The 72089-nt window shown below is 32.9% G+C and overlaps 3 protein-coding genes across 3 annotated transcripts; 1 reads left to right on the top strand and 2 right to left on the bottom strand.

Annotated features, from left to right (window-relative positions):
• The first annotated feature begins 4963 nt into the window (after positions 1 to 4963).
• Positions 4964 to 13328, top strand: LOC117923579 (26S proteasome non-ATPase regulatory subunit 1 homolog A-like). The gene is made up of 13 exons (XM_034841935.1): positions 4964 to 5112; positions 6325 to 6394; positions 7426 to 7531; positions 7818 to 7926; positions 7997 to 8165; positions 9000 to 9475; positions 9600 to 9735; positions 9831 to 10079; positions 10171 to 10391; positions 10477 to 10735; positions 10848 to 11080; positions 11353 to 11875; positions 12409 to 13328. Exons 1-13 carry the CDS (start codon positions 4970 to 4972, stop codon positions 12730 to 12732), a joined length of 3018 nt encoding a protein of 1005 aa, XP_034697826.1. The 5' UTR covers positions 4964 to 4969; the 3' UTR covers positions 12733 to 13328.
• Positions 13329 to 27999: 14671 nt separating this feature from the next.
• LOC117924345 (protein TRANSPARENT TESTA 16) lies at positions 28000 to 34150 on the bottom strand. The gene is made up of 7 exons (XM_034842958.1): positions 33792 to 34150; positions 29803 to 29869; positions 29546 to 29710; positions 29022 to 29063; positions 28899 to 28940; positions 28500 to 28719; positions 28000 to 28221 (listed from the first exon to the last, which is right to left on the bottom strand). The coding sequence occupies exons 1-6, from the start codon at positions 33977 to 33979 to the stop codon at positions 28513 to 28515; spliced, it is 711 nt and encodes a 236-aa protein (XP_034698849.1). The 5' UTR covers positions 33980 to 34150; the 3' UTR covers positions 28000 to 28221; positions 28500 to 28512.
• Positions 34151 to 42574: 8424 nt separating this feature from the next.
• LOC117924278 (lysine-specific demethylase JMJ25-like) lies at positions 42575 to 57956 on the bottom strand. The gene is made up of 13 exons (XM_034842874.1): positions 56136 to 57956; positions 55927 to 56042; positions 55551 to 55650; positions 55322 to 55472; positions 54945 to 55008; positions 54093 to 54843; positions 53336 to 53665; positions 52099 to 52503; positions 51509 to 51581; positions 51340 to 51425; positions 45068 to 45187; positions 44308 to 44360; positions 42575 to 43045 (listed from the first exon to the last, which is right to left on the bottom strand). Exons 1-13 carry the CDS (start codon positions 57567 to 57569, stop codon positions 42967 to 42969), a joined length of 3762 nt encoding a protein of 1253 aa, XP_034698765.1. The 5' UTR covers positions 57570 to 57956; the 3' UTR covers positions 42575 to 42966.
• Between the last annotated feature and the right edge of the window lie 14133 nt (positions 57957 to 72089).

Below are 72089 nucleotides of genomic sequence, written 5' to 3' on the forward strand. Positions count from 1 at the left end.
CCTTGATTGGAGCAAGTCCTAGGTGCAACCTTAGGAATAAGTGCATCCTACTCCATAGCTTAGATCTTGTCCTCCTCTACAAGATCCTGTTGACCAACCTATTGAGCTGGTGCAACATCTTGGGGTCCATCAAACACCAAAGGAGCCATGGGACCATACACATGGCTGTAGTGTTTGGCCCAAGAGCTCTCATCCAACAAGGTATGAGCAGCTTAGACCCTCTGTGCAATAGTAATCTCAAAGCCAATATGCTCTAACAGTCTAGCTATAAGGAGTCTGAAAAGAAGTGCACCACTATAGAAAGAGAAGTCTCAATATGGGGTGATGGTATCGATAATGACATGTCCTATGTCGAACTGTTTTCCCGAGAGTATGGCATAGATGAAATGAGCAATTGATCAGCGAATCTTGGTAAGATTGGATGAGAGATAGAAAGAATATGTAAGGAAAGTCATAAGAATCCAAGATGGCTTAAAGAAGCTAGCCAAAGGAATATATGCAGGAAGCTCACAAGGAGCACCATACAAAAAAACAAGAATTGAAATGAACTCTCCATGAGTGAAAAACTAAACCCCTAGAAGGAAATAAGACAAGCATCAAGTTTTGGCATGTCAAGTACATGATTGATTGACAAAGAAGTGATTTGAAAGGACTAACTAAACATGTTTACATAGAACATGAGAACTAGAAGAGGATAATAAGAACCTTTCAAAGTGAACAAAGACTCCCACTCTTTCTTGCCGAGAATGGTGGGGAAAAGAGTGTCCTAAAAGGCACAAAGGTCAATCGAGCATTCAACCTCAATACGACATATCTAAAAATGAGCATAGAAACTATCACAAGACTTCCGAGAGTAAAAGCACTCTATAGGAAGACCAGAAGGATCAAAAGGACCTTAAAAAGCGATGCCTTAAATGTGCTCAAGTGACTTAGGAGGGTTCACCTCTTGCCGACGCCTGCAACTAGACATAACTAGTAGAATATGAAAAGACAAGAAAACCAAGAAGAATACAAAATAATAATAATAATAATCTAAACCACTAGGCATTCCTAAATGAGGTGTAGAACAATACTATAAAGTCAAAAACAAAAAAAACAAAAAACAAAAAAACAAAAAACAAAAAACAAAAAAAAAAAACTAACCTCAAATGACAAAGTAACTGAGTGTTAGAGCACTTGAGAGAATAGGAAAATGTTTGAAATGTCAAAAGGCTCACTGGATGGGTTTTTATACCCAGATGTACCACTAGATTCAGATTAGTGCTCGAGTGGGACACTCAATGGATGCACCACTGGATGTAACTTATAACGCCTGAGCAGTAAAGTCGTCGGTTATGGCTTGAGTACTTAGGCATTAAGGACATTGGATGCAGTGCTCATGCAATCAATGCCTTATTTCAATTTTAATAGGGATAGAATACTCAACTAACTAACATATAAATAAGGATTGACACCGATTAAAACAAATATTAACAACAAACTAAAAAGAGCAGATAATTAAATTCATAAACTCTTAGATCAATCAGTAATAACTTAAGTAAGTTACTTCAGATAGTACACATCAATCCATTAAGAAAGAAGTTTTGAGTTCACAAGTTAGAGTTAATCATAATCTCAAATTCAAAAACCTAATGGATAACCATCAATGTATAAGATAGTCAACATAAAAACATAAGTATTGATGTTCAAGGGAATATGATTTATTGTCTATTTCTATATTTCGAAATTGATCACTTAGAAGAGATCCAATCATGCCTTTGGTTAAATTTAAGAATACATCCAGTTAATTTGAACTAAGATTGCCGAATTTCTATTTAACACAACCTCGTTGATCTACATACAACACAACTTGACTTCCCATTAATTTGATATTTTTTTCTTTTATTTTCCTTTCTTTTTTTGAAAATTGAGTCATTGTAAACCATGATCATTTTATTTTTCTTTTTATATTCATTAATGGTTGCCTTTGTATCCACGTTAGAGGTGTTTCCAAATGTTGCAAGGGAGTAGCATAAGTTTAAAAGCATGAATCTTAGACAAGAGTATAAGAGTTATGCTTAACCAAAGATTCAATGTTTTGTATCGACTCACCTCGAGAAACAAATAATGATAATAGTCAAACAAGCTATGTAGATAATAAGATTTGAGCATGACAACGGATCCTTCCAAAGCAACCAAAGTCTACTTTATGAGTTAAACATAAGAAGTCTCCTTTGAGATCAATTACAAGATGTAACTAATATTGAAATTCCCATATACAAGGACATTTAATTATCAAGAATCAAATACATCAATAGTGATTAAGAAATATCTATGAATCCATCCACATCAAATCTTATAGATATAGTATTGTGACCCTCTATTTTGTTCCTAGCACACACGTTTTTTTTTTTTTGTCTCACTCCACTCCTTTTTAGTGCATGTTTAGAATCCCTTTTTACTCAATTTTTCATCGTCCCCTAGTGGTCTATGTCTACTCGGCTCATTATTGATTTTTGAGCTACATTTTGGAGACCATCAGGGGATTATTTTGGGTTCGAGCACGATTATTGGAGGCCTCGAGATTGTTTTTTTAAAGCATATTTTCAGAGCTTTAGAGCTCTTTTGGGCAGTTTGGTTGGGATTAGCACACGTGTCCTCATCCTAGTCGTCATTTTCTCTTCCAATTCGGCCTTTTACGGCCCTTTTTAGGCCCACCTTTTTGGAGCACGTTTTGGAGAGGAGAGTGGGGAGACAATTTTCGTAGGGACTAGGAGGTTGGTTAGGACAGAGGAGGGATATTCTCTACAGTGTTGACACGTAGCAGAGAGGCAGGAGGTTCTTTTTTGGGTTTGTTAGAGAGAAGATGAACTACAGGTCACTGGAGGTGGAGTGCAGACGATATTCAGGTGGCTGGAGCTGAGAGAAAGAAAAAGGAGCTATGAATGAGAGTGAGAAGGTAAGGTAGCTGTTTTGAGAAAGCCATTTTGAGAGAGAGAGCTGTAAGCAGAGGAGGTGAGTCCACTGATTTTCCTGGATTTTAGAGAGTGAGTTGAGTGGAGATTTTGAAAAAAAAAATGAGACTGAGTGGAAGAAAAAGGACTTGGCAGGGATGTTTTTGGGGGAGAGCTTGAGATAGAATGGACTGAGTTGTAAGAAACAGAGAGATTCAACAGGAAGGTTTTTGGGGAGAGTAGGAGGCTTTCCATATAGCTGTTGGAAGAAGGAACAGGACAGTGAGAGAAAAAAAAATGAGAGAGGAAAAACAGAGAGAAGTTTAGAGGGGATGATCTAGGCATAGAGGTGGATTCTTTTCTAGGTTTGGTGTGAGAGGCTTCTGAAAGAAGGTTTTAGAGAGACTGTTAGCAGGAGAGAGGGGATTGACGATTATGGAGAAAGCTAGAAAGGAATGGAGGGAAGTTGGTGTCTGAAGGAAGAATGTCTACTAGAGGGCTTTTTCAGGTAAGTTTGCTGGATACTTCTCTTGTTCGTTCTCACTTCCTCTGCTCTTCATCATCTATTCTTGCTACTTGAGCATCATTAGTTTGTGTGGTTATGGATTGAGTTTGGATGAATTTGAGTTCGTTTTCATGCTTGCTCTGTTTTGGTTGTTTCATGCTTTCTTTAATTTCTCTCATAAATGATTGAAGTGTGGACTGTTTTAGCTTATTACTTGATCAATCAAGTCATTGCTCTCTGCTTGTCTCACCCGTTTAGACCGTTGAGTGCAGCATGAAATGGGGTCTTCATAGTGGAGTGCTTATTTTGTTTTGAACATGTTCTGCCTCTTGAGTCCTCCCCTTTTGCTTTTGAAAAATACCAACCATTACTTTTGTAAACTATTTGGAAGCTCTAGAATGATGGTAAAAAAAAAAAAGTTTTTAATTCCAAATGGTTTCTGGATGTGATGAACTAGGAAAGTCAAAAGTTCAAGATATTGGCCTGGTCATTGCTGTTGGAATGGGTGGAGGAACGGGTACTAGTGAGGCTCCTGTGATTGCAGTTGCAGAATCATTGGGGAATGGTTCTACATCTTGGCTGAGAAATAAAGTTATTGAATCAATATATAACCTTGAGGCTCTCTTACTATTTCCATTAGAATTGTTGATAACTAAGGAATGAAAGAGTATAAAGCTTGAACTTCAACTTCGGACGTCAGGTTCACTTGACGGCTAAGCACCCATTGCTTGAACGGGTTGGTTAGGAAAATCACTACCAGAATCACCATCACTAAGTGTTTCCTATTATACAAACTCTGTAGCATGGAGGTGTAATGGGTTTAATAATGGTGTTTGGAGTGCTAATAAGCCTACTCGGTACATTGGTGCTCATGCAATTACTGGAAGGCACATGCCAGATTTTCAAGGAAACTGAGATAGTCAAGAGAAGGTGTGGGCAAACTGAACCTGTATTTCACTGCACTACTTTAAACTTTGATCCTGGCAGTCTGATATCTTTGTTGGGGAAAGAAGTATGAGCAAGGTAAAATCGCAACTTGGTAGAGGAGAATAAATGTCGGTGCATGAAATGGCAAACAAGATGATGTTTGAGCTATATTTTGCCAGCCTGAAGAAGAAAAGATGCTTGGTAAAACAATATTGGAGACTTGCACAGATCCCTACTCTGATGTTAACAAACCAGAATGAAGTTTCTGGTGAAGAACTGAAACCATTTCCAGAGAGGCTTTATGTGGTTCTTGCTAGAGAAACCATTGAAGAAATCATTGGAACCCCAAGGGATCTGTGCAACTCATCCAAAATCCCTCCATCAAATTTGAACCCAAAGCCAAACAACTCCGCGTCTAAAACCTTAGGACCAGCCCACCCCCCTCAGCTTCACTCATCACCAAGCCCACTTTTATCACTTCCTCCACTACTCATTTCCTACCCAACCTAGCTCTATCTTTCTCACCTAACAAGTGCTGGTAATGCTAGTGAAGACTGGTCACGCNCTTTGTAAGCCCTAACCCTAGCCAAATTTTTTTACAGCGATGGCAACAATGGTGAGCTCAGCTGGTGGTCTTTTGGCAATGCTGAACGAGAGCCATCCGATGCTCAAGTTTCATGCACTCTCCAATCTCAATACTTTCGTTGACTATTTCTGGCCTGAGATCTCCACCAGCGTACCCATCATGTACTCCTCTTCCTCTCTTGCTATTTGTTTGTTTTTTCTCATTTGAATCAACAATTCCTTACTGATTAAGAAATTACAACTTTTAGTGATTGAAACTACATAACGTTTCTTTGTTTTTGGGTGTTTTGTTGCTCATAGTTCATTCAGACTTGGAATATAATCTTGTGATGCACCCATACTATTTTCCGTAATTTCCTTCTAATAAAATTTGTTTGGTTTCTTATTCTTGTTAGTAATTTTCTTGATGCACATTATCACTCTATCCATTTTCATAATTTGATTGAACTAACATTTAAGTAAAGTTTATTTCACATTGTTAACTTTTACATTTATGTTATCCTGATTTTGCTTGATCTTTTCATTATGCCCCATTTTTGTTGTGGTGGAAAAGAAAGTAAACATTGAAATTTTACTGCAAAAATGGTGTTGGAATCATGAATATGGTTTATTTTTCTTGTTCCTGTTTATTGATTTATATAATTATTTGGCTTTTTGTTTTGGTCTTCCCATCCCTCGTTACAGCAAGACCTAGAAAATGAACCAGTAAAAATAGACTATCCTCTGCTTTTGGAGAAAATCTTTGTGCCAGCTGTCACCCTGATGCAATCTTCTTCCTGTGCAATACACTAAAAAGTCTCTAATTAAGCTAAGAAAGGAAAAAAAACGTGACAAACTTATTAAAGGTCTCATTGATTTTGTGCTGTTTGGTTGCAATTTTTGTGTCAATCTATCTATGCTAGGTGACAACCATATTTGATTCCTCTAAAAGTTGCTCACAGCACCTGTATCGATGCTTAACACAGGATGGGCTGACTAAAAACATCAATTAGTAGGATCCAAATATAAAGAAATTGTCCACAAAGTTTGAAGTATCAGTGTAACTAAATACATGGACATCCCTAATTCCTAATAGCCATTGGGTTTTAGTGCAAGATAGTTTGATTGAGTTTTTTTCTTCTTTTTTTTTTCAACATTTTTGGCATTTTAGATTCACCAAAATCATAATTCCTTTGTTCTTTATTGTATATTTTGCATATTCATTGCTCTAATGTTTCTAGTCTCTGTTATAACTGTTCCTACAAAAATTCTCATTTAAAAATTGATATTTTTGTACTACGAGTGCTATTTACATATAAAAATTAAAATTCTATAGATTGACATGTGAATTGTTTAGCCTTTTGCAAATGATGATTGTGTTATTTTGCTATACAGAGAAAGTTTATATGAAGATGAAGAATTTGATCAAAGACAAAGGCAACTTGCTGCATTGTTGGTCTCAAAGGTCAAAACCATCTTTTTCTCTCTTTTATTTATGATTTTCACTAAATCTGTTGTATATTGCTTTCACAAGATGAATTTTTTTCTTGTAAAAATTGTTGTTGCAACTGGCCTTGAAGTCAAGAAAGGAAAGAGATCAGAATCATTTAGCTCTTTTTAGTGTTATGGTTGATTTTTTGTGTCTTGGGCATAGATACTGAAGTCCTAAAAATTACCATACTTTTCTCTTGGTTTTTGACACAACTGAATGTATGCTCTTTAACAAGGATAATCACACCACACAGAATCTTGACACACTGGATATAAGTTTAACATGAATTCCGTCAACAATGAATGGACAAATAATCAATAGCTGTGAAAGCCTCTATTCTCAGTCTCTAATCAGAATTTCCACCTGCATATACATAAATGGATCAGCTGCACTATATTCCGTGGTATGCCCATTGCAGCTATGATGTTGCTGTCAAAATGTGCATGAAGCCATAATATCTTTGTGCCTTGTTTCTGGAACCTGTCGCCATCCAACTTGCTGTACTGACTGCATAACTGAGAAGGCTAGCTTTGAAAACAATTGGTTCATCAGCTATGGTCACGGGGCAGGGAGTCAGGGAGATTATGTAGCTGAAAAATTCAGTTGTATTTAAATTTTAAGAAATTGGATTGTGCATTCAGAGAATATTAATGCACTGTTATTTTGTTTACTGATAATGGCAGCACCATAGCCTGGATCATTATTCCTTTTTTTCTTTTTCATTAGGTCGAAGAAATTCCTTGAGGGGATTTGGTGTTTGTCCACCTTTAGGTTTATATGGTCTTTACAGATATTCAGATCCACTTATTTTTAATTAAAAAGCTTGAATTTGCATCCATAAATGGACTATGGTTAGCTTGTTACCGATAATGTCATCAGATAGTAAATGCTACTCAATGCAATGAAAGTAAGATATTGAATCACACACTCTTGCCATGTTACTTTTATGCGTCTAAATCTCTCTATACCTGAATTATACCTTCTTCTTTTTTTTTTTCCCACAGGTCTTCTATTACTTGGGTGAACTCAATGACTCATTGTCGTATGCACTTGGAGCTGGTCCTTTATTTGATGTTTCAGAGGATTCTGATTATGTACACACTCTTCTTGGTAAGAATGATATGCATGTTGCACTGATTTTATCAGGAAGTTATTATACTTACCACAGGGTTTTAAGACTTTGCATGTGTTATAACTTCAATTGCCTATGAAATGGGTGTAGATGAGAGTTTGAGAAGGCTTAAGATGAAACATCACCTTTAGTTATTCATCAATTATGACCTGGATATCTTTTTAAGCTTTGATTCCATAAGTAGGATTAATCATGGAAAAGTCTAGGTACATGTAAGGCTGTGATTTACTGACGTTACGCTTTGGATTGTGTTTCTCCTCTTAGCTAAAGCTATAGATGAATATGCCAGTCTAAAGTCTAGGGCAGGAGAATCAAATGATGAAGCACTGGTGGATCCTCGGTTGGAGGCAATTGTGGAGAGAATGTTGGATAAGTATGTAGACCTCTACCTATTCCCTTTTGTATTATTACTCTCCTATTTGTCTTATTTTTGCCTCGCTTAGGTGTATTGTGGATGGAAGATACCAACAAGCTATGGGAATGGCAGTTGAATGCCGAAGATTGGATAAACTTGAGGAAGCAATTACTCGGAGTGATAATGTTCATGGAACTCTGTCGTATTGCATTAACATCTCTCATTCCTTTGTTAATCGAAGAGAATATCGCCGTGAGGTAAGGGGATGATCTTGTTTGTTCTCTGAAGACTTATAATCAACACTCAAACCCTAGCCATCAGACCCATGTCTTCTTAACTCTTTCTGTTTCATTAGTCATGTTGGTAGATCTCCTGTCAAAACTATTCACTCTACATTCCAGTTATTTTACCTGATGCTATCATGTTGGTTTCTCCATTCTAAGATCACTTGGCAGTTATGCGTCTTGTGCAAGAATGGTGATGTCAAGGCAATAATACCCATATCACTTTGTAAATGAGGTGATTGCCTGAGTGAAGAAAGCGATTAAACTCTAGTTAGTAAATGTGTTAGATAGTAAATCAACAGAACATTATGATAATAATAATCATTATTATCATTCAAGACTAATAAAATAGTCTAGAGCACTATGTTTTCTTGGTTGATTTGGGTTTCAGTTTTCACTATTTTTTTTTTCTATTGACTGGATTTCTAGGTATAGATATTTGATCTTCTTCCATCTCCAGCATTTCTTTCTTGAAACTCTTCAACTTCTATGTTCCTGTTCTTTTATTAGTTATGCTTCTGTCAAATGATTTTCAGTTTTCCACTCTTGCTGGCGTTTTATTCCTTATTTTTCTTTCTATGTTGGTCATGAAAGTGAGGAAACTTCTTAGAAAACTAAAAAAATGGGAAATAATGAAAAGTTATATGCCTGCCGAAGATGAAAGCAAGGAAAATCTTAAGTGATCAAAAGCTATTACACGTGTATGCTTCTGATGATTGCTTGATTGGAAAATAGAAGTCTGTTCGATTTGATCTTTTATATCAGGGTTATGACCGTATAATGATCCTTCAAAAATTGTTTCTACAGGTGCTTCGTTGTCTTGTTAAAGTATATCAGAAGCTTCCATCTCCCGATTATTTGAGTATTTGTCAGTGTCTTATGTTCTTGGATGAACCTGAAGGTGTTGCAAGCATATTAGAAAAACTTCTTCGTTCTGAAAATAAAGATGATGCTCTGCTGGCATTTCAAATAGCCTTTGATCTTGTTGAGAACGAGCACCAAGCTTTTCTCCTGAATGTGAGAGATCGCCTTTCTAATCCCAAGTCTCAACCCTCTGAATCAGTGCAGCCAGGAAACAATGACCCTGATACTGCTCAAAATGGAAATCCTGGTGCCTCAGAGGATGTTGAGATGACAGATGGATCTCGTGCTTCTACTGGGAGTTTGCTTGAAATGGATCCAAATGAAGCATTATATGCTGAGAGACTGACAAAAATCAAGGGAATTTTGTCTGGAGAGACATCAATACAATTGACTCTGCAGTTTTTATATAGTCATAACAAGTGAGACAGCTCATTTTTTTTCCCCATCTTTAGAATTTCCATGTTAAATTTTGTAAATGCTTTTTGGGCTCTCTTTTAAGTTGTGACAAGACACTCACACCTTATGGTTGAAATTTTAACATAGATCGGACCTTCTAATTCTGAAGACAATAAAGCAATCTGTTGAGATGAGAAATAGTGTCTGCCACAGTGCAACAATTTATGCTAATGCAATTATGCATGCTGGGACAACTGTGGATACATTTCTCAGGGAGAATCTGGTGGGATTTGTTGAACCTCTAACCCTTCCTTTGTCTTTTATTCCATGATGCTCCTTTTACTTTGTTGTATATGCTTATTGTCTTGTGTTTTACAGGACTGGCTGAGCAGAGCCACAAATTGGGCGAAGTTCAGTGCAACAGCAGGGCTAGGTGTGATTCACAGAGGCCACCTGCAACAGGGAAGGTCACTGATGGCACCTTACTTGCCTCAGAGTGGGGCTGGTGGTGGTGGCAGTCCATACTCAGAAGGTGGTGCCCTCTATGCTCTAGGTCTGATTCATGCCAACCATGGGGAGGGAATCAAGCAATTCCTTCGTGATAGCCTGCGTAGTACCAATGTTGAGGTGTTTACTTTCATAATATAGTACTATCCTTTTCAGAGTTATCTCCCAGTCAATACTGGATCCAAATTGGAAAACATTTTTGTTGATGCAGGTTATACAGCATGGTGCATGCTTGGGTCTTGGTTTAGCTGCTCTCGGAACTGCTGATGAAGATATCTATGATGATATAAAAAATGTGCTCTATACTGACAGTGCTGTTGCAGGTGAAGCAGCTGGCATCAGTATGGGTTTACTAATGGTTGGAACTGCAAGCGAGAAGGCAAGCGAGATGCTTGCTTATGCTCATGAGACACAGCATGAGAAGATTATTAGGTAAAGTTTTCTGTGGTTTGGGTGTTGCACTGAGGCTTTGCTTTATTTATTCTCTTCTTGTTTATATGGCTGTTTTGTGTTGCAGGGGTTTAGCATTGGGAATAGCCCTTACGGTGTATGGAAGAGAAGAAGAAGCTGACACATTAATTGAGCAGATGACTAGGGATCAGGATCCTATACTACGATACGGTGGTATGTATGCATTGGCATTGGCCTATCAGGGAACAGCAAACAACAAGGCTATTCGCCAGCTGTTGCACTTTGCTGTATCAGATGTGAGTGATGATGTCAGGAGAACTGCTGTTCTAGCACTTGGGTTTGTTCTATACTCTGAACCAGAGCAGGTTAGGATCTCAATGTGTTCCCAGTTTTTCTTTTTGTTTTCCTGTCTTCTCCTTTCAATGTCTCTGTGTGTGTGATGAATTGCATAGGTCTCACTGTACTGTTGCATTGCAGACTCCTCGAATTGTCTCACTATTATCTGAGTCCTACAACCCACATGTTCGATATGGTGCTGCTCTTGCAGTAGGCATTTCCTGCGCTGGTACTGGCCTGAGTGAAGCAATATCTTTGCTAGAGCCTCTGACATCAGATGTTGTCGATTTTGTTCGTCAAGGTGCCCTTATTGCAATGGCTATGGTTATGGTCCAGATCAGTGAAACTAGTGATTCCCGTGTTGGAACTTTCAGGTATTGCACTATTATATTCTGCATTTTATGTTTTTTTGGCTTCTTCTCCTTCTTCTTCTTGTTATTATTATTTTATTTTTATTTCTAGTGATGCTCATAAAAGAGCTTTCAGGTACTGCACTTTTATAATCTGTCGTATTTTTTAATATCCTTTTTCTCAATTGTTTTTTTCCTTCTTATTATTATTGTTGTTGTTGTTGTTGTTGTTATTGCCCTTCTTGTTATTATTATTATTATTATTATTATTATTATTATTATTTTCTTAATTGCAGGCGACAATTGGAAAAAATAATTCTTGACAAGCATGAAGACACTATGAGCAAGATGGGAGCAATTTTGGCCTCAGGAATCCTGGATGCTGGTGGAAGGAATGTGACCATAAGGTTGCTTTCTAAGACAAAACATGATAAAGTCACTGCAGTTGTTGGGCTTGCTGTTTTCAGCCAGTTTTGGTATTGGTATCCCCTTATCTATTTCATTAGTCTGTCCTTCTCGCCCACTGCTTTTATTGGACTGAACTACGACTTGAAAGTCCCAACGTTTGAGTTCTTATCTCATGCAAAACCTTCGCTGTTTGAGTACCCTCGACCAACCACCGTGCCCACTGCAACATCTACTGTGAAACTTCCCACTGCAGTTTTATCAACATCAGCAAAGGCAAAAGCTAGGGCTAAAAAAGAGGCTGAACAGAAAGTTAATGCTGAAAAGTCAGCAGGGACAGAGTCCTCTTCATCTACCGGTCAAAGTTCTGGAAAAGGAAAATCCACTACTGAGAAGGATGGGGACTCTATGCAGGTAAATATCGCGTACTATCTGTTTCTGATGTATAGATGCATGAGCTATATCCTTTTCTTACATGGCAACTTTGGGTCTGCTTTACCTTTTACTTCGTTTCTTGTTTCATTTGTCTTTTCTTTTCTTTTTTTCCTTTTCCCAGTTGGAATTGATATAATTTAACTGTTAAAGGGCCTATGAGTTACTGTTTTAAAATAAGAAATTGGAAAATTGTCATACAATTATTAATCCATAATTTTCTGATATTCATGGTTAAATTTGTTCCATTTTGTCCAGAAATTTGAAAATTAGAAAAATAACTATTACGATGCTTTTATTCGGTTTTGGCACTCAACTGTTGTCTAGGAAATGGTAATGACAAGTTTCATTTGGGCCCAAGAATTAAAAAGGCCATTTAAAATTTTAAATCTGTTTTTGTTCTATAAGCTGTGCTGGTCAGCATCGCTCACTTGTCATACCCATGAGCTTGCATCACCGTATTTTTTGTTTGTGCCATGTTATTGTTACAAGTTTTTTGGGATATTTATTGGCAGGTTGATAGCCCTTCAGAGAAGAAGGTAGAGCCTGAGGCTTCCTTTGAAATTTTAACCAACCCAGCAAGGGTGGTTCCTGCCCAGGAGAAGTTCATTAAATTTCTGGAGGAAAGCAGATACGTGCCAGTGAAGTTAGCTCCATCAGGGTTTGTTCTCCTGAGAGACTTGCGCCCTACTGAACCTGAAGTGCTGTCTCTCACGGACACACCCTCATCCACAGCATCACCTGCTGGTGGATCGGCCACTGGACAGCAGGCTGCGGCATCAGCCATGGCAGTGGATGAGGAGCCCCAGCCACCTCAGGCTTTTGAATATACATCATGATTAGATGTTGATCACATTTGATTCTCACGCCATATGATATTCTGGGAGAAGCTGTGGTTGTCTTTGAAACAAGTTATTGCAAGTGAAGCAGTAATCCTTGGAAGGTGAGTTTGTGGGCATGTTAGGGTTCTTTGATGCTATGCTGCTGGTCTTGTTGAAACCGCTGAAACCGTGTGCTCTTTCTAATTTATATATACATTGAAAGTGAGCTGAGTAGGGAAGCTGCTATAACTTCTTTCCATTTACCTGTAACTGAGGAATTTGGTCACTGAACAGGACGAGGTTGTCATTTTCTACAAGTGGGTTTCTCAAGTCTGTTCACCTATCCACCTGAGTAAGTGAAAACTTTTGCATTCATAATCTTCCTGTTTGGCTTTGACATCCTTTGGAAGGGAAAACTATTGGTTTAGGGGTGGGAGGGGCGGCTTCGTCAACAGCTCTGGATTTTATACTCAGAAAGAAAGTTCAATAGAGGCATTGTGAATCATCTTCCAACATGTATTGGGAAATTCTTTTGCTTAAAAACCAGATGCTATATTTCTACTCCTGTTTTGAATCTACCATTTCTTATTTATTGAAACCATTTTAAATAGGGAGTTTTTGGAGTTCAAAGCTCTTTTCTTTATCTTTTCTTTTTTTTAGGATTTTATTTTTTATTTTTGTTTATGAGATTTAAGAAAATTATTCTTGTTTTATTTGGTTTCTTTTAGGCTTAATAAAACTCCCCTTCACTTAAAAAAAATCATAATCTTATTCCCCAATCTCCCTCCCTTGGTGCCACCTTTTCAAATACTAACAGATTCAACTGATTGGACGCTTGCATTAGGAGCTCCATGAATTGGTTTGCTATTTACAAGAAGATATACTTAATAACTTTAACAACTTGAAGGTGCATATTATCCCATTCTAGGAAAGAGTATTGAAAGGAAAAGTTTAGGATTTAGGATTTTAGATCTCGGCGGTTAGAATCTGTGTACCGTTGGATCTTGAAAATTTTGGAAGAAAATGGAAAGGGGAAGTAAGAAGAAATAGAAGGAAAAATGAAAAATAAACTTGAAGTCAAATTACTTTTACACCAATTCACTTTTCTTACTTTTCCACTTTTATATAAAGTACAAATAGTTTAAAAATATATAAGTTTATTTATTAATTTCAATTATATTTAATTTTCTTTTAAATTTTTCATGTTAAATTAAATATGAGAAAATCATTTTATTAATTTTTTTTCTTTTTATAATACTTTATGGGAATTAAACATAATCTAAATGTATTATCTTGTTTATCAAGAATACGGAAATAGATACTATATTTATATGGAAGAATTTTTAAAATTTGGTCTACTTTTAAATACATATTAACATGAGTGTTTTTCCTTATTTGAATTTTAAATAAACATATTAAAATATGAAAAGATTTTATTTTGAATATTGTGATCCTAAGAATGTACGTTGCCTTTGGTACGTTTTTTAAAATATATATATGATATTTCTTAAGATTTTGTGCATGAATATCTATTGGGAAAATGTATGTTGCCTTTGGTACGTTTTTAAAAATATATATGATATTTTCTTAAGATTTTGTGTATGAATATCTCTTGGGAAACCTTGGATTGCTTTATCCCAGGATCTAGATTATTACAGTGCATGTAATTCTATCTTAGACTTTCTAAACACAAGGATCTTCCATCCAATGACTCCTTGAGTTTAGGCATCGACATGGTGGAGATTTCAGGGTTGGAGGCTAGGGTTTTCTCTCTTTGGACTAAAGGGAGAGGCAGTAAGACTAAAACCCTAACTCCTAAGAAGGGTATTTATAGGCTTCATATTGGGTTTAAGTGACTTAAGTTCATCATGGGCTTGAGTCTCTTAATCTAGCCAAAAAGGTTATTAATTGATTAATTAACTTAACATGACTTTAATTAATAAATTAGCCCAATCTAAAAATACTGTCCACTTACCTTTGTACAACCTTGCATAATTACCAAAACTCCTTTATGCACATAAGTGGACTAAAAACTCATTTGACCCTCATAAACTGTGTCATCAAGGAATATGAGCACGAGAAAGGACCACTAGGACCCATATGACAGTACCGACTCCCTCAAAATCTAATTTTAAAATTGACGCAACATCCCATTATAAAGAGTTAACTGCACTTCAGTGTTCTATGTATATTACAACAAGACACCAAGTGCTCGGGTTTGTGACCTACTATCCACTAAATATAATCTTCGCATAAACTAGTCGTTTGTAGTCTAACAATATGAAAACTATTAGTCTTTCAAAACTACCTCTACTATCTTTGAGTTATAGATCCTCCTATTATGTTATCAAATAACATATTATAACTCACTAAGAGCATCTATCAAATTCTACTAAAAAAATTACTTCAAACCCACAGATTTCATGATCACATGTCTTTAGTATCACTCAATGGGACACACTATCTCAAAGTCCATGAGATATCATGGTGCCTTTATTGAAAATACCTATTGCTATCGATTTCCATTAATAGTGACTCAATCCATAAAAAGTATATGATCACTTTAGAATTTCGCCCATAGGTCAAAGTCACTGCTAACTTTTGCACAAGCCTAATATTCTTTCAAGGTTGAAAGACAATACAATATAAAAGCTTGGTGAAGTCATGACTATCCGATAGCCTTATATCATGATTCATTGTAGGCCATGTTCAATATGTAACCACACACACTAGTGCACTCATCATGGAAACCTTATCCCAATGGCCAGGATCAGTCATCCCTCCAATTAGGAGGTTACATTATAGCCTTAAATGGATTGTTGAAGTTCATGACCTAGTTATGAACAAATCGTCTATTTGCAAGGAACCCATAACTTGGATCTTCTATACAACTTCTAATGCACCTAGATCATGTACAATGCAAAGGATGTTAGACCAAAATGGTCATAAAGTATAATGCATGGAATAAGGATGGATAAAAGTGAAAATGGAATATCATTACATGAATAATGAATTCCTAATTTGTTACATTATGCATGTCATGCTTTTAAGGGTTCTATCCTAACATTCTCTCACTAGCCCTTAAAGCATTATGCTATCAATGCATACTAGATACTCATTTATAACCTAAGTTAATCATGTAACCAATAAAGACTCTCTCGATCAATGTCCTAACGAAGGGATCTGCCATGTTCTCCACAAAAGGTATTTATCAAACCGTCACATCACCCCTTTGAACTATCTCAATACTCTGGAACATAAGCATATAACTCCTCATTCTCCTAACACATTTGAGTATATGCTTGGCAATTGTCTAGTGTTTTAGATCTAGATTTGACTGATATCTACTCACAATATCTACAGTAAAACAAATATATGGTTTAGCACATAGTATCGCATGTATAAGGCTACCTGTTACAAAGGCATAGGGTACCACCTTACACGATCTTTTTCCTTAGATGTCTAAAGACATCAATCATGAGAAAGGACAACTCCAAACCTAAAAAGATAGCAAACCCTTCTTGGAGTCATGCATCATGAACTTAACCAAATGCTTATTAGTGTAGGTGACATTGCACAAATTTTCTATTCTTGCAATCCCAAAGGACCTTAAACCTAAAAATATATTGCATCCCTTTTAGATTTCCATCTAAAATTAAGTAGTTAAACTGATCTTAGCTGATGATAATATCTCAAAGTCCTTCTCAATGAGTAGATTGTGGTCTACCTACAAGATCTTAGAGCACCACCATGCTTTCCTACACATTCTTGTACACACAAGGCCCTTTACTATAAAAATGTTTAGTTGCATCATATAAATGTTAATATCAAGGTAATAGCTCAAGAACATTATCTGAACATCCTATTGTCATATCTCATAAATGAGATACACTGTAATTGATAGGATTACTCTAATAAATTTGAGTGTAGTTACTAGCGAAAAGGTTTCCTATAGTCAAAACAATGTTTCAAACTACAACCTAGCCACAGAAAACTCAACCCTTTCATCCACTCCTTTGTTCCTCTTATAGACCAACTTACACTTATGAGTTTTATCCCTTCAAGGGCTTCTACAAGAACCCATACTACCTTAAAATCACAAGGACTCTAATTATCCCTTCATAGCTCTTTGCCAAGTTATAAGCACTAACACACTCATTGTTTCATCATAATATGTAGGATATAAACTTCCCACTATGATGAGACACTCATGTACTAGAAGTAATAGGAACGGTATGTCTCTATACCTTTGGATTCATAGTATCTTGTGCATTGGGGGACTATCTTCTAGTGTTCTCTAATCTATATCATTTTTTTTTTTTACCTCATTACTTATCTTATAGTCTTTATCATAAATTTCTTACCAACAAACACCTTTTGATTACCCTGACTATAAAGCAATAACCTCAAAATCCACTTGGATATACTATAAACTAATATACCGCTTACCTTGCTTCCAATTGGTCTACCCTTGTGTTCAACACAAATGCTAGGTACTCTCATATGTGAATTTGTCGTAAACTAAGTTTACAATGTATTCACATCTCTTTGGAAGTTAAATGTATTGACTTAGTAATGGAGTTAAGATACAGTTTTAAAGTAATATCTTAGTCAAATGTGGGAAGTGATGAGAAACTAATCATCAATCTCACTATGTCCATCCAAATTCAATCTCTTCCTTCCATTAATCCATTATGCAATTGAGTCCCTTGTGCACATAACTAGGATATAATCCTATGCCCCTATAGAAAGAATCAGACCTATTAGACACACCACCTCAATCTAATTGAAGTGCATTAATATGTTTACCCAATAAGTTATCCAATTCCACCTTAAATTCAATGAATTTATCTAAGACATCATATTCCCTATGTACTAGGTACACATATCCAAACCTTGAGTATTCATCAATGAAAGTGATGATGTACCCATACCCTTCCCATGTATGAATAATAAAAGGTCCACACACGTCATTATGCACCAATTCCAAGCATTCCTTGGTTCCATGTCCTTTTGTGATAAAGGGTCTCTTGGTCATTTTACCATCTATATAGGATTTGCAGACTGAAAAATCCTCTTAAATCAAAAAATCCAAACTTAAACAATCTTTGGATCCTATTTAGATTAATATTACCTAGGCATTAGAAACCAAATGTTTGATTAAAGGTAGGTTTATTCATTTAGTGAGATTTGACTATTCTCATTAATTGGCAATGTGATAATGGAGTCTTATATAAAAGAGGTAATACCTCCTATTAGCCTGCACAACTAACCTTGCAACTGAAGCTAAGCACAATCTCATCATTTGATTTTCTTACTTGTTAAAAAGCCTATAAAATATTACAAATAGTGGGCTTGGAATCTATCCATCACAATGTGAAATCCACCACTAAATCAACAATGAGAACATGATGTGTACTTTCCTTTTTCCTTAGGTAAACCATACATTTCTTTTCTAGTATCCCAAAGGGTTACAAAGGAATCGTTGCCCTTGAGCTTGTTCTCTTATTCATTTTCTTGAACTTTTTGATATTGTTGTTCTTCTTCTTGGTAGAAGAACCTGTAACTTCTATATGAACACCCTTCCAATCTTTGAGAATCCTCTTACCCATCTCCTTACCCATCCCATTGGAATTTGTTAAGATCTCTAAAACCACATGAATCTTGGTGTTCATAATAATCCTAAGGGCAACTTATCTAGTTGACTTATCGTTATCACCAAATAATCCTTACAACTTTAAAGAGAATATCATAAACCATGATAATCCACGTAATGTTTTTACAATACATTAACCAAAAACCCAAGTATGAGACACTTGGTTTTTTTATCCATCTTATGCCATCTTTGATTTGCTTTTCTTTTTTTCTACTAGGTTTGCTTAAAGGAAATAAAAAAAAACTCTATCTAAAATGAGCTTTTATGCAACTAATATTGTATCTAGATCATGTTTCAATCTTAAAACTAGGTTCAATTCAAAAAATAGATAAAAGGTGATCAAGTTAAAGACATGATATCTCGTAAAAAATAAAATAATTCCTTACATTTATAAAAGAATTAAGCATTTAAGGTAAGTTTTTAATCAATTTATAAAATATGTAGTTCTCTCAAACTACATCTATCCAAGCAAGGTATCCTAGTATCATAAGAATCAAACTTACTTTAGGCAAGTCATGACTCTTATTACTACGGTAAAGACCTTATCTAATTGTTCAACCCACCTTAAATTTTAAAAGTTATCCTATAGCAATGATCAAGTTTAGCCCTTAACCCATACATGCAGAACCACTTTAGGTGATTCTACGACTCCACGTCTAAGTTAAGTGTATAACCAAGATCCTTGACATCAATGTTTCCAAGTAGAAAGTTCTATCTTTAGGATCGGTCACTCTCACTATAAACATATATAGTCTCATCCAATAGGATAGTCCATATCCCTTGATTCCTTCGGCTACCCCATCTTTAGGATGATGATGTATCCAAAATCAAGATGAACTCAATCTTGGAGGATATGGGCTTGCCTATGACCCTCTCCCATTGAATCTTTTAAATTAATTAAGAGCATCTTAAAACTTTAGTAATTATCTCGATGAATAAATTATCTTCTTTAAGAATTTCCAAAAATATTTATTTTTTAATTAGAAACCTAGTGCAATAAGAGAATGTCCATATGGATTTTATCCAAAAATGGATTTTGTTAAAATGTTCACTCTCAAATTTTAAAATCTATTTTTATAAAATTCTTCCTCTTCATAAAATTCTAATTAATAAATATTTTATCCAAAAAATATTTTTTAAGAAATTTATCTCCATCAAATTACTAAATATTTTCTAGGTAATAACCCTTAATGATAACTTATTTTTAATGAAATTTTTCAAAAGATATTTATTTTCCAAATCAAAATATCTAGTGTGGTAAGACATTGTTCAATTTAAGAGATTTTGGAAATCTTGATAACATCTTATCCAAATAGAGGAACTTTAATTCTCATATTCAAAGTTCCTCATAATATTACTTTCCTTATTCCTATACCTTTCCACTTTAATAGATATTCTTCTACATAGAAACTAATTTTCATAATAATTTACTTCATTAAATACTATCAAAAGCACAACCTTTAGTAATTCCTTAATGAATAAAATATTATCTATGAAAAACTTCCAAAAATGCTTAGTTTCTAAAAGGAATTAAACAATCCATTTTGAAAAGTATTTTCAAAATATTTTATGCTTCCATTAAATTATTAAAAATTCCAAAATATTTCGGTAACCATTCTTATCATAAATTTTCTATCATGAGATTTTCTAAATCTGTTATTTAGTTTTTAAACTAGGACTTCTGTGCTAAAAGAATTGTTCTCTTATTCCTTATCCTTGAACTATCCATATCCAAACTAGGCGGTTTCCTTATTCTCTCAAGATAGGAGAGCCTGGAGGACCACCATAAGTGTAGTTCTCCTTCTTTCAAAGGGGGAGAGCCTGAAAAACCACATATCTATAACGAAAATGATAGTTCTTATTTAGCAATAACCAATTTAAATAAATAACTTTGTAAAGAATCTTTTTATGAAAATTTATTTTCTATAAGAATATCCAAAATATTTTATTCCCATGGCATATATGCAATTAAATAATAAAAGAATTATATATCAAATAGGAAAATAATAAAATAAATATATTTCCCTATGGCCTTTTAGGGATCTTGTTGCATAATTAGTAATAAATTTTGATAAAATCCAAACCACCAATATTACCAAAAATTCCTATAACCAAATATAGGGTTAGAAGACAAACCTTAAAAATACCTTAAAATCACCAAATTGTCGTCACCTATGCTAAAGCGCCCAAAAATTTTTAAGGGTCGCTAGATACCACTTGGAGTGATGGAAGAACTACTCATTCATTTGAGTCACTTGAGTGCTAATCCAGCCACTCAAGTGTTCAGCCACTCAAACACTAATCTAACGTGCTCAAGCACTACAACCTGCAAATGCCACTTGAGACCTTTCTTCAACCTTGTTCTGGCCACTTTTCCATAAAAAAAAACTTACTTTTTCTGGTTGTTTTCTATGCCATGGATATTCATAAATGATTGGAACCATCAATCTCTACTTTTGGGCCACTAAAAAAGGATAAAAATCTTATTTTTACAAAAGGAAAAAAATCTTATACTCAGCTAAAATGGAGCTTACAATTTGTCTAAGAAGAAGAAATTATTTTTACATGTGAAAATAAAAATCCTAAGCTTAAAACCTAATCTATAGAAAGAAAAAAAATCAATCATTCACAACCACAATTATAAACATCATATTGACATTCATTCATCCCTTTGGCCCATGGATGTAGGAAAAATTGGATTACTCCATTCTCTAGCCTTGGATCACGTAGGGTGCATGCAAACTATCCTAGGCTTCTCTAAATCTATCAAAGCGAAAACATATGGCTACAAAAAAACATATTAAGATAAAGATCTAGAGAAAAAAAAGTTCAGGTCTGCATTTGGATGTTCCTGGATCAATTCCACGTGGAGAAGAAGTCTAAAGGTCTCATACACCCAAGATCTTCCACCCAATGACTCAAACCACAATCTTGGTACTCCAAAGAGTGAGAAATGGAAAGGAAGAAGCTTTAGCTCTCTCTCTCTCTCTCTCTCTCTCTAGAGGTGAAAAACTACTAACTAAAAGTCATTTGGAAACTCTAACCCCTAATGTGGTATTTATAAGGTTGCATATTAGGCTTAAGTGACTTGAGCCCACAACACTTGGATCACTTAATGTAACCTAAAATGGGTCCTAATTGATTAATTAACAACACATGGTCATCTAATTAATCAATTAGCCCAATCTAGATATCTTGGTCACTATCCCGTGTGCAATCTTGCTTAATTACTAAAATGTCCTTATTCACATGAGTGAACCTAGAGCTAATCTAACCCTCATAAACTATATCATCAAGGTATATGAGCTCAAAACAAGGACCATTGAGACCCATAAGAGTATTGGTTTTCTCATAATCCAATTCTGAAGTTAATTCAACATTTCACTAAAAAGAATCAATTACACTCCAATATCTTATGAAAAAAACCAATGAGAAAAAGCTCATGTCTATGACCTACCCTCTACTGCATGCAGACATCCCATGAACCAATGTCCGTAATCTAACAAGGTAGTGCTATCACCTATCAAGATTACCTCTTCAATCCTTAAGTTACAAATCCCACTTATTATGTCATCAAATGATATATTCTAGCTCATAAAGAGCATATGTCAAATTCCACTTAAGGAATTACCACAAAGTCACAGATTTCATGATCACATGCCATTTGGATCACCCAAAGGGACACACTATCTCAATCCCATGAGATATCATGGTGTCTCTATTGAGAATACATGTTACCACCAGCCTTCATCAACAGTGGTCCAATTCATAGGGATATATGATCACTTTAGGATCTCACCTACAAGTCAAAGCCTCATGTTGATTTTGGCATAGGCTCAATATCCTCTCAAGGTTGAGAGTCCATGTAGTATAGTAGCTTGGTGAATCATGACAACTGATAGCCTTACGTCATAATTCATCGTAGGTCCTGTCTAGTGTGCATCACATACACTAGTTCACTCACCATGACAAACCCACCTAATGGCCAAGACAAGTCATCCCTCTAATTAGGATGTAGTGCATTGCAGTTTTTATTGGATTGCCCAAATCCATGAACTGACTGTAGACAACTTATCTACTTACAAGGAACTCATGAACTCATATATATATATATATATATATATATATATATATATATATATAATTTTGAGTTACATAAAATAATATGCATTATTATATGTTGCCTCATGTGGTATTCTTATTAATGTAATAAACTTTTTTTATCCAAGAATAGTTTTTAGATTACATTAGGTTCAAATATTGTTTTAATTATATTTTGCATATATTATTTTTAGATAGATCCATGGTGTTTCAATTAAAAAGTTTGATATATGGAGAAATTGCAAAAAAAAATTCAGTCATATAGTAAGTTTCATTGCAATTTTAATCTATGAATCAATTTTTTCATATTTAGATCATAATAATATTTGAATAAAAATTATTAATCCACCATTACAATTAGTTCGAGTAGAGAATACTTCCAATTTTTTTCATGTACAAATCACTTCACATTTACAAAATCAAATGAGTGAGGGGTTTAAAAGATATATAACTTCAAATGTTCTCTTACATTTTTTATTTTTTATTTTTGTGCTATATATGTTTTTATTGCTTGTTACATTATAAAATCAAATGTATAAAAGTTGTTATATTGTATCATACTTTTTAGGGCTTTATTCTAACATATATAAACCCTTCTTAGGGGTTCAAGGCTTCACTTTTTGCACTCTTATCTTCCAATCTCCAAAGAGAAAGGAACCCTAGCCACCCATCTTCTTAGAGGATTCCAGCATTCACTTATGAGGATTCAGAAGGAGTCATTAGGCAAAAGGCTATTGAGTTTTTAAGATATACCTTGCATTCAACATATCTTCACCAACGAGTTTTGATTTGAGAACATCCAAATTTCAGGTAAGGCATATCTATCTAGATCTATAAATTTTTTTAATGCCTATTGTGTTAGGATTGAGCCTTTAAAAGTAAGACATGATGTAACAAAGTTAGACTTAATTATCCCCTTACTATCATTTTTGGTGTATTGACATTTATTTGAGCATTCAACCTATGTCTCTTACATTGTACATGACTTGTGTACATTAGGAGTTGCATAGAAGATACAAATCATGGGTTCCTTATGAGTAGATAAGTTGTTCATAAACAGTTCATGGATTTGGTCAATCCAGTAAAGATTGAAGTGCACCACCTCCTAATTGAAAGGATGACTTGTCTTGGCCGTCAGGATGGGTTTCCCATAGTGACTGCACTAATGTATGTGATGCACACTGGACAGGACCTACAATGAATCATGATGCAAGGCTATCAATTTTTATAATTCACCAAGCTACTAAACTACATAGACTCTCAACCTTGAGATAATATTGAGTGAAACCTTAAAGTGGTCATATATCCCTATAGATTGAGTTACTATTGGTGGAGGCTGGTAGCAACATGTATTCTCAATAAAGGTACCATGATATCTCATGGGATTGAGACAATGTGTCCTCTTAGGTGATCCAAATGACTTTTGATCATGAAATCTGTGGCCACAATAATTCCTTTAGTAGAATTTGACATATGCTCCTTAGAGTTAAATTAAGTATGTCAATTGATCACATAATAAGTTAGATTAGTAACTCAATTATTTAAGAGATAATCTTGATAGGTGATGGCACTACTTAGTTAGATTAGGAACACTAGTTCATGGAGAGTCTACATGCAATGGATAGTAGGTCACAGACCCGAACATCTTCTCGTTGTTATTTACATAGGGTACCAAAGTGTGATTGATTCTCTTTAGTGGAATGTTGAATCAACTTAAGAATTGGATTCTGAGGGAGCCAATACTCTTATGGGTCTCCATGGCCCCTGCTCTAAGCTCATATACCATGATGACATGTTTTTTTAGGGTTAGATTAGCTCTAGGTTCATTCTTGTGCATAAGGGTGTTTTGGTAATTATACAAGGTTACACAGGAGATAGTGAACAAAGTCTCTGGTTTAGGCTAATGGATTAATTAGATGACCCTATATGGTTAATTAATCAATTAGGACTCGTTTTAGGTTAGATTAAGTGACCGAAGCCTTGATGGGCTTAAGTGATTAGTTAATCCCAATGGGCTACCCTATAAATACCCCTTTATGGGTTAGTGTTTCTTAATGACTTTTGGTGAGAGTTGTCTTCCACCTTCAAAGAAAGAGAAAGAGTCATAGTTTCCTCCCTTCCAAAGCCCATACTTTAGAGTGCCAAGATCGTGGTTCGAGTTATTAGGCGGAAGATCTTAGATATACGAGACCTTAGATGAAGGGCTACAACACTTGGATGTGCACAAGTCGTATGCACGAGAAGTGCATAGGACGTACACAGTCCGTGTGCACATGAATCGCAAGGAACATGCATATGGGCATTGACATGAGAAGAGAGACTCTCTAGTTTTTCCAAACTTGTTCTTCAATGCAAGGAATTGATTTGGGAACATCCAAATCTAAGTATGAGCACTTTTTCTCTAGATCTTTATCCTAATATGATTTTTATAGCTATTATTTTCTTTTGCGTTAGATCTAGAGAGCCCTAAGGATAGATGCATGCACCCCTTGAGATCTAAAGCATAGGAACTAAGTAATCTAGGGTTCCCAACATATTGCTTCCTTCATAGATCTAGAGAGCCCTAGGGAGATTCAACATGCACCTTAATGGGCCAAGGATGGGAATGGAGGATATTCCCTACAATCTTAGTATTCCTAACACTAGAATCCTTAAGTTTGAGATCCTTGTATTATGTGATCTACTGACATACTTTTGCTCTCAAATAGAATATGCCAAATTCCACTGAAGGAAGTGTTGCCACAATTTACATGATCACAAGTTTCAAGATCACCTAAGGGGACACATTATTTCAATCTCATGAGATATTATAATGCTTATCTTGAGAATATCTGTTATCACCCACTTTAATCAATAGTGACCTAATTCATAGGGAATATATGACCACTTTAGAGTCTTACCTATAAATCAAAGTCATTGAAGATTTTAGCAATAGCTTAATATTCTTTCAAGGTTGAGAGCTCATGTAGTATAGTAGCTTAGGAAATCATAACTACCCAATAATCGATGTTATGATTCACTTTAGATCTTATCTAATGTATAATCATACATACTAATGCAATCACCATGGGAAATTCATCCTGATGATCAAGACAAGTCATCCCTCCATTAGGAGGTAGTACACTACAATTTCTAATGGATTGCCTAATTTTATAAGCCGATTGTGAACAACTTATCAACATATAAGGAACCTATAACTTGGATCTTTTGTATAATTCCTAATGCACCCAAGTCATGTATAATGCAAGTGACATATATGTGAATGTTAAGATGATATATAAATAATGCAATTAAGAATACAAGGGAGATTAGAAATCATAATAAAAATCTTATTCTATTATATCACATCATGCTTTTAAGGACCCTATCCTAACAAAAATAATCACTCCCTATGTGAAATTATCAATTCCTCAATCTTATTGTTTATCAAATTAATTCAAGTTCCTAAACATGACAACATTTGATTTATATCCATTCTTGTCAAATTTTTGTTGAACATGTATGATTGATTGTCTTTCACATTGATATACATACATATCATGTGATCTACAAATCCCCAATCCAAAGGAATTGATAATTTCTAATTTCATTTTATGTGGAAGACAAAACTATAAGTAACAGTATATTTTTAGGCCTATATCATAATCTTGAGGTTATCTCCATTATTGTAAGTGATGGTTTGGCTTAAAGATAGAAGTTAAACATATGGCCAAAGTAACCGTTTTCACTTTCAAAAATTTTAATAAATTTTTCTTTTTAAGAACTTTAGAATGGAGCAAACATTTAGTCACTTGGAGGTCACCAAAATTAATGATGATAAACAACTAGGTCAAAATGAGAAAATAAGTAGAAATAGGCATTTAAACTTAGGAATGTCACTAATTACCTAGAACCACTATGCAATATTCGCAACCTTTAAGTACTTGATCATATCCTTTTATCAATCTATTAAGGTGATTCAAGTTATAAGAAATAACACTAAAACTTAAACCAGCATGTCAAAGTAATATGAAACTAATATTCGAAACCTTAACTTGATCATATCCTATCAATCTAGTTAGGTGATTCAAGTTGTAAGAAATACAACTAATTAAAACTTAAACCAGGCATGTCAAATTAATATGAAATGAAATAATTTTAAGAGCACAATAATTTATAACAAATTTTTGTATGCCCCAAAGGAAGGGATCTACACTCTAGAATCTGCCTACAATTCTCACCATCTACAGTTGGTAGCCAAAGATTTGCATTAGTAGCATATATTTCGAATGAGGATGTTGCTGTGAAACAATATACAAATTGTCATTGCACAGTACGGTTGGCAACTGCAGTCCAAACTAGATTTCCATTTGTTATGCACTTCCTTTGAACCTCCTTGCGAATGAAGCGTGGAGTTTCTAGTTGTTGTTATGAGGACTTTGTTTAGAATTCTCTTAGATACTATTTGGGTTATGGAAGGTACTAAAGAAAGAGGGAAAATATTTTTCTCATATTTGATTTAATTATATAAAAACTTTTTAAAAAAATTAAATATAATTAAAATTAGTTAAAAATTTACATATTTTCAAATTATTTAATCTTTATATAAAAGAATAAAAATAAATAAATAAACAAAATGGATTGAAAGAAATATATAGAAACAATTTACTAATTATTATAAAAGAATGAAAATAAGTAAAATAAGTTTGAATAAGCGTATAAAAATAATTTATTAATTTTATTTTTTTTTATTTTTCTTTTATTTTTTCCTTCTATTTTATTTCCTTGTATTTTTCAAGAATTAAACGTAGCAGTTAGGTTTATACAAGTACAATGAGTTGGTTTTGCATGTAATCATTGTCTCTAATGTATCACATAGCTTAAATCCACGTGCTCTGGATGGCAGTCTGAATTGGCAATTTGCTAAGCCAAAGTGTAAGCTCCAAGATAAGCACCTTGGGTGAAGTAAGCACAGCATATGTATCTAGTAAAACTCTGTTCTCTTTTTTGTTTAATATTTATGACACATTTACTGAACTAGATAAAAAGAAATCATAATTAAAAAAAAAAAAAAAAAAGATCGGAAGAATTGAAATGATAATTTTTTTTTTAAAATATTTACATGACTATTAAGGAATAGAAAGGAAAATAACAGACTTATTTAGTAGCTTATATTACTAATAATCAAGAATTGAATGGAATATAATTATTTATCATAGAGCTCGTATATAAGGGAACATAAAATGAGATATTTTCAAATAATTATTTGGGTCTTTGAAAGTAAATTTTGTACCATATGTGAATAAAATTCTTCTTAGTCTAAGAGTATGTTTGACAGTGATTTTAGAAAACGTTTTTAATCTTTTAAATGTTTGACTATTAAAAATTTTCAAATTTTAAAAAAACTCTATATATATTATTTATTCTTCTCTTGTGCAACTGTGGAACAAATTGCTTGTCAAGATTAGCATTCATACAAAGGAAACGTAGTGGTAGTGCCCACGGATCTATAAAAATGAAATCATACTATAACATATATAGAAGGCGTTTGATAGAATCTCTATTCATAATACTAGAATCAGCATCGCATTACATGGATAAATAAAAACTTCATTCAAACATAACATATCAGAACATATAAGTTTTCAAGCACTAGAGCATAGTTTACTGCCTGCTCCACATATATCCTTACTAATTATAATATTGAGAAACAACCATTAGAAATGCCTTCTTCTCCAAACTTCAGACCCTCCTTGTGAAATCTCATCAGTCTGCACAAGTCATAAACAACAAGATCTATTTAAAGACAATTGGTGGAATATTGGATGAATATGTGACTTTCAAATTTGATGAAAAAATTAATCCAAACTTATCCAAAGAATATTGAAAGAAACACAGAGTGTCACTCTAGTTTGACAGGTTCTTAGTCCCTTGCCCATTATACTCACCTTAATAACCATGCTGCTCCTGTTTTATATTTAAACCCGTCCACTAAAATAATAATATTAACTTATTACTACTAGTTCTATGATGAGGATGGTGAGTGTACCAAAGTTTCAGCTCTAAATACTTGAATCTTGAAGGTGGGGTTGAGTGAGCTGAAGGCCATATGGGTGAAGCTGAGGGTGGATGGTAGAGAGCTGAAGCACACTATTGGGTCCTTCTTCTCCAAAGAATGGAAACTGATCAAGCATTTGGTGATGATGTTCCACTGGTTTCACTTCTATGGCTGCCTGTTGATAATCTAAGGCTGCTCGGTTCTCCTTAATCTGAATAATCAAACAAACAGTCCAAAAATGCATAGATGATGTTAGTCCTTGAACCTGCTTGAACTTTCTACCATTAAAAGTTTCGGTACATAACACATGTAACTCTTTTTTTTTTTTTTGGCCTTAATATGAAAAGAGCAGTAATAATCTTTACAATGATTAAGGGAACCTTAACCCACCCAGTGGTACATCTTGCTGTTTTCCTCTTCCAACATTTGCTCCTGAAATTAAAGAATAAAATTAGTGAATTAAAAATAACACAACAATCATTAACACGAGGATTGAGAGGCAATAACTTTTACCTTCCTACGTAAATTATCAAGCTGCTGCTGCAACAGTTGATTCTGCATGCTCATTCACCAACAAATCAAGATTATTTAATCTCAGAATTTTCTCGTTTCAACAGGCACTCTTATGTCGATTAAAAGCTTATGATCGATCAAACTTTTATGTTGCTTTCTCATTGTGCTATGTGCTATAAACCCAGTACTTAATGATGGAAACTATTAAGTAGAATCAAACATTTCTCAAAACTGTGGGAGAATACAAATTCTTTACATCATTTCCAAATTTAGTTTATCAGGGAAAAGCTTCTTTATTTCTTGTAAAACTTAACCAGAGAGTTTCCAATTATGAAAAATTATCATGAGCTGAATAATTCTTTAATTCCAGACTCGTCACAAAATGCATCTGAATTCAATTATAGTCTACATCTTTCATTTCTCAATTACATTATTTACTAGACTATTGGTAAAAAACTAAGGTTTAAATTGCAGGTATAAAGGCACATGAAAAAGAAAAACAAACAAACGTTTAAAGTGAATACCTTCCTAGCTCGAACTTTATCAACTGAGTGTTCCAGTTGTTGTTCAAGTTGATCCAAGTCTTCATACGGTATAGAACTCAAATCCTCACCTGTGTAGCCTCTCATACTCCGTTGAAGACGACTGGTTTCTTTTCTCATCCTCGTTAACTCATTATATATTTGTTCCTACCATTTTAAAGGGTAAAAATATCAAATATCCAACTTGTTTAAACCAGATTTGGTTGGGGTATAATTGCAATATATAAGACACATCTTACCCGGCTATCATGCTCTGGAATACGAGTCCCTCTGACCTTCTGGTACCTTTCAATTATCTGATCCATTCTGTAGAAATACAAGGAAAATAACCATGAATTAACTGAATGGATTATCTTTGAAACAGAACATCCTTACAAGATAATTAATTTCGTAGTGTTTGCAATATGCAACACAGCTTCACCAGCATGGAAAAAGATCCAAAGAAGACCATTTTTTGGTCTCTTAGAAAGCAACATCAGTGAAACATACCATGCCACTAAAACAATTACAAAATGTAACATACTGTGACAACACAAGATGTTCCTTCCCTTTCTTCCAAAATGCAAGTAATATTTGCTTCCCATTAAAGTTCACGTATGAAAATATTTTTGTAGTAGTACTTCAACTAACCATGAGATTCATGTCACATGTATTATCAGGCATCACATAGTTCTAATCATCCAGATATGTTTCAAGTAAAGCATGGTTTGATGTACTGTATATATTGATTTTAATATTAACATATTAAAATCAATCTCATTTGTGAGGAAAAAAAGGGTGAATTCTATCATGGTTCCTGTATCAGATGTATAAAATCCTTCTAAGGATATGCATAATTACCTCAGTTTATAGGGAAAACTTTTACGATAAAGTGGACACTAATTATATATAATAACTTCAAGGACAAAATGTGTGTACATACCATAAAGATTATCATGGTTCTACAACAATTTGAGATTCAAAGGGTCCAAAGCCAAGAATATTTCCATTAGTATATGAAACTATGGAGTTGTTAAATAACAAGGTAGTGATAAGTTTTAGTTTCTGAAAGTTCTGATACCATCGAATTGAGTGTTTTTATGCTGTTTTTCATCAATGTAGATTTCATTTTTTAACAATTTGCCTCCTGTCTGCTGATCAATTAACCATATTTTACCATCATTTAATGTAGTGAAAGTATGTTTTTCCTTTCCCCTATATCCAAACCACCACTTCCCAGCCTAGATAAGAGGCCTCCTTTGGAAGGAAGGCCATCAGCATTCACTTATGTTTTCACGAAGCTACCTAAAAAGCTAGGGTTTGTAAACCCTATAGTTCATTCATAAACATAATGTATACATAGAGAGAACATGAATTCATTTTAATTTCCCTGTCTAGGGCCAAGTTGAAGCATGCATAATGGGATGAAGCCATACCTAAAGAATCATGGACCAGAGCAGAATTCCAATTAAAAGAAAGAAAATAAGATTAAGAGAAGATAACCGATCATGATAATAAGTAAATAATATATGGCTCTGTGATTATTGACCTTGTATATAAGAAATAAAATTTTCCATTCTCATGAAACAACCTATTGCAAAATTTATTCTGAAGAGTGGAGTTTACTAATGCATACGACCAGAAAAATACACTAGTTACCTGATTTCATGAAAACATAAGAATTTGTCAACACTGGATAGAATAGTTACTTTTTTATATGAGCAAATGCATAGAATAAGAACTCCAACTTGTTTCCTTCTTGGTTTGGATATGTTAGTGTATTTTATTTAGTTAATAATTTATTTTTTTTACTAATTAGATATGACTTGCTTTCTTGGGTCTTCTCTATCTCAAGATAACTTGAACTTCATCTAATTTGGATTTGGGTTATTTGGGGTGGTAAAATTTAAAGTAGGTATTTATGGTTGATAAAACTTTTGTAATGACTAATAAAAGAAATTAGGGTGTAAATAAATGTGTTTTATAATTTAGTTTCTACTATATTTTTAATTCCAAAAAATTGTTTTTGATATATTTTAAAATTTTGTTTATCTCTAAATTGGTGTTTGATTCTAAGAAGGATTTTTGAAATGTTTTAAAGTTAGGAAACCCTCATAATTAAATACAAGGGATTTACAAGTATAAGTAGATGTTTTATTGAAATGTGTAGACTATCATAAACCCTAAGAGAGCATAGACATTTATCAACAACATAAGCCTCTATCTCTCAAATTTGACAAGATTTGTCTTCCAAGTAAACAAATGTCAAAGATCTCATTACAAAACTTTGATAACGACGGCAAAGAATCTACTAAAGATCATAAGAGAGTACTACATCAGGGATGTAAAAAAAGAGTGTAGTTGCTAACAATATAAGACCTAGAGAGTAAATGCATCTCATCAAATAAAACTGTGTACCATTTTCTCATAGTTAGTGAATTAAGAAACCACCTATTGTTTTCTACACCTACTAATTTGTTAGGTGGTTTTTCCATGTTATACCTTATGTATAGCGTGAGATCAATTTTATTTATTTGTGTATGAGATTTTTGGTAAATAGTCACTCAAACCTAGTCACTGTGACCCCTTTCGTGAGGAGGCACTCCTTCTCCCAAATTACGAGGCTATTTTATCGAGTTCCTTAGAGAGGGTTGTCTCGTGCCCCTAGGTATTCTCTACTTACTTGCCTATATCGATTTTGGGTACAAGTACCCTCTTGTTGAAGGTCATTTGAGCTTTTCCTAGAAGTATGGCATAGGTTACTTTAGCACCTACTCGACCATTGACTCGAGATATTTTCTCTACCCCTTCTTACCTTAAAAAAGGAAGTCACCTTGCGTCCATGAATCAATAACCATCTTTCAACTAATCTAGCCTCCTTTAGGACTAACAAGGGGTAGTACAAGAATATTCATCGGTAAAGAAATTAATCTATTTTATTTAACGAGATCTGGAATATAAAGATTGAATTTGTATAAGCATTTAGACCATTAGTACTAGAGTAGTAATATACAATATCGAGACTAAAGGCAGATAAGTTTCTTATTGAGTTTGGGATTCGAATAACAAACATTGAATCTAAGAAAGAATTTATTATATGATACATGTAGTAGGTTCTTTTATCTCTGTCAATGAGACTATTTGGCAAGTACAATAGGAAATAAATTTAAAAATAAAAAGACATTATTTTTAAAATTTTGTTAATAATTGTTCTGTATTTGTATTAACTAAAATATAAGATGATAATCAAGAAGGGAAGAGCATCATTAAGCACAGGCTTGAAATTGTTTCGTTATCCCCAAGCACTAGAATCAACCAAATGGAGAGACGGTACTGAGCTAAATAAATAAATTATCATTGTATATTTGCATCGGTAACACAACAAAGAGATTAGCATTTCCAAAAATTTTAACCTCTTGTTATCTATTGTTGTACATAAGACAAACTTTTGGTGCATGGAGAACTAATTAATGCATTTTGCAGAAAAATAAGGGAAAAAATCTAAGGCTATTCATGATATATGATAAAGTTCCAGCAGTGAAATCATCTATAAAATTTCATTAATTAAATCTGTAGTCCTACCTAATAAAAGAACTCTTACCCAAAAATATAAAGCTAGATGACCATCTTTAATTGGGACAATATCTCTTTAGCTAAGTAGTTGATCTATGCAGATGCTTTAATAATTATATACTCCAGTTCAACTGTTTTGAAATTTGATCGATATTTGATCACAGGTCTTCTAGGGCATATAAAGAGCAAATTTCTCTATACTTGTCGGGAGAATATGTTACATCACTAGATCAGTGAAGTTTATGGAACACAGATGGATCATACCAGAAACACAAAAATATCATAGTCGAAGAAATAAAAGTGAAGACTAGAATTGCAGTACTTAGAGATCTAAAAAGGTACTCAGCAGAGTCAAAACTGCATGCCTGAAGCAGAAAGAAATATGGAAACCCTAGTATTGCAGAAGCAAGGAATACCAAGTCAAAAAATTTCAAGTTGGTCAATATACTGATCAGTCATCTTAATGAGATGAATTTAGACCTCATGCTGATCACCATCGAGAGAGAGAGAGAGAGAGAGAGAGAGAGAGAGAGAGAGAGAGAGAGAGAGCTCTTTCATATGAAGCAAATCCAAGTCATAACGAAGGAAAAAAACATAAGCACCTCTAAGCCCCATATAAACTTATTCAAAGAAAGGAACAGTTAGAGAAAGAAATCTAAATATTCTGAAACTTGACCTCCATGGCTCAGTGCAGTACTCGCACATCTTCCCAGTGCTTGAGAAGATGATGAGCCCGATCTGGACATCGCAAAGCACAGAAAGTTCATGGGTTTTCTTCAACAGCCCTGCTCGGCGCTTTGAGAAGGTGACTTGCCTGCTTGTTTGGTTCTCAATCCTCCTGATTGCTATCTTTCCACGACCCATAATATATCCACAAGCCTAATCTTTCCTCTCCTTCAGTTATGGAAAGATGAAACAAAGGGAACTATACCCTTTTTCTGTGCTCCAATTTCCTGCTATATTTAACAAAGAATGCGACAATTACAGCTAGGCACGAGTATACAGGTTATGAATTTGGTTTATTTTTTGAAAACACCTTAACTTCGATGAAGTTAGTGTAAGTAAGGGACTACACAAAGAACTGTCAACACAAGTGGAAACTTATTTTTCTGCTGAAAACCCTGAATGGTTACTTACTGATATTTTAATGAAACAATAGATGGAAGAAGAGGAAACTTTTTGTGGTATTCCACCTCTTGCTTGTTTTTGGTGGAAAGATGAAATTCTTAATGATAGTTTTGAAGGCCTAAAATGATTACTTGCTGGAATTTTCATAAATCTCATAAAACATGGAGAGAGAGAGAGAGAGAGGTTACCTGCTTTTCTTCCTTGTAAGATTGGAGAATTAGGGTTGAATGCTGTCCAATGAGCTCTTCTACTCTATATGTTCATTATCTTTCTAAATATACAAAATAGATCTGTTTCAGCAAAACTTCCAAATATGTTCATTGTGTATGTTGCTCATGAGTCATGCATGTTGCTGGGGTGGGGATACCCATGAATTATTGCATTATATATATGACAATGACAACTCCTTTTTTCCTAAATACCTCCTTAACTTGGTATAAAATATGGTTCTATCTTCATGATTTCCATCATAAAGAGTCCCTTCAATGTTTTTTTTTTTTTAATTCAAAATATATGTAATAAAACTTTATTTATATATAAAAATAAAAAATCTCAGATTAGGGTTTTGATCTACTGGGCTCAGAATGGATAGTAGGGATAAAATGGTCCCTCATGCTCATGGAATCATGAGGAGCAATGCACTTTACTTCTTGCCAAAGGCACTTGACTTTATCCTTAATTTCAAGTAAACCGAGTATTCCTTACCTGTCCTCTAATGAGAACATGAACAAAAAATGTTGATGTGACTGCTAACCACCCTTACTTCATCTGCCAACCAAGCTTTAGTTTGGGTATGTTTTAGACCTGAGGTCAGAAAAAGCAAGCCCGCCCTAAAAAGAAATCAAAGGTGGAGTTGGCCAAAACCCTAGACCCAGACAAACTGTAACAATCTATGTTTTAAAGTCTTTATGCTCATGGGTTGTTCATTCAGTATATCATGGCATATCTAGGAAATGCTAGTAAATAATATTGCAAGTGATTGTTAATCGACAGTTAACCCCCTTGCTCACCAAGTAAAAAATATTTCTTCCCCAGTATCACTCTCCATACATCTTATTTAGCTTTACATAGGATATTACTCTTCACTAGAATATTCCTGCAGAATAATTCATTTGTAACTGCAGATGGAGCTTCCAGACCCATGACCTGCTAGTTCTTTTTTTCTTTTTTCTGAATTATTGGTTATATATTTTATTTTGATCAATGGAAAAATAACTGTATTTGTCAAATAGACTCAAAATCAATTAACATGAATCAAGCACAATCCACATTGACTCAGAGGACTGAATGATTGTGGGTTTAATTCTCCGTCACAACATATAAATACAAGGGAATGCAAAATCTAAGCCATTTATATATATGCATGCAACTCATAATATCCAAAAGAAAAGGTATCCGATCCTTGGGGCAATTCATAATACAAAGTTTGGAACATGACATATTCATGAAATCCCAGAAGTGGGCTGGCTGTTTTTCCTTTTTGGTGCAAAGCTGAAATTGAATATATGTTTTATACAATCTATATGTAAGCCTAATTGGGATGTTTAGTTGCTTGATTTTATCTATAGAGTCAGCTCCAATTCAAGATACAGTACTGTTTGAACGTGTTCACTGACTCTTTTTTTAAGAATTTGCAACACTAATGTTCACCAGTATACCAAATAAATAATCAAAATATTCATATGATTCAATTAGGCACACTCCCAAGTCTACTATATGTAATTAAATCCATAAAAATTACCCCCACTCGTACGAACCATAGATATCACAGAAGACAACCAGGAGATGGTGTTAATTCTAAAAGCCTATGCAATTCCCATATTCCTGCAAGATACAGTTAATTGATGACTTCTTTTCTCCCTTCTTGTGACTTATATTTCTCCTTTAATAGCACTCACTTTATATTTAACTGGAAACAAAAGTGTTTCTTTCATCCTGTCCTTTCTTTTCTTTTCTTTTTGTTGAACATGATGAGGATTGGATGTCTAATCTGCATTGTTTTCAGTCTTCCTGCAGTGGGAAACCCTAACCCATGTTAATAACATCTAAAGAAGGAAGCTAGGGTTACCAATCAAAATCTGGTCCCCCCCACACACCTGTTTTCATGCATTGATCTCCTCTTTATGATGCATCATGAAATCCCTCATAGCTATCTTCTGCAAAACTTTTTCGTTGAACCCATCTCCCTCTCTCTCTCTCTCTCTCATTTCAATTTTGAGTGAAGCAAATGAGAGTGGGAGTGAAGGCATGATTATTGGAACAGAACCTCCCATAGAAAGGATAATAGGAACATATTGCTTTACCTAAAAATAGCCAGTGTTCCAGTGGTGGTCTGAGCAGTTTCACGTCCACTTCACCCCCAACAGCTTCAGTTTCACATGGCCTTTGCAGACCTCTGAAATACATGCAATGTCACACTACCTTGTTTCACCATACCATACTCAATGGTTTTTATCCACCCATACATATCACTTGTTTGTGTGAGAAAGAGAGAGTGGGTAACAGACAATGAATTATGTTGTTATGCACTTCAAATCTTCTATTTTCCATTTCATGCTAAACTGTTTTTTGCTTTTAATTTCTTATATATGATATGTTGTACTTGAATTAAGTTCACTAATTACAGCTGTGTATATGTATATACGTATGTTGGCTTTGATAAACAAGAATCTTGCTACATTTGGCTGATGATTTTTCACTTCTTAACTTTTTACTTCTACTTTTCCTGTTAATTTATAATTTGCTTTTAGCATGTTTAACTCGTTTGGAAGTACTCTTAGGTAATGTTCCTTTTTTTCACTTAATTCTAAATAGAACTTAAAACTAAATTAATACTGCTTACTAATGTTATTAGATTGCTTATTTTTGTAATATTTTATTTTTATTAAGCATTAAAAAGTATTAAAAAAAAAATCAACATGTTATTTTTCTATATATAGAAAAAACTAAATATTTCTGTTTTTTCTATTCAGCCAAAAATTTATAATGAATTATGAAAAAATAGAAAAACGAACAACTTAAAGTCCCCCAAAAGCAAATTGCTTTTAACATAAATTTAAAAAAAAAACAAACACCCTCTTAATTTAATAGTCCTTGTTCTATTGTCCAAATGACTCATTTTAGTCTTGAGCTGTTTTATTGATTTAATTTGGACATTTTTGTTATAAATTTTGAATGACCAATGTATATTTGAGGGGATGTGTGGATCGAGATTTAGAGACAGGAATGTGGGTTTAGTAATGTATGTCCTTTCTTTTATTGAATCAAAAAATATGAACTGAGTAAATTCAATTTTAGAGGAGGTCTTAATCAGTTTAGCTCTTTGAAATATGAAAAGCTCCAATAAAGACATGAAGAATTTGAAAATGCATGATTTTTAAATAATTTTCTTTGGAATTTTTCATTATTAACCAAAGTATCTGATTTGGATTCTTTTTTTCTTTTTTTTTCTCTTTTCCTTGTACATTTTATGATTCAAATGAAATTTTAATTTATAAAAATATCAAAAAACTAATTTCACATAAATAATTATATATAAACTATAGTTACCTGATATTTCAATATTAGCATCGAACATTATTTCTTTTTTCTGTTTTCTATTATTTGGGTGCATTTTTTGTTTTCTATTTTTAAAAATAAGAAATCATATAGAAAATGTAAAAATTCTTTTTAAAACTTCCTTTAAAAATATAATAACTTTCAAAAATTATTTTTACCATTGTGTGTAGATAGATTTAGCATCCTTCCCTTAATTGATTTTAGGGATGTTTATGTATTTTGAAAATGTAAAAAGGCTACCTTAACTTAATTTAAAAATATTTATATATTTTTTAAAATTTAAAAAGATTTAGCTTTATTTTAGGAATATTTATGTGTTTTAAAAATTTTTAAAGCCCTACTTTTAGGGATATTCATGTATTAAAAAAAGTATTACAAGTGAGATATTTTTTTATCCTTTAACCATCCACTATCTTTATTATTATGGTTTCTTTATATTATCAAAAATTTTAAAGTTAAAATACAGAAAAGAGAGAGATATCCCTACAGAAGAGTTAGAAAGAAGAAAGTTTTAACATTTGTTTTATTATGTAGTTTAAAGGTGTAGATAAATTATTTCAAGAATTTGACTCCTTTGAGATAAGGGTTAATAGTGCAGTGAGTTATTTTGTAACTTATATATATTTTTATTTATTTATTAAAGTATCAAAATGATTAAATTCAATAAAAATTTATCAAATAATATTTTTTTTAAATATGTTCTTATTTATTCATTGGTTTATTAAATAAATTAGGAATATCATGTGATTTGTGTGATTGTTATGCAAGTTAAATTTTACCCTTTGCAATTAATTAAAATAATTTTTTTGAAAAATCTAATGATCAGTAGCCCTAGTCAATAAGGGATAAGTTGTTGATCAGTATTATTCTTGATGGGGCTAATAATACAGTGCAATCCTAGCCAATAAGAGTGTTATTGGCTTTTGGTATATCATTAATTATAAATAATTTTGTTTCCCAATAAGAGGAACATTTTGAGGTTAGTCATCTAGTGTAAATTCCAATATTTGAGCACACTGTTAGTGGACTAGAGTAAAGTATTTGTTTGTGAAATTATTTTACATATGAATTGATCATGTAAGGTGCATTATGCAGTTCAATCTTTAAATTGAAAGTATTGAACTTTTTGAAAAAGTGAATTAAATTATTGAATTAAATGAATTCTTTTGCTAATTGATTTTTATAAAGATGTAACATCTCTTGTGATTTAATTTTGTACTATACTCTATCCTCTTTATTGAACTATATTTCCTTGTGCTAAACTCATCCTTTTGTTATTTCACTTTTTAGTATCAAATGATATCGGTTAGGACGCGGGATCGGGATAGGAAGACTATTTGGATTAGAAATTATTTTAAATTTTATTTTATTTAGGATTTTTTTTTTTATATACTTAAGACTTTCTTAGTTATGTTTGTTTTAGAATTTTTGTTTAAGTGTTCGAAAAAAATCATGAAATTTATTGTTCAAATATTTTTAAATAACTGTGGTTTTAGTTTGATATGTGAAGTGGGCATGGTGCCCTCAGACCTCCGAGGTGTCACAATAGATCAGTTTGCTTAGACTTAATTTTTTTTTTTTTTTTTTTTTCAAGTGACAAGTTTCTTTGTTTCTTTTTTAAATTTATTTTTCAAGTGAAAATTTTCTTCTTCTTTTTTAAATTTATTTTTCAAGTGAAAATTTTTCTTCTTCTTTTTTATTTCTTTTTCAATTTATCATTCAAACGCTTAAAATAAAACTGTTATTTAATAATACTCAGTTCTCTACAAGATGACAATTTTTTTTATTAATTGATAATTTTAATTTGAGGACTTAGAGAGTGTTATATTTACATGTACTATCGGCTCATTCCCAATCAATTATGCAATGATATGCACACACTATTATTTTTGGGATGGCCGGATTTTAATTTGAAGATATTCATAAAAATAAATAAATAAATAGATGTTATTTACTCCTATATTATTTAAAGAGATTAAAATAAATAAATAAATAAATGTTTTTTGTAATTATATTTTATATAAAAAAATTGCAAAAGATTTAAAAAAAATGTGAATTTTCCAAAATTTTCATTTTGGTTAAAAGTCTTTTAAAAAACATATTTCATTCTTTCGTTTTCATTTTTGTTCATATTCATTATATTTTCTTTTAAAATTTGAGAATCTTGTCATTTGAAAACCCCAAAATATAAATATACAAAAATTTATGACTACAAAAGGGAAAAGTTGGTTTTGCTTCACTAAATTAAAAATGTATAGGAAAAAGAACCTCAAATTTTATAAATCAATTTTAAAATTTATACAATTTTTCATAAATCAGATAATCATTTCCTAAAATGACCTTTATACTTGTTGTATCAATAACATCAATTAATAAGTAAATATTTAAATGTTTAATTATAAAGAATCAATTTCACTTTTAAGACTTGATTTTGGATTTTAATTGGTGTTTACTTATTAGTTGGTGTTATTGATATAGCAAATACAAAAATCATTTTAGGAAATAATTATTTGACTTATAAAAAGTATATGCATTTTAAAATATTTTTAAATGGATGAAAATAAAACCAATTTATAAAATCTGAAGTTACCTTTTCATATATTCATAATTTCATATAAGGGTGTCATAGTTAAAATAATAATAATAATAATAATAATAATAATAATAAAATAAAAATAAAAATAAAAAATTTAAATGGATGAGTGAAAATGAATTTGACAGGTGGGAATGTTTGTTATTTTGGGGAATGTTTCTTATTTTCTTTAATAATATTTTTACTGTTCTCTCAGCAAATAAGTGGATTGATCATTAAAAATGGAAAATAAATAAATAAATAAAAAATAAGAAGAATTTTTTTATTTAGCTTGTCACAAAACAATAATGAGAATCATCTACAAGCTTATACATTTTTTAATTTGTCTGGTTCCTTGTATAAAAGTGAAATAACATCGGAAAAACATGCAAGGATAATTCCTACTTTTATTTTTTTTATTTTGCCTTTTTACTTCCTTTTTTCAATGTTTTTTTTTTTTTTAGTTAAATAAAAAAAGTTAAAATATTTAGTTGAAAAAGTCAAAATATTTGATTTTTTTATTAAACTAAAGTACCTATTAATATCAATCAACATAACCAAATTAAACATATTAATAAGAAGTTCACTTTAATTATTTATTGATTGATATACTAAATAGAAAAAATTAAATATTTTAGCTAAATGAAAAAATCAAAACATTTTATTTTTTATATTGAATTGAAAATAACTTATTAATATTAACTAATATAACTAAATTGAACCTATTAATAACAAGTTTACTTTAATTATTTATTAATTAATATCAATAAATTACTTTAAACTCAATAAAAAAAAAGTCAAATATTTTAACTTTTTTCATTAAATAAAAAAAAACAAACATTACCTCATTCTTTTCATGATAAAAAAAAAATAATATGTTTTGCCATTGATGATATAATCTTTGATGGGAAAGAGACCCCTTTGGATTGGATGGAACACAACTTACATTGGTTTTCACAAGTTATAGAAAAGAAAAGAAAAATAAGAACAGAGCACTGAAAAAGAAGGTAATTTTTAGTAAAATAATTGTGAATGAAATAAATTATTGCATTTAATTCATAATTTTTTTTTAAATCAAAATTATTGATTCATTCCTGGAAAAAAAAATGGTATTTTGAATGAATCTTGAGACAAGGCAATCAGCCTAACATTTGTTCCACAATTGGCTAAATAGAAATGGCAATGGGACAATGGGTATTTTCAAGGACCAATCCCTCCTTTAATGGTTTCAGGACTCATCCCTTACAACAACCAGCCCCAAGGCACTAAACAAACAACCTAATTTGAGGTAGCAAATTTGTCTAATGAAATTAGCCCCAAACTTCAACCAAAGCTGGGCTTTTATTCAGTTTCTAAAATTGCCTCACCATCTCTTAACCAAACTGGCTCTTATCATCACAGCCTGCTTCACTCTTAACCCAAACTCAAACTCCTCACCTTTCAACTTCTCTAAATGACTGTTCCCAATAATGTTGAACCCTTCTTCCTGGCTCCCTGCCATCTGGGAAGCCATTTTTGGGTGTGGTGTCAGCAGCAATCAAGCAAATGAAATTAAAAGAGAAAGCAAACACATGAGAACACAGCTAATCATGCTTACTTTTGCCTTGGTCTCATTAACTTTTTTCACCTCATGACCCAAAATATTTATAAAAATATTCCACAACTTTTCCTGTCCTACAGAGAACCATACTTTGGCAAGGAAAAATATCAACATAAGAAATTTGAAACATTTTCTGATAAAGATAAGCTCCTCTTAGAAGGTGAACACACCCTTTACCTTCAAACCAACTCAGACCGGACTTATTTAAGCACATTTGGGCACTAAAAGTAAACTGCAATTGACAAATGATCTGAAAGCATTAGCTGCAGAAACCATACACAATATCAGGATTGCACATTTGGAGGAAATTTGGCATCATATACACAATGACAACAATCTAAGCAGACATGTATACAGGTCTGGTATTTTCCACACGACACAATATCATATTAAAAATATCCAACCTAGCAAGAAAATGAGGATTCCAATTTGGTGATAGAGTTCTGGTGTTAAAAGTTTATGGGAATTCAAGTTTTTATGCTCAGTTACTTGCATACAAGCCTCTCTTTAGTACAGACCTCTCTTGCATAAATAAACGTATAATTTCCAAAAAAAACGAACTTTCACTAGTTGAGATATAACCAAATCTAAACTTCCACCATTTACAAGCACATTAACTCATCAACTCTCCATTGAATTGGGATCTTTTTGGACTACCAATATACCATATTCTTTCATTGCTATGAATATCAAAATGATACAATAAACATTCATGTTGCCATCTCAATATAGAAACAAAACCAAACAAAATTGCCCATCCCTGCTGCTGATCTAGGTAATATACAAAACATGAAACAAAAATCACCACATGGTAATGACTTCGTAGATGGAGAGCAAATATTCAGCATAAAGGTTGGAAGAACAAACGATGGCACTCTCAGCAAAAAAAGAGAAGAAACTGTCACTGGCATCTTCACATGAGTTTGAACAGGACTCACACGCTCATTCTAGCTCTAGTGTAGATGGTGGGACAGGTGATGCTGGGAGGGGGCCTCATCCACGCGTCCGGCTCTTTTTTCGTCTTGTTTTCTTGACTTTCTTTTCTGGTCCCGTTATCTCAACTGTCTTCTGCCTGAGGATCACAACAATTAACGAAATGTTTGTTTCAGCACAAATATTCAAGGCAGCAGACCACATAGGGCACTGTAGTCTATGTGAAAAGACCTCTTACACAATCAGGAAAAGCAGCAGTCAAACAACAAAATCGCCATCTCTTCAGAATATGGAAAATCATAAATAAATAGAAGATAGAAGAAAAAACTCATAACGGGATCTCTCAAAGAATAGGAAAAGAAATAACTTTGCCTAATATCAAAAAAAAAAAAATGGGATAGCTCAAAAAGACATGACTCGCTCTGGATTCTTAAGATAAATCTAACAGCTAATTGGAGTCATTTCCCAAACATTCATGCATACACATTATATGAGCATATTCACCAGGAAACATGCTGCACTCTGGCTCAATAGGATATCTAGTCAAAGAGCATTCAAAAATGAAGTACACTAACCGCTTCAGGAACGTTATTTGTTCATTGGGCTAAGTTTAATTCATCATATACTGTGAAGTCAAACCCAAAAAGAAAAAAGAAAAGGAGAGATATGGAAATGAAGCAAATATTTTCAAATGCAATAATACTTGCACTGTATCACCTCATCACATTTCAACCAGACACCAGAGCAATTGAACAGCAACACGATGGACTAATTCCATCTCAAGCTGATGAATGTTCCAGAAATTGACACAAATTCCACCTTCCAAGTAACTTTTAGATTGCCCCAAATTGTGATACTGAGGTCTACCAATGCAACAGTGCTGTTTGTTTGTAAAATTTTTCAACTTTCCAATTTTGAAGAATTTAGGTGCATGCTAGGAATCTAATTTAAGCAGTGCAGTAAAGTGGGATATAGAAGTCTATAGATTGAGCTGTTTATGATAAGAGGCACAATACAAAATCTTTTATTGCATTTGCTTATATTTCAAGAGACATGGGCAATATGCCAGTCATCATTGGTTGATGCATGTTACCAGTAGTGATACATGTCTTAGCAATGGTAGTTAAGTGTATTACCAGTGGTTGATACGTGTCCTAAGTTATTACATAGGCACTTGCAAGCATCAAAGGAGAAGTTGGGAGCAAGGATAATAAGCTGTAAATGTAGTCAAAATATGCTAAAACCAAAATGAGAATTTCTTTTCATCTTTGGGCACAGCTTATATATCAGAAAACAAAGAACTTGGACACACCAGAAAGAAAGAAAATATAAAAGTTGTACACAAAAATAAATAAATATAAAACTTTCAGGCCTGAAATACCAGATTCAAGGATTTCTTACGGATTCAAAATCTTCAAAGCATTATGCACTGCATGAATAACCATTTTCTTCACCTGTTTCAAGTACAGCAGAAATCAGAAACCCGTATATCTAAAAGGGTACAGTTAAATACTTGGAAAATAAAAAATTTCACAAAGTAGAGAACTAAAACAAATAACGTCAAATCCTAGTTATTGGTACTGCAGTACATGTATTGCAATTAATCCCCTGGATTAGAATTACATTGATGCACACCAGAATTGATCATATACTTTCCTTACAAGAACAGTGATCTTGAAAGAGTGATTCTCCTATGAAGCTGTACAAGTAGTTTAAGTACTATAGTACAAGACTCCAACCCATAATGGCATATAAGGCAAACAAGAAGGCATGCAACTTGATTATCGTAGCATCAGCAGAGGTGGTAATGAAGAGTTAAAGGTAGTTTCATGGTCCAAACAGGCAAAATGATGGTCATGCCCGCATGGAAATGATGCTGGTGGTTCCAACAAAACATGCTGCGGTTGGTGCAGTGATGTCCAAAAGCTGGTAGCAGCTAAGGTGTAAGGATTGTAATTAACAATGTGATAACCGCTTTTACTAAAATTATAGAACACTATAAATTGAATGTGAAAAAAATATGTAGAGAGAAACAAAAAGAAAGCTTGAGTATAATGCTATGAATAGGAAGCAGACATCAACATTTCCTATCAAAGACATCACTGGCAACACAAGGACAAAGAGTTGATGACATATTATAGAAAGAAATTAGACAAAGTACCTCCAATTTGTCTTCTTTAGCCCTATGATTTTGGGGAAGCGTGCGAAATTCTTCAGTCAATCGAACGCACTCACCAACATTTTCAGGTGAGACAAAATCAACTGCAACCTTTATACATGACTGTTGAAATAATAACAGAAACAAAAAACCAGTAAATTGATCTGATCAATATATCTCAATTCATATTATTAAAAATAAATAAAAAAGAAAGAAAGGAAACAAATATCAAACCCACAAGTAGACACTAGCAACGAAACAGGCTTTCTAAGGTATCCGTCATCCAAAACAACAATTTTTAGTATCTTTAGTTAAGATAGAAACTCATTTAGAGCAACCAAAATTTCAACATTTAGAGCAATAAAAAATTGAAATTCAATTCTCAACCTTTTCATTTTGTTAGAGAATATGTTTATAAACAGAAAAATCATCCATTGAGCAATCAAACATCATGTCCAGCTAGTTCTTTAAAAGTATTTGTAATCAATAATGACAATTCACAGCAGTTATTAAGGTTAAATGGTTCAAAATATTAGGATTAAAATACCATAATCCCATTTTTCAAAAGCGACAATAAACGAATGCAAAAAATTAAAGCACAAAAACATACTAGATTTATAGCAGTTCACTTTCAATATGAGAGTTACATCCACTTGCAAGCACTACAAATTTTCACTATGATGAAAAAGAGAAATTACAAGAAAATCACAAATGCCTCGCTCCCTAGGTTTCTCTCCGCGTTTTTCTATCTCTCTCAATTACATACACAAATTCACCAAGTCGACTACCTTAAATACAACAAAATTAGGGTAACCAAATTACATGTGTAAAATCTCCAAAATACCCCAACATAAAATACCCTTACAAAATTTTGTGCAATCCACATGTTGTTTCTACATAGGATCAATCTACATTAGGACAAACATTGTCAAGATAATAATTAGACTTTACACATCTTAATACAAAATACCAACTATTCCACTTTTTAAGATTAGAATCAACAAAAAGAACCAATGTTTGGGTGGGCTTCATGCAACCAAACCAATGTCTAATGCCATTCGGTATTTTGTTCCTAACACAAGGAACTAAGACTTGCCCATTGTAAAATTACAACATCATGATTTTAAATGAAAGAAAAACCATCAAAAAATATGTACCAAGTGTTCAACACATCAGCCAAGTGTTGTCATCATATAAAGTAAAATTTTTTATTTTTGCAAATATAGTCTTGTTCATAAAATAGTGTAGAATGGGTCCAAAAGTTTTCTAGAAGTGTTAATGAATGTCTCTAATCCCACTTAACAAAGGTCATTGATGGAATTACATGTGCTATTTAGTGGAAAAACATGTCGTATATCCGAAACTCATCAAGGCATCTTGGCCTTTAATTATGATATAAAATATTAAACTATTTTTTTCTTGTATCAGAAATGGAGAAATATTATTGATGAGGAACAAAAGAACACAAGCAAAGATGAGACATATTTCATGGGGAGAGAGAACTAGAAAGCTAATACCGACCCACCAAAAGACCAGCCACCAACTAAAACCAAGCACATGAAACGGGGGCATAAAGATTGCCCTCCAATCCAAAGATGTGAAAATTATGCAAATTTCCTTGCCAAGGAAGCTCAAAAAGATATATCTTGGTTACCCTTAAAAACTTGGAATTCCTACCAAATAGTGGCAAGCATTACAAACAAATACTTCGCATGTTACCCTATCAAAACCTTAAAAAGAAATTACCACCATGTCTTGTGTCTCTTTCAGAACCACCCACTTTTAATTACCAAAGATCCCTTCCTGCAGGGTACTTTAGCAAATATGGTCCATAGGCTTGTCATTGTCCCAACCAAGGATGCATCTGTCAAAACTCATAGCAATATAAGGTCTCCTACTAAGAGCACATCATCATAATTCACTTTCTTGTGACCAGCTATCCAAATGAACTTAGCTAGTAAAAAAAGGGATGGAATCACCTTTTAAGAAAAGAAAAGGAATTACTTAAAAGAAAACAAGAACCTATTATGTCCAAAGACCAATCTCATCCAAAAAGAGCAAGGGTGGGGGAATGACAAGGAGGATCTCATAATATCATTAACCACTATGGCTTTTTCACAAATCAAGGAGCTAAAAATGGGAGTTCTTACAAGCAAAAAGGATTTGATAGGTGGGTGTCTAATTTTACCATAATTGTAAAAGGCACGCTTACAGAATGGCTAAGCCCAAGGCTCAACCACTTGTTAGTTATAAGGTCTTCCTTGTCAAGGCATACACCTTGCTAGAAAGGCATGACCCTTCGATTTTGTTTTCTTTCTAAACATTTTTATTTTTAAATTTTCTAATTGTGTATTGAAATTTGTGCAATTTCATTATTATTTTGTTAAGTGCTTTTAAATATTTGGAATCTTGAACTTTTTGTATAGTTTGACGATATGTCCTTCGTTCCTAGAGTAATTACAAAGTACCCATACATAAACCAAAAGCAAAAATGAGTTCTTTCCTTCTCTACAAGGACATGTCCACAACAGGGCTAAAATGAAATTGTCTAAGAGAGTTACAGTAGTTTGAACACAAACACAAGAGGATTTACCTAGCATATGCAAAGCATTAGCTACTATCTCAAAATGGTGTAGCCCTTCGTTTAACCTTAGTTATGGTAGAAAGAAAACCAAGCCACTGGAGAAGTCAATATAATGGTTTGAATCACTTGCATATTCATCCATCCTTTACTTCCCAAAATCATTTTTTTTATAAGTACACAAATAATATAATAATAAAAATAAAAATAGAAAAGATTGAAACTCACTAACATACACTCGAAGTATACAAAGGAAACCAACTGTAAAGAGAGAGGGAAAAGAAGAGCAAAGAACAAAACCACTTGCCCACAACTACTTAGCTCCTAACCAATGTACAAAATCGATTAAAGACAAAGGAAATCCTTCTACATGAGTCCTAACAAGGTCCAATAAGGAAAACAAAAGAGTAGACTTAAGTGTTTGATTCAAAGTTTCTACATCTTCAAAAGTCCTCAGATTTCTTTCAAACTAAATGAACAAAAAAAGTCACAAAGGGGCAATTAGCCAAGCTTTCTTCCATTTTTTTCCAACTTGTGCCCCACTCTAACTTAGCAATGTCAATCTAACCAAAGAATGCATCACCCACTACAACCCAAATAATGAGAAAGTCAATTTTCACAAATAACCAATTGTGACACCATGAAGAAGCAAATGGTTGATGGACTCCTCTATTTTACACAAAAAACATTTATTTACTAGAGCAGTCCCCCTTCTTTTCAATCGTAAGTTCCAAACCAAATCTTCCCAAAATCAATTTTAGTCTTTTCTATAATGAATTGTGCACATAATAACTCAAATTTGTTTCTAAGATTATGCCCTTTGGGATTACCCTTTTGGACTTTCTATTTACCTAAAAGTTCCACATCAAAGTTGTGTTTTCATTTCATAAATAATCTTATTTAATTAATAGTTTATTTTGTATAGATAAATAAGAATAAATAAAATATATAGCATCACCTTGAAAGAGGTGAACCCTATCATCAAGAAAGAATAAAAGAAAAAGGAAAAAAACAAATGAAGGCGAAGAATAGGAAAACAAGTTTAGTCCAAACATTATGCTCTCTCAAAACACAAGAAAAAACAAGTTGCACTAATAGTTTTAAAAAATGCACTTAAAACGTGCCTATGCCCAAGGCACAACCACTCTTTAGAGCACCTCACCTATTGAGGCATACGCCTTGTTAGAGAAGCATGTTTGGCCTACTTTACTTTTCCTTTTTAAACACTTCATATTCTTAAAATTTTCAATTGGATATTGAAATTTCTATGGTTTTTTTACTACTTTGTTGAATGCTTTTTTAAATTTCTTGAAATCTTAAATTTTTTATTGATTGGATTAGATTTTAGATCATATTTTATAAAATTGATGTGCATTATAAAGCACTTTTCACTTCTCTCAGGCAAGTGTCCAGTGTTGCACCTTGCTCCTAAGGTGTAAGAGACTTTTGCTTCTTAGGTGCTCCTTGCACCTTTTAAAAATCTGGTTTCACTTTCACAATAGAATAAGTAAACCATAAAAATGAAGTTGTTGATAAGAAAGAACATCAACCCTTTTATCCTTTGAAGATCCTCCTATTGTTTTGCTCCCTTCAAATACCCAATTTCAAACTTAGAAGTGTTAACCTTCACTTTCCTTTACCTCTTTTGAATGCCACTATCATGTCAACAATAAAAAGCTTCTTTCAAAGAAAAGGTTAACAACTCACATGATAAAAAACAAAAATAATAAGCCAAAAAAGAGATGATTCCCCTCAACCTATCAACACATGCAACAACATTAATTCCCCAAAGTCCTATCCCTCCTAAATTCATCTATGATGAGAATCTTCTCCGGTTGGGTATACATAATATATATATATATATATAGTGAATTCAATACTTACAAGAATATCATTTAAAAGAAAGCTCCAGATATCTTACAAAAACAGTTATTTGCAATATGGCCTATGTGAACAAAGCCACCATGAACCACCAAATTCATAGATAGTAGTGGGTTCTACACTTCCAAGCAGACTGGCCAACTAATGTAGCAAGAAAGAGATGTCTTCTACTTGGAAAGTAATAATTAAGCCTCAAAATTGTCATGATACTCTAAGAGACCCTCAAAATCATTCTTAGTTAACTAGTTTCTCATTATGCTACCAGCAAGTATGTTAGTCTTGGGCTTGACTCTGCTTGGATTAACAAATTGATTGCTAGTCCACCAGCTATAGAGAGCATTATAATAGCTTTTAATCCTCTCTCTCCCAGCTGCAATGTACAGACTAAGGGAAATTATGATAAGCATGGTAAGGCATATGGATCACCCACGCAACAGGGAACACCACATAAACTTTTAAAGGGTCAAGCCTAGTCAACAACGCCTCTGACGAGTTTAGACAATGGTGGGACCCCACATCATGCACCCTAGAGCTGAACTACTAAAGATAAGTTTCTCCTGTGCCAGGAATTTCTCTAATACATCTAGATGCATGTTCTACGTGCCCCTGAACACGTCTATCATTTTACAATAGCTCACAAGCAACCCACAGAGTTCAACCTGCTGAAGAATTCTGTTTCTCTCACCACAAACATTGGAAAATCCTTCACCAATTCAACACTTTCCAATTCCAATTTGAACTAGCTAAAGCTTGACCAAACTTTAATACGATGAACTTGAATAGAAAATACTCAGCTTGGTCCCATGCAAAAACTTCCTTGGGCACTGTTATATCCTGCAATAAATAGAAACATCCTCCACTCCAATATAGGTTTCAAGTTGAAGAATTTGCCATCCACTTCTAGTCCAAAGCTCAAGAAACACCACAGACTACTGAGTATCACAAATTTGATCTGGACTCAATTGTTTGAATACAAACCTTCTTAAGGTAAAAGCATCCAAACAAAAATGATATAGCATCCGTATCTAGATGCTATGGATTCACATAAGTGGAAATTTGTGCTTGTGCATGTATGCATGAGCATTCAAACAAAATTGATATAGTATCTGCATCTAGATGCTATGGTTCACATAAGTAGAAATTTGTGCTTGTGCATGTGTGCATGAGAATGGATTGCAAGAGAGAAATTTAAAGTTAAACAATTTCCCCTTAGCTACTAGTTCCAACCTCAAGATATTCCACAAGCCATTTTATCAAGTATTAGAGATTTCAATGGTCTCAATTGTTACAAAGCCATAAACATCCAAACAGCCTGATAAAACATGTGGATTCAGATGCCAAGAGAGCCACATTCATGTGCACCATCAAGTTGATGTATGTTGTGGCCATTGAAACCTAGGAAAAAGCGTATGAGAGATGAAAAGTTCAATTCTGTGATGTCATAAATACTAAGCAAGCAATTTGAATAATTCACAATCAAAGTTCAAGACTAGTCCATTAGTACAAGAGACACATGTAGTTGTGATAGCAAATATCATCATCCCTAGATGCCAAAAATCATCATTGCAATTTGGCAAATCCCTAAAGACCAACAATTATCATTGTTTCTTTAAGTCTATAATAATCTGCCTCTTCAATTTTCTTAATTATATAATTTGATTTATACCGCTCCAGTTTCCTTAATTATATGATGTGATTTATGTTTTAGTTGGGAAACCTAATATGCATCACAGAACAGTTTTAAGGGAAAGGGAATGTGAACAGAATAACATCAGTCATAAAAAATGAAAAATCCTCAAAATTTTATTTTTACCTTTAAATTTCTAACTTGATGAGGACAACCAGCAGGAATGAATACTGCATCTCCGAGATTTTGGACAAAAGTCCATGGTTCAATTCCTGCATAACAGCAAACAAGGAGTACAACCATAAGAAAGACGGTATTAAATGCAACAAACCAAAATGTAATATTATATACAGACCATATTCATCCTTGAGCTTCCTTTTGTGCTCAAGAGTCAAGTAAAAGGTTTGGTCATGAATAGGGTGAACAACCTGTAGCAAAAAGAAAACAAGAATTGTAAAAACTTACATCTATATATGATCAGGGGAGTACATATATCAGATTCCAGCATGATAAAATAATATATAAGAACACATGGCACTCAAGCATGCATGTGGCATCCAGCATCCTTATTCTTTTGTTTGGGACATGAGCTGAATCTATGATCTACAAGGTTCATCAGTCATTTATCTTTAGGATTTTAATAAACAGAATACCATTTCTTCAATATCAGTTTCCAGTTCTTTATTCTACTACTCCATTCAAAAGGATGTTTGATGTCTTAAATGAATCAAACAATGAAATAGAGTCAATCAGTAGTGCCCTGCAGAATCCCATTATTATGATATAAAACGACATAGTAGATTGGACTATTTAAGCCCACATGCATAAATAGAATAAAAAGATAATACCCAAAGCAAAGAACCACACAAGAAGTAATCATTATTGTAATTAGATGTTGGAATTGAAATAGCAAGTGATCATAGAATTCATCAGGCGAGCTATTACCTGCTGCAGTGGAAAACAATGTATGTGCCTGAATTGCCTAAAGTGCTTCTTAAGATATTCCTGCAGCTTAGGAACATCTTGTCGACGGAAAATGTCCCAAAGAGCACCTCCCTCTGCAGGTTTCTCCCCTGCCAACCTATTTCCTGAAATTGCAGAAGGTCCACTAATCTTCTTACTTCCATCTTGACCCACTTCTGCTTCTTCATTCTTTTCAGAACCTCCTGATATACTTTGGGGACCACTGGATGGTGACGGTTGCTTCTCCTCAACATCTTGGTTTTTTGTCTGACTATCTTCCAGATGCTCCTCCTGATCTTGAGCACTATGCTGTGCTTTCAACTTTTCTATTTCAGCCAGATTATCAGATGGAAGGGTTGCCTCAGCAGTATGAGTTAAAACATTAACCTGAAACAACCAATTAGGATCTGAGATCAAAGAAAAGGTATGCAACACTTCATGAAACTAGGCAAAATTAAGTCCCTATATGCATCCAATGAAAGAGGATAGAAACATAAACACTTGTTAAAAAACGAAGGGAGCAACACCAGATGTAGCGTTTTCATCCATTATTTTCCGTTAACATTTGTTACTTTTTAATGATCTTGTAATTGATTCTAAATAATTAATCAAATACTAGTGGTGAAAAACAAGAATAGTTATAGCAGTAGATAGCATAAAAAATAAAAAAATAAAAAAAATTGCCGTTATTCCCACTCTTACATACCTGCATACCAAAGCAGTCGAGAGAACTATTATGATGGCAGCTTGGCAGCTATTTTATATAAAGAGTGAAACAATTCTATCCTGAAGAAGGCCTACCCCATCTTATTTTGGTTTTAACTTGAGCTAGGTGCCCCTGAGACAAGCATGGATTTGCATATGACTACTATATTTGCAGCTTTACATTCTATAACAAAAATATCTGGCAGGTTGAATAATGATGAGGCTATATGAAATAAAGTTAGATGGCCACTGTGCATATTAAGAAGGAAAGAAAATGATTGTGCAAAGATGCACTGTGTTTGGGCCTGTAAAATACTTCCAGCCGGTGCTTGTCAGCCCAGCTGAGTGAGGCCTCATCAACTTCATCTTTTAGCTGATGGGACAAGGGGAAGAAGAGATGGTTCTTTGCAATCATTACTTCCTAACAGAAATCCTCGAGTAGTGAATGCTGAACAGAATGGGCAACAACAATGAATTTAAAAAACACAGGAATAAGAAAAGAAACTAAGCATACTGCATCAGACATATCACAATGAAGCTTTGTTACAGAGTCTCCACGACCCAGCTCCTGAGCAACTCCATATGCTATATATGTCTTGGGCCCCAAGTCTGGCTGTAGACTCCCTTTTGGCAATTTGACAGCAAGATTGAGAATGCCATCAAATGGATGTGTATAATCCTTAAACGGAAGGCAGCTAACAAATTCAGCATGATGGCGCGGTAAGCGCTCCTTGAATAAAGTAGAGGGTGGCCAGTCTTTCAATTTAAGTATCTGAGGCCACTTATAACTATCAAACCGACCAGCCGAATATCCTTTAAAAAATTGATGAATATTAACTGCTACCTGCATTTTTTACAATATAAGATCATTAATTGAACTTGTTATATAAATTATAGAAAATTGACAACCACATTTAAATATCTACTGGATCCAAGACAGATTTTACGAGAAGAATATAATTGTTTGAAAGTAGTAATAATAAAGAACAATAAACAGTGTAAAATAAGCCAAATCACAGGTTAGGTGTACATCCAAGCGACTAACTTATAGATGCCCATCCCTGAAGAACAATTTTTAGTGATTTACAAAAGTTAGTAATCCCATGTTAAGTAATAAAACGAAAGATCCTTAGCAAATGAAGATTGAGAATGGTTAAGAACCAAATCTGGAATTAAATGAATATTGATTAGAGAAGCAAACATAGAACAACTAAATAGTAATGAATCACTCTGGTTGGAGACCGACTGGAAAGACAAAAGATAGGAGGCACCTCACACCAATCCAAGCAATCCATGGCTGTCACTTCCAAATGTTGAGCATGATTGGTATTTGTAATCTGACGAAATGCACGCCACATGACCATTGGCTCCCAACTCAGACCAGATGTATTTTCAAGTACATCTCTTACAATTATTGGCTCGCCTCTGAGCCAATGCCACTGGAAATGCTTTAAATCCTCATCCTGAATATCAGTGGCTTTTGGGCAGTACAAATAGTTATCACTGGAATCATCTCGGGAAGCTCCTTTTCTTAACTTACTGTTGTCAGTGTCATTGTCATCCGCAAAGTTCAAACACGAGCAACACTGTTGAGGGTTTCCAGAAATATCCATAAGTTTGTTACTGCTTGCTATTTCTTCCGCTTCCATTATCAAACCCAAAACAAAATTTTCCTCTAACATACATCTCAATTCTAGTAGTCCCTGCCCACAACCACCCAAGTTCTTTGGAGGGCAAGGGATGCTACCATTTTTATTTGCTTCCCACCCAGACATTGACTTAGCATGATCCTTAGCATTAGCAGGAAAATTCAATTTTCTCTTTCTCCTTGAAGACTCAGGAAATCTAGACTTATCACCATGCAAGTAGCCTAGTCCTGGGGAGTCAACATGCACAATCACTTCCTCCTCACCTCCCTGCAGGTGGCCATCACGAATCTCCCGGCAGCAAATAAGGCAGAGGTCATAAGAACAGTTGGGACAGCTTCTGTGGAAGTCAACAATAGAAGTTCTACAGTTGTCACTGCAAGAAAATATAAAAAATGTTAAAAAAAATGGAACACTAGATTCTTGAAGAGTAAAGCAATTGCTGAGGGGACAAGTTATTCCTGGAAAAGGCCTTACCAGTATGCACGCTCATTCTTGTTGCAAACTACACGCTGTATCTTTAGCTCTGATGGAGATAATCCTACCACAAGGAACACCAATCAGTATCTAGAAAACAAAAATTAATAACTGCATGTAAATTGTATAAGAAGGAAGCTAAAATAGAAAGAACAGATGAAGATGCCCAGTATAGTTATTGACCAACTAACTTGCAGAAAGAAGAGAAGAAAGCCCCACTTATATAGTGACTTCCAAATGGCATGGGCAAATCCATTATGTATCTAACAGAGCTTGCATTTTACATTTTTATCACAAGTAAATGGGTTGCAAAACAGAAGTTGCATCCCAAGCAAATTCTAAATCCCACCTGCCATAAGGCCCATAAGGAAAAGTACCTTGTATCTTAGCCTCAATCTCCTTCTCAAGCATCTGTTCTTGATTAAATTGTTTCAAAAACGGGACAACTGCTTGTAGCAAATACCTAGAGTGCTTAAATTTCTCCTCATCACTGAGCTTCATTTTCAAATAGTCCAGTTCAGCCATTTTCTACAGCGAAGCACACAGAATAAATCAGAATTCCATGACTAAGGCATCTTGTACATACCCTCAAATAGAAAAACTTACTTTAAGGGATCCATCACATCTTAAGCATGCTTTGCAATTGCAGTTCCCACTACAAAACGGGCAAGACTCAGCAATTGCCTCCTCTGACATGTGAGGATACCTACAGAGCAGAGTAGGACAAGGTAAAAGAAATAATTGATTGGGTTACTTTACTCGAATGAAGGCACAAAAATGAAAAACGTAAGCAGTCCAAATGCTATCTTTATAGATGAGATATAACTACAGATGAAATTGAATTAACTAAACAGGGATTGTACTTACCAGAAGCAAATATTAATAGAAATCCAACTATAGCCTAAAACCCAGCAGAGTAAAGCTAAAAAAAATCAAAATGAAACAAAATTAAGCATTTCCAGAAGTAATCCGAACAACTTACCAAGTTTCTAAGCAGGGGATACAAAATCGCTTCCTCTTGCATTTTCGGCAGCGGACAACTCTTCCTTTGTCATTTCTCTGACATTGATGGCACATTAAAGACACCTCTTCAATCCACTGTTGAATCCAAAATCAGAAACAAAGCCACATATCAAAAACATAAACTAGTAAAGAACAATTAGGTAAATTGGGGCAATAGAAGAGCCTTACTTTTGGATCCATCTTCTCCTTACGTGAAAGTTGTTGAGGTACTGAAGACTGAGCTTTGGGAGCCCTCAGGCAATAACCATCACTCATCAAGCTCCTTTCTGAGGGCTCTTTCTCCTTCTCATCATCCAACTTCCCCAATGCTTCATCTTTTGACTTCTTTCTCTTCTGTGTGATTGTCCTTGGCTCAGTCTCGTTCTTGGAAGAGTTTTCTTCACCATTTTCATTTCCAAAATCCTCAGTTTTCATATCATTCTTAGGAACCGCAGGCCCTTTTGTACTCTTTTTCCCTCTCTTCTTCTTAGGTCCTCTTCGAGTCATCTCATCACCATCTTCAGTGTCTAAATCATCACTTTCTTCACCTTTCACTGCCATTGAATCCTTGTCTCCAAAATCTTCCTTCTTTGTTCTAGTTCTTCCCCGTTGCCTCTTCACAGAAGGTTGTTTATCTTCATCACCAATGCCACCCATTTTCCTACCTTTTTTCACCTTTTTTTTACCTCTCTTCTTTACCGCAACTCCATCATCTGAAACCCCACTTTCTACGTTTTCTTCACCATCTTCTTCATCTTTCTCAATCTGGAGATCATAATTTCCCACTAATTTCACTTCTTTTCTTGGCCTTAGGCTACACCTCCTTGAGGTAACACCTCCATTTTCATCAACACCCCTCTCTATCCCATTCTCGTTTTGCTCAATCTCCTGCAATATCACACTTTTTGGTTTTCGGCCGCGCCTCCTCACCAAGACTCCAACATTTTCAGAACTATTAGTTTCTTTGCCTTTCTCACCTCCTTCTCCACTTTTCTCCATCAAAACATCCTCAATTTCCACTTGTTTTAAATCTTCTTGAGCTTCTGAACTTTCATTCCCACTACCACTTTTGCCTTTCTCATCTTTTTCTCTACTTTTCTCCGCCAGCAAATCCTCATAATCCCCAGATTTCACATCTTCTCCAGCTTTTTCACTTCCTTCGTCTTCACGACCACAGTTTTGAAGGCCTTCCCCACCATTTGCTCCCTCCGCAATCTGCATATCCTGATTTTCTCCCGATTCTACATCTTCTCCAGCTTTTCCACCTCCTTCATCTCCAGAACCACCACTTCCCACGCCTTTCTCGCCATTTTCGCCGCCCTTCTCCGCCGCCAAATCCACATTCTCCCCAATTTTCACATCCTTCTTAGACCGACCGCGCTTCCTCGTCGGACCTCCTCCACCTTCAGAACAACCACCAACACCACTTCCTTTCCCTTTCCTCTTCACTTCCGCCTTCTTCCCCGGCTTCCGCCCACGCCTCTTCTTCGGCACAACTCCTCCGTCTTCTTCCACCCTCAGAACCTCCTCTTCTCCTCCGCCATTCTCCGGTGCTTCCTCCGACCTCGGAGGCTTCCTCTCACTCCCTCCATCCGGCGAACCAGAGCTTCCGTCGTCCCCCATTACGCTTTCCCCCCGGCAAATCAGGATTCCGTCCACACCAGATTAAAAAAAAAAAGGAAAAAAAATCAAAATACTAGAGAGAAGAATCTGACATAAAAACTTCTACAAACACACTAAGAGAGAGATGTAGTACGGAAATAACAACACAAAAGCGCATGTGAGAGAAGAAGACAGAGTTTCTAGAAAAGAACTGTTGAAAAGTAGAACTAAATGAGAGCTGCTTTTGAAGAATCTAAAGAGGATGCCTTTTTTCACACGGCTAAGAGCTGCTTTCGGAAACTGAGGGTACAAATTTGAAACGTCCCCGCCAATAACAAAGAGGAGGGAATACTGTATGGATTTTGGGTACAAAAGGTGATGGGCCGTCTGATTCTGTGGGTTGCTGTTTTCTATGCCACGCTCCCACGCGCGTGAGGTTTCCTCTTCTTTGCTGTGCAGAGAGTCGGACTTGACGGACAAGATAAAGATTTGGAGCGCAGGGTTGAGAAAACTTGCGGACTATATGAGTAATATAGGAATTGTTATAGAAGAATCCCAACTAAATGAGTAGTATAGGAATGTGCTTTAGAATTTATTTTTTTTACATATTTAATAATATAATATTTTCTTTTATAAAAGCATTGAATTGAAAATCCTTGTAATTGCCAATGAGTTCATTTCTATTTTAATATGTAGTATATAAATATCATCCTTTTTTAAAAATAATTAATGAATTATTTTGGACAACCGGTGTTTGAGAAAATTTTTCATTCCAAAAATAAAAATAATGAATTTGTATAAATTTTTATCATTAAAAAATTGTTTAACATCCAAATTAAAAAATTGTTTAACATCCAAGTATTGATTTTAGGGATATTTATGTATTTTAAAATTAAAAAATACCTACCTTAAATATTTATGTATTTAAAAAAAAAAAAGTGTTTTATCCCTTTAATTGTCCACTATATTTATCTCGTTATGGTTTCTTCGTTATCAAATACTGAAAAGAGATAATAAAGAGAAAAAAAAGAGGTTTATTAAAATAAGTGTTATATAAACAAGATAACAATGTGAGATAAGGTTAAGAAATATGTTTCTATTAAAAATGTTTATAAGTTTGAATTTCTATTGAATAAATTAATAAGTTATCCTAATTATGGTTTTCCATAGACCATGATTTCAACCTTAGAATGCTCTAAAGTTATGTGTAGGAAAGACAAAGACCATGATTTCAACATTAGAATGCTCTGAAGTTATTTGTAGGAAAGAAACAAATAAATGAAGATTAACAAATAAAGAAATATAATGTAAAAATATTAAGAAAGAAAATAAAAGTAATTGTGATTATTTTTAATGATAGAAAAAAACAATTTAATTATTTTTTGTGGTGAATTAATTGATATCTTGACCAATAAATATAGTGGTATAAAAGTATAGTGACTTAGCACATTTCTAGGACGAAAATTTTATAAGGAGGAAAGAATGTAACATCCTAAATTTATTTTAGGATTATGTAGAGAAGATGAGTGAGATGTATTTTTTTATTCCTTCAACTGTCTGTGTTATCAAGTATTGAAAAGACATAGAGAGAAGAAAAAAAAGTCTTCGGATATATATATATATTTTTTTGAAGAGTAAAAGAAAGAAATTGTAGTATTTGTTTCATTCTATAATTAAAAGGTGTAGATTAATTCTTTCCAAAATTTAAGTGACTTTATCAAGGTAAGGATCAATAATGAAGTAAGTTATTTTATAATTTTTTTATCTACTTTTCATATGTTTTTTTTAAGTATCAAAATGTTTGAATTCTCTAAAGTTGATCTAGGAATATTTTTCTAAAATATGTTTTGATTTGTTTATTAGTTTATTAAATAAATTGGGAATATCATATTATTTGTTTATTATTCCGTAAGTGAATTTAGTCTTTTAATTTATTATCGCTTAGTGCAAATCCTAGTATTCGATCACAGTGTTATTATAGGCAAAACAAAGTAAAATGTTTGTATATGAAATTTTTTTAACTATGAATTGATTATTTGAAATGTATTATGATATTTTATATTTATTTGAAAGAAAGTAAATTAGATTATTAAAAAAAAAAAAAAAAAGCTTTCTTGTTAATTGATTTTTATAAAGAATAAATAAATCTTCGTTTTTTTTTTTTACTTGTCCTCATAAATTATGAATCAATTTCCAAAATACAGCTCTTTATATTCACATTAGCTTCGTCTTTTGTAAAAAATGATTGGGTACAAATTTATAAATTATATTTATATTAAAATCATCTTTTAAAAGGCCGATATTATCTTACAACAAAATCATCATTCTTAGATACTAAAATATTCTTTTAAAAAGACCATTTCTATATATAAAACCATTTTACAAAAACATGATTTTAAAATTTTAAAAAATGATTTGTGGTGTTTCTTGTTAAAACATTTTATAAGTAATTTTTTAAAAAATACTTAAAACAAAAACATTTTCATTGAAACACTTTTTTTTTTTTTTCTTCTTTCAAAAACACTTTTAAAGGAAACATTTTTTTTTTCTTTTTTGAATTTGTACGAGTTTTTGAAATGACTTCTTTTTCTTCTTCATAATTGTTTTCACTGAAATTCAAGGACTATGGATTCAAGACTTGGTCAAATGATTGGAATCAATTTGGGAGCTTTGAAAAACCTTTTTCGGACCACTTCAAGGCACAAAATGCCCTGGAGGGTTGAAAAGGTGGACCATTTGTCCTAATCATCTGATCAACCAACTCCAGAATATCTAACGTTTTCTAACCGCTTTTTGGATCTCTCGTTTTTAAGAACTATCGGTCGAATTAGTCATACGCAAGGTTTGAAATTATTCCTTGCTTGACAAGGCATATATAAGAAAAGAAATGTCTGAATTTAATTAATTATAAAAACACTTGGTAATATTTTGATCTTTTTAAAAAAATTTATGCAATTTCATTTTTAAAAGATTGAGAACAAATAATAATGTAATTTTTGTAGAACTTTTGTGATATCCCACATCATCTGATAGAAAAAAAAAAGTTTTTAATACTGTATAAATATGAATTTCTAAATCTTGTAAACATGACTCAAAGTAGATAATATTTATACGATTGGATGCAAGTCATTACAAATGGTATCAGAATCAATTATCGTTCCCGGTGTGGGGGTTTATTTAGCCTCGTGAAACATAACGAGGACGTTGTCTCTGTATGAGAGGTATTTATGACATCTCATATCAAATAATGAAAAAAGTTTTTGGCGCTATATAAGTATAGACTCCTTTTAATCTTATATTAGGTCTGCTATTCGGAGTGGATAATATTTATTCAATGTTCTCTTATTAATTTGACTAAGAATGAAACAAAAAAAATATTTCAATAAATTTTTTAAGTATAAAGAGTACAAATAAATAAAATGATTCTTATCGTGATTATTTTCTTCTATTGACCATCATTTTTCTATGGGATATACTAAAATTCCAAGGTACTAAAGCGACACTATGGAAAATTTTGATACTATAGAAAATTTAAAATCTGGACAACTAATTAATCTAAAACCATTAAATTAAGTTATAAAAATTTTCTTAATAGGGAATTTTCTTAATTAGGTAACATTTTCCTGGATAACATCATTTGATATTATAATAAAAAGTGCCTTTTTTTTTATTAAAAAAACATGTTTTTTTTATTTCATATCAAAATGTGTCTTTTGGGTAGTATATATATAAAAAAATATGATGTTGCTATCATATGATAACATATTTTACCCTTTTTAAAGCAGGGGTGTGACATGAGAAAACTCCACTTTATGACGAGACTCGTTTTTATTGTAAAAAATTGGAATTATCAATTATTTTAGTATTTTTTTTAAAAGAAAAATAAAATAAGAAAAAAATCTGTATGACTCCTTATTTAAAAAAGACATGTTTATAAAAAGCGAGTCTAAATTCAGGGTCAATCACATGTTAAGAGGTTTGGTGATAAATTGTAGCAATCCTCTAAACCCATATAGCGATGACCTCTACTAAATGAATGAAGGGAGGAATTGCAACAATTAATTAATTAATTATGGATATCAAGATTAAATATACAAATCAATATACATGAAAAATAATGATAAAAGAAGATTATAGGAATGTACAAGATAAATGACAAGAAAATCATGCAAATTAATTTATTAAATTGATAAAAAAAGAAGATTTTTTAAAAAATTAGATTTTCAAGAAATTTCAAAGGAGTTTATTAAAAATAATTTGGAATTAATGGTTTCAATTTGTTTATTTACAAAAAAAAAAAAAAACTCGATTTATTTTTAATAAGTGATTTAATTTAATTTTATTTGTATTCAAAGTTTATTTATGAGAAAGTTATTTACCCTATTGCTATTAAAAGAATTTATTAAAAATAATTTTTATTTTCTTTGTTAGGAAAAGAATGGATTCTTACCATTTTATTTGCAACAAAATTTCAATTTAAATTTTTATTTGAAGAACGAACTTTGAAATTTTAAATTTTGTTTAAAGGAAGAAATTTTGCATTTTTACAATCTTATCTAAGAAAGAATTTTACTTGACTTTCATTACGAAAATTATTTTCACAATTTTATGTAAAAAGATCCCAATTCAATTTCATTTATAGAAAGTCCATTTGTTTTTTTTTTTAAAAAAAGTCTCTTACAATTTTTATTTAAAAAGATGAATTTTAAAATTTTATTTTAAATAAGGAATTGTGTGGACCCCGTATTTCAGCTCATGCGTTTTCCACTCGATGGTGAGCTTGATTTTTATTTGAAAATAATTTTTATTTATAAAAAAAAATGACTTGGAGTCGCCACTTATTTTTGTTTTATTTTTAAAAGGGTAAATAAAATAAGAAAGAAAACCTTAAGCGTGATTCCTCATTTTGGAAAAGGTGGTCTGTGAGAAACCGGATCGGGCTCGAGGGTCAGGTTACTTATCGGGAAGGTATGGTAAAGACCGTAGCACCCCTCTAAGTCCCTAAAGTCAGGTCTCTACTAATAAAATGAAACTGACGTGACGATCAATAGGAAAATCAACGGATACTCAAATCGACCATGCACACATAGGAATCAAAACATGCATAGAGAATGACCGGAATGGGAAGGGATGCGTACCTAGGCCATGAACGAGCAATGCGCTATCATAAAAATGGAGTCAGTGTATAATAAAGAGCACAAAACATATCAAATGCGTCACCAAATAGAAATTAAAAACTGTTCGAGGGAAAACTGGATTTTTGAAATTTATTTCAAAATTGGAGTCTTAGAGATTATTTGAAAATTGGAGTTTTAGAGATTATTTGAAAATTGGATTTTTAGAAATTAAATATAAGAATGAGAATTTTAGAAATTAAATTTGAAAGGAATTGAAATTTCAGAGAACTAAATTTGAGAATCGGGATTTTGAAGAATTATTTAAAGACGGAATTTTAATAAACAAATAAATGAATAAATAAATGAATGAAATAATAATAATGATGAAATAATAAAGATTGGGTAAATAATTGCAAAAAATGGAATTTTAGAGATTGGAGATTTGAATTTAGAGATTGAAATTTTGAGAAATTATTTGGAGATGAGATTTTAAATATATGAATAAGTGAATAAATAAATGAACAAGATAATAATAATAAGGAAAATAATCATTAAACAGCTGAATGTGAATAATGGAATTTCTGAGATTGAAAATTAAATTTGGAAAAACGGAATTTTGAAAAATTGAACTTTAATTATTGGAATTTGTAAAATAAATGAATGGAATAATAATAATAATAATGAGAATAATATTTAAACAAATGAACGTGAATAGTAGAATTCTTGAGATTGAAAATTAAATTTGGAAGTCAGATTTTTGAAGAATTGAACCTTAATGATTTGAATTTTTAAAAGAAAGAAATAAATAAATATAGAATGATAATAATAATAACAAAAATAATGTTTAAACGAATGGACGTGAATAGTGGAATTTTTGAGATCGAAAATTAAATTCGAAAGTCAGATTTTTGAAGAATTGAACCTTAATGTTTGAATTTTTAAAAGGAATAAATAAATATGGAATAATAATAATAATAACAAAAATAATGTTTAAACGAATGAACGTGAATAGTGGAATTTTTGAGATTGAAAATTAAATTCGGAAGTCAGATTTTTAAAGAATTGAACTATAATAATTTGAATTTTTAAAAGAAATGAATAAATAAATAAATGAAATAATAATAATAATAACAAAAATAATATTTAAAACGAATGAACGTGAATAGTGGAATTTTGGAGATTGAAAATTTGAAGAGTTATTTAGAAATGAGATTTTAAATAAATGAATAAGTGAATAGATAAACGAATGGAATAATAGTAATAATGATTAGGTAAATAATTGTGAAAATTGGGAAGTGGACTTGAAAATTGGAAAATTGAAGAATTATTTAGAGATGGAATGTCGGAAAATTAAATTTCGAAAACTGGAAACCCGAAAAATTATTTTAAGGATGGAATGTCGGAAAATTAAATTTCGAAAATTGGAAATCTGAGAAATTATTAAGGATGAAATGTTGGAAAATTAAATTTCGAAAAGTGAAAACCCGAAAAATTATCAAGGATGGAATGTCGGAAAATTAAATTTCAAAAAGTGGAAACCTGAAAAATTATTTTAAGGATGGAATGCCAGAAAATTAAATTTCGAAAAGTGGAGACCCGAAAAATTATTTTAAGGATGGAACGCCGGAAAATTAAATTCGAAAAGTGGAAACTCGAAAAATTATTTTAAGGATGGAATGTCGGAAAATTAAATTTCGAAAATTGGAAACCCGAAAAATTATTAAGGATGGAATGTCGAAAAATTAAATTTCGAAAAGTGAAACCCGAAAAATTATTTTAAGGATGGAACGCAGGAAAATTAAATTTCGAAAAGTGGAAACTCGAAAATTATTTTAAGGATGGAATGTCGAAAAATTAAATTTCTGGAAACCCGAAAAATTATTATTTTAAGGATAGAATTTTATTAATAAATAAATTAATAAAATAATTAAAATTTGGGAGATCAAAGTTTTGAAAACTATTTTTTTTTAATGGGAGTTTTAAAAAATTAAATTAAAAATAAAATTTTGAAGATGAATCTTTGACATCAAAAGTTGGAAAAACTAAGAAAATGATAAAAATAGGAATGGCCTTAGCATGGCAAACAGGCGTGTACTTAAGAAAAAAACAAACAAATAATAATAAAAAAGGCCATAAACCCATACAAACCCATTTTCCCATCAACCCAATCCACGTGGCGACTTAGGTGCAAGTGAATGAACTCCTTTTCCATAGCATTGAAACAACTCCTTACCAACCAACCTTGCATGAATACATATTGTAAACAAACCCATGAAGATAACGTCATTTGATTTTATTCCTCAGTTGAGCATTTCATAAAAACATCCAACAACTTCACCTCCATGCCTTGCATATATATCTGCCAGTGCATGAGATTGGCCTTGAGTATAGTGGACATGAGGTGAGAAAATGGGTATGTGGTGATATGGGTGATGGAGGGTACGTATGCATGGTTCCCATGCATATGGATAAGAGGGTGTAGAGAGAGAAAGTATAGTGGATGAAAGGTGAAATGGGTAGCATGTATGTGTGTGGAAGTGGGTGTGAAGAGGTGGCTTAATGGGTATAGGAGGCGTTAAAAAAAAAAGATATGCATGGAGGCGTGAAAGAAGGACGTGGGTGGGAAAGTGTTGATGAGAAATGAGTGTATGAAGGATGGCCAGGTTTGCATGGTTCCCATGCATGTGGATGGGTGAGTTTGGAACCACAATGCAGGCTATGGATAAACTTTGGGGACCATGCATGGGAGCTTTGACCCAAAATAGTGCTTTTTAAAAAAAAATTCCAAAAAATAAAGTTGTTTTGAAAATAATGCTCGATCTAATGCGTCTGTGCCACATAAGCTGCCAAGTCATAAAACCGTAGTTGGTGACTACGGTTTTATTTTTCTAAAGTGGTTAGAAACCGTAGTTACCAACCGCGGTTTTAACTTTAAGTTTAAAGCCGTAGTTGGTGACTACGGCTTTGACTTTTTTTAAAATGGTCAAAGCTGTAGTCACCAACTGCGGTTTTAACTTTAAGTTAAAACCGTGGTTGGTGACTACGGCTTTGACTTTTTTTAAAAATGGTCAAAGCCGTAGTCACAAACTGCGGTTTTAACTTTATATATATATTTATATATAACTTTAATTTTTTAATAAAAATATTATATTATTTTGATTTTAAATATACTTATTTCATTATTTTAAAAATAATAATATATGAAATTAAATAATTGATATTTTTAATTTGATATAAATATATTTTTAAATTTTATTAAAATAATATACTCTATATTTAATATAAATATATTTAGTTAATTATATTTAAATATAAATAAAATATAATAAATTGTGAAAGCCTATTAAAAAACAAATAATATAAATTATTATATTAATTAATAATATTTTATATACTATATAAGTGGTATATAATGTCACATGTATATAAGTTCAATTAAGTTTAAAATTTATCATATTTTAATTTAAGTTCATAATATTATATCGATATGATAATAATTTATTTATATATTTAAATAAATATGCTAAATTTTAAACTTAAATTAAACTTTATATATATATATATATGTGTGTGTGTGTGTGTGTGTGATATTATCTACTACTTATATATAATATATAAAAAAATTATTAATTAATATAATAATTTATATTATTTTTTTCTCCAAATAGGCATTTATAATTTATTTATTTTAAATAAACATAATTTATTATATTATATTTATATTTAATTTTAATTAAATAATTATATTTATATTAAATATAGTGTCAATTGTTTTAATAAAATTTATTTATATATTTAAATAAAAATGTGATAAATTTTAAACTTAAATTAAACTTTTATATATATATATGTGTGTGTGTGTGTGTGAGGTATTATATACCACTTATATATAATATATAAAAAATTATATAAAAATTATTAATTAATATAATAATTTATATTACTTTTTTATTTTTCTAAATAGGTATTTATAATTTATTTATTTTAAATAAATATAATTTATTATATTTTATTTTAATTAATTAATTATATTTATATTAAATATAGTGCCTATTGTTTTAATAAAAATTAAAAATATATTTTTATATCAAATTAAAAATATCAATTATTTAATTTCGTATATTATTATTTTAAAATAATGAAATAAGTATATTTAAAATCAAAATAATATAATATTTTTATTAAGAAATTAAAGTTATGTATAAATATATATAAAGTCAAAATCGCAGTTGGTGACTACGACTTTGACTTTTTGTAAACAGTCAAGCCGTAGTCACCAACTACGGCTTTAACTTTTTTATATATAAATATATATTTATATATATATATATTTAACTTTAATTTTTTTAAATAAAATATTATATTATATTGATTAAAAATATGTAAGTGGTGTAATAAAAATATTTAACTTTAATTGATCTCATTATTTAAAGAATAGTAATATATGAAATTAAATAATTGAGGTCTTTAATTTGATATAAAAATATATTTTGATAATTTTATTAAAATATTTGGCACTACACTCAATATAAATATAATTAGTTATAAATATACTATTTTATACCCTTATAATGAAGAACATTATATTATTTTGTAACTTTGTGTAAAAATTAAAGGCAATTATGCACTTGAACAAAATCTAATATGACTTCAAGTGGGTAAATAATTGGAAAATTACTTAAATACAACAAAAATAATTTTTTTTTTCCATTTTTCTCCTTTCAAAATGGGATCAAAATGGAATGGAAAGGCTTAAAATGTTAAACTTAAAATGCCAACCTAAAAGAATTTGTTTTTCCACTTCTTAAAATATAGAATTGTAGAAAGAAAATACTTTTGTTTTTCCAATCAATTCACTATTTAGTTTAATTGTTTTGGTAAATAGATTAAAATGCTTTTGGAATATTTTTGTAAATTCATTGATAATAGGAAAAATGTTTCTTATTGGGTACTAATGGGAGTTTTGGGCAAAAATGATTTCTTTAAAACAGAAAATTCATAAAATAATTTTATTCTCAAAATAATTTTCAATGTGATGTGTGTCGTATTCATGTAGGTATTCACATCACAAAACTGTAATTGGTAATCATGATTTTTGATTTTTTTTTTAAATAGTCAAAATAGTAGTTGGTGATCATAACTTTAAATTTAAACCTAAAACCAATTTTTTAAGTTCAAATTTTAAATCATGTGAATGTTCAATTTTTAAAAATTATTTTGATTGGAGGTTTAGATTGTAAATTTTTTTTAATACATTATTTTTTCTATATCAATATAGTGTTGTTGTAACTAATTAGTTATAAATATAATTAGTTTAAATTTAAACCTAAAACCAATATTTTAGATTGTCAGATTGCTATATGTAAGTGGTATATATATATATATAAGTTCAATTTAAGTTTAAAATTTATCATATTTTCATTTAAATATATAATAATTTGTTCATAATAAAAAAAAAAGTTAACAATATAATGCAAATGAAAATAAACACAAAAACTAAAAAACAATCCTCAATGAGTGCCACATGATGGGGTCTTCCTCTTTCTCTGCGGACGCCTATGATAAAGAGACATCTCTGTGGAATCTATCTGTGCAATTTGCCATGTCTCAGTATGTATAGGTTGAAATGGAGCTGATGGAGGCAAGACTCGACGTCTACGTGGACCACGACGTCTCCTAGGTGGACATACATCTAGCTGTGTAACATGTGTAAGAGTATGATGCATGGTAGTCTCTATGGGAAGACGTGTAGGTGATGGTAAAGTGGTAGATGGTGGGGTGATCTCAGGTATAGTGATATCTGATATGGTAGCATCTAGAAGAGGTGATATAGGATATGGAATAATGACATTTGCTGTAATAGTAGCTGGTGCAATAACATCTGGTATAGTGGACTCGAGCAGAGGAGATATAAGTGATGATGGTGAGGTGACATGTGGTGTAGTGGTCTCCTCGAGAAAAGGTAGAGATGATGGTAGACTAGTAGATACTGGGGTAGTCTCTGGTATAGTGACATCAGGTATAGTGGCCTCTGTGGTAGGAAATATAGGTGATGGTAGAGTGGTATCTGATACGACATGCCCTAAGGGAGAGGGTCTAGGTGAAGGTGATGGTAGGGGTGAAGAGGGAAGTGTGGAAGCCTCAGGTGCAAATGGTGTAGATGATGTGGATGGTGCTAACATGGTCTCAGGTGGATGCATAGATTGTCGAGGCTGTCGACCAGCTCGCCCATCATCTCGTCTACTACCTCTCCCTTGGCCTCGAATAGGCTGCATCCTAACTGTAGTGGCTGACACAGGTGGGCTCATGGATGGGTATGATGATGTAGGCGACTGACGGAGTGAATGTATGCGATGCTCCTCTCCAATAACATGCAAAATATCAATAGCAATCCGATGAATGTCACCTAATGCACCTGAAGTAGGCCCAGCAGATCGACTAGCAATCTCAACCATACCAATGATCTAAAATAAAAAAATAAAAACGTTAAACAAACAAAAATGATTTTTAATTAATTATAATTTAATAAACCATTTATAAATTAAAAAATCTTACCAATAACTGAGTAGCTGCTGCTGTACTATGATACCTCATCTGATCTCTATGGAGAGGGGGTGTGATCAAACGTCGTGTAATACGTTGGTACCACTCCATATATGGATCATGAAACTGCATAACACCTACCATAGGTGGTGCCGTCGCAATACACTCCTCACGACTACCCCATAAGGTAATATACTGTGCATGGAATGCTCCCCAATCATACTTATGTCGTCCTCGCCTATCCACAGAATGGAGGTCTAGCTCTATGGAACAAGATGGAGGTATCCCTTGTTGAAGGCCAAACTGTTGCAGCACTCGCTCCGGTCGATGCCACTCGACAATGTCAAAGCAAATAAGAGGTGACATCGTTCGCCAAATCTCCTGGTCTGCTAGGGATATCGCCGGAAGATGGGCAACTAAGTCTCCCATGTAAGGCTCCCATAAAACCTGTTAAAATCAACATTTGACATTAATACTGAGTACAGGTTTAAATGGTTAACAATAGCACATTACATCTTATATGTACCTGGTCATGGGTCTGTGCATCTAACTGGTCTCGATAAAATGTCAACACACGTGATGGGTTTTGAGCCCATGATAAAGGTACTCTCCACCTACATCCTAACGGATCAGCTGGTAAACCCTCGTGTAACAATGCCTCATCCTGTAATCCGTGGTCCAACTGCTCAGCTGGTAAATCATCGGCTGCATCATGCTCTAAATGCTGGGCTGCTGGAGGGGCTGGTGGTCGACCAAAATCAGGGCGACCCACGTGGAGTCTCTCCCAAGACCACAACTGGAAAAAAATGTAACATTAAAATTTTACTTAAATTATAAACTTGAAGCAACTAGAAATTTTAATCTAATGTGAATAATTAATTATACCTGTAATAGTGTGACACATCCAGCAATATCGGTGGCACCATCCAAACTCGCTCGACACAACTCCCTATATAGGTGTGTTAATACTGCACTACCCTAACTATACATAGATGTCTGAGTCAAGTCTCTAAGTAGTGGGAGGTAACACAACTGGATGTGGGTACCCTTCTTGTCTGTAAATAGCGCTGAACCTATGAGTCCTAATATGAAAGCTCGTGCATACCGCTCTAATGTGGCATCATCTAAATCAACTGGTGGCTGAGAGAACTGCTGACATAGCCATCGTGTCGATATAGCTAATCCTCTAATCTCAGATATAGGGGGAGTCACTCCTAAAAGTTCATAACATAGCAGTGACCAATCTATGTCACATGTGCCAGTGATGGGAAGCCCATGAATACGAAGTCCTATTATGACAGCAACATCCTGTAAAGTAATGGTCATCTTCCCAATAGGTAAGTGAAATGTGTGTGTCTCAGGACGCCATATCTCAACTAGACTAGTGATCAATCCCCAATCTAGTGTAATGTGTCCAATACGGTATACACCATAAAATCCAGATCGAATAATATAAGGTCGAAGATGAGAATCCATCTCCCACTCCTGCATAAACCTAGATATATGCTATCGACAAGTCAAGACTGAAGCAAGCTGTAAAAATACAAATATATCAGTTAGATAATAAACTGCAAATTTTCCATTATTTAATGAGATATTATGTGTTTGCATATACATACCTGGCCAGAGTCAACTAAATGAGACCTGTGTCTATCCTGTAGAACCAAAACAGACGTATCTAATGGATCTAGATCGAACTATGTCCTCTATACTCCATATCTGTAACAAAATTGTGAAGATAAATAAACAATACTTATTCTTTAAATATAATATATATATTTCTAATGGAAATTTTTTTAAAATTTATGGAGTTTTCCCTATATTAAGTATATATCAATTTTATAAATTTAAGTACATCAATTTATTTATGACCAATAAACAAGTCATACTAGCCTAAATTAAAAATAGAGATACAAATACAATTGAGCATTTTGTTAACATTTTTAATAGAAAATTTCAAAATTTTGACAAAGTATCCCCTATAATATGGACATTATTCCAAATACAAATAACCTGATTATGCAAATAACATCAATATTTATAATCAAACCAAAGCCAATAATTGCATAAAGGTAGTATCAAAGTAGCTTACATCACAATATCCAAGAAACTTACATACATAAATCAAATAGTCTAATCAATTCTATTACTGTTTTGACAAGAACGACGATTGTGGCCACTTTGTTTGCATAACCCACATGTAATAGAAGTCTTGCCCTCTCTAACATCCATTTCATTATGCAAACAGCTCGATTTAGGTCGTCCACTTGATGCACGTTTCATCGACTCAGAAGGCACGATAATTGGACCATCATAAGGAGGCCACTCATAGACATTGAAAATAGAATGGAACAAGGGTGCCCAAGAATTATAGTACGATTGTGTACTGTAGTAGTGTTGAACAAGTGGCCTAAAATCAATTGAACGAAAATGACATGCTACTAGAATATGGTTACATGGGAATCCATATATGAGTGTTTTACCACATGTGCATGCATACTCCTGTAAGTTGATGCGATATGTTCGACCACGAGTTGAACTACTCTTAGTACCCTTATTAGTCTTCACATGAAATTGTCCTCGGATGTGATCATATAAAACAATCTCATGAGATCCCGCCTTAACCACATTTGCCTTAATCTTAGCATCAACATATGGAGTGTATTCCTCATTTGAAGCAAGTCGATTAGCACCTTGTTCCCTTCTCACAACAAAGTAACTATTTAGCCGAAAAATGTCAATTGAACCAAAGCAGTTATGGATAAGCTACGAGCCCCTTTAAGCACACTATTGAACACCTCCGACATGTTTGTAGTCATGATGCCATACCTTCGACCTCCGTCATGAGAGAGCGCCCATTTCTCAAAAGGGATTGCTTCCA

Source organism: Vitis riparia, chromosome 10 (assembly GCF_004353265.1).
Source record: "Vitis riparia cultivar Riparia Gloire de Montpellier isolate 1030 chromosome 10, EGFV_Vit.rip_1.0, whole genome shotgun sequence".
Lineage (NCBI taxonomy): Eukaryota > Viridiplantae > Streptophyta > Magnoliopsida > Vitales > Vitaceae > Vitis > Vitis riparia.

Excerpts from the sequence above, each read along its gene's own strand:
- LOC117923579 (XM_034841935.1), top strand. The coding sequence starts at position 4,970 with ATGGCAACAATGGTGAGCTCAGCTGGTGGTCTTTTGGCAATGCTGAAC. Across the intron at positions 6,395-7,425 it reads CTGCATTGTTGGTCTCAAAG|GTCTTCTATTACTTGGGTGA; the intron begins GTCAAAACCATC and ends TTTTTCCCACAG. Across the intron at positions 7,927-7,996 it reads GTGGAGAGAATGTTGGATAA|GTGTATTGTGGATGGAAGAT; the intron begins GTATGTAGACCT and ends TGCCTCGCTTAG.
- LOC117924345 (XM_034842958.1), bottom strand. The coding sequence starts at position 33,979 with ATGGGTCGTGGAAAGATAGCAATCAGGAGGATTGAGAACCAAACAAGC. Across the intron at positions 28,941-29,021 it reads TTGATAATTTACGTAGGAAG|GAGCAAATGTTGGAAGAGGA; the intron begins GTAAAAGTTATT and ends CTTTAATTTCAG. Across the intron at positions 28,720-28,898 it reads ACAGCAAGATGTACCACTGG|ATTAAGGAGAACCGAGCAGC; the intron begins GTGGGTTAAGGT and ends TTGATTATTCAG.
- LOC117924278 (XM_034842874.1), bottom strand. The coding sequence starts at position 57,569 with ATGGGGGACGACGGAAGCTCTGGTTCGCCGGATGGAGGGAGTGAGAGG. Across the intron at positions 55,473-55,550 it reads GATGTGATGGATCCCTTAAA|AAAATGGCTGAACTGGACTA; the intron begins GTAAGTTTTTCT and ends GCTTCGCTGTAG. Across the intron at positions 55,009-55,321 it reads GATTGAGGCTAAGATACAAG|GATTATCTCCATCAGAGCTA; the intron begins GTACTTTTCCTT and ends TCCTTGTGGTAG.